Source organism: Glandiceps talaboti, chromosome 13 (genome assembly GCF_964340395.1).
Source record: "Glandiceps talaboti chromosome 13, keGlaTala1.1, whole genome shotgun sequence".
Classification (NCBI taxonomy): Eukaryota; Metazoa; Hemichordata; class Enteropneusta; family Spengelidae; genus Glandiceps; species Glandiceps talaboti.
Window position 1 is genome coordinate 21,035,253 of NC_135561.1, and position 66,479 is coordinate 21,101,731.

At 36.1% G+C, this 66,479-nt stretch overlaps 3 protein-coding genes and 1 long non-coding RNA gene across 5 annotated transcripts in view; 3 read left to right on the plus strand and 1 right to left on the minus strand.

Moving 5' to 3' along the window:
- LOC144444168 (pre-mRNA-processing factor 6-like) overlaps positions 1–768 on the plus strand; it is a 22,897-nt gene extending 22,129 nt beyond the window's left edge. The window contains exon 25 of the mRNA XM_078133580.1: positions 1–768. This exon is cut by the window's left edge and continues 372 nt beyond it. The gene's annotated coding sequence lies outside the window, so the exon portion shown is untranslated.
- Positions 769–4,156: 3,388 nt separating this feature from the next.
- LOC144444769 (tetratricopeptide repeat protein 38-like) lies at positions 4,157–15,202 on the minus strand. Of its 2 annotated transcripts, none has more exons than XM_078134300.1 (14): positions 15,075–15,202; positions 13,588–13,665; positions 12,689–12,770; positions 11,778–11,949; positions 11,125–11,295; positions 10,330–10,405; positions 9,586–9,705; positions 8,621–8,677; positions 7,530–7,568; positions 7,146–7,230; positions 6,630–6,795; positions 5,896–6,061; positions 5,165–5,238; positions 4,157–4,666 (listed from the first exon to the last, which is right to left on the minus strand). In XM_078134300.1, the coding sequence occupies exons 1-14, from the start codon at positions 15,093–15,095 to the stop codon at positions 4,582–4,584; spliced, it is 1,392 nt and encodes a 463-aa protein (XP_077990426.1). In that variant the 5' UTR covers positions 15,096–15,202; the 3' UTR covers positions 4,157–4,581. The 2 variants fall into 2 exon arrangements, with proteins under 2 accessions (XP_077990426.1, XP_077990427.1); XM_078134301.1 differs by lacking the exon at positions 15,075–15,202 and adding an exon at positions 14,417–14,516.
- A 7,692-nt stretch (positions 15,203–22,894) lies between these two features.
- On the plus strand, positions 22,895–56,596 carry LOC144444399 (transient receptor potential cation channel subfamily M member-like 2; the record flags this gene model as incomplete). The annotated part of the gene is made up of 25 exons (XM_078133812.1): positions 22,895–22,912; positions 23,741–23,791; positions 24,854–24,894; positions 26,380–26,521; positions 26,730–26,891; positions 28,944–29,153; positions 38,425–38,590; positions 40,389–40,563; positions 41,208–41,352; positions 43,227–43,323; positions 43,654–43,847; positions 44,839–44,976; positions 45,653–45,749; positions 46,678–46,771; positions 47,424–47,567; positions 48,746–48,887; positions 49,227–49,310; positions 50,071–50,170; positions 51,333–51,400; positions 51,702–51,833; positions 52,313–52,573; positions 53,266–53,449; positions 53,711–53,828; positions 54,358–54,545; positions 56,259–56,596. Coding segments are annotated over exons 1-25 (3,489 nt in total), but the record flags the coding sequence as incomplete, so codon positions are not given.
- A 1-nt stretch (position 56,597) lies between these two features.
- On the plus strand, positions 56,598–58,238 carry LOC144444516 (uncharacterized). The gene is made up of 3 exons (XR_013481848.1): positions 56,598–56,619; positions 57,064–57,152; positions 58,200–58,238. It is a non-coding gene; the product is annotated as an uncharacterized LOC144444516 (long non-coding RNA).
- The last annotated feature ends 8,241 nt before the right edge of the window (positions 58,239–66,479 follow it).

Here is a 66,479-nt window from a genome sequence, read left to right on the forward strand (position 1 = left end):
AAATAGTGTTAAAAGGAGAAACATAAATTTGAATTTTTATTTTCATTTTGGGGATGGGGGATGGGGGGTGGGGGGTGGTGCTATGATTGGAAATAAAAGTAGAGTTGTACAGTTTAGTGTGGTATATTTTCATGTGCTGTACATTTATATTCAGCTCTATGTTTTGCTGTTATTCATTGTCGGTATTTCAAGAGTACATACAAGTAAAGAAAGTATAAATTTTCCTCTTGATTTTTCTCAGTGCAACTATCAGTGTATGATGTGGAACTCATCAAAACTTATAAATGAAATTTTTACGCAATATATACAGCGAATTTCAAAAAACTGTACAGCTTCTCTGTACTATGCAGAGGCTAATAAGAAACTATACCTGCCACAGTAAGATTGAATGAAAACAGTTTCTTGCAACATTTTGTCTAAATGAAATGACCTGATGTGTCACCATGGAGACTTCAAAAACATTGGCGCCTGCGTCTTGTTGTAGTACGTTCATTTGATTTAGACTAAATATAGCAATAAATTGACATTTTGCTATTAAAGTGTAGGATGTACAGTTTATTATTGAGGTCTGTGTGGTTGTATGAAATAGAGAAGCCGAATGGTATTTTGAAATCCACTGTACATACACATTTGCATACCAAATACCATAGTTTTGTGTTGAACCCTTGTAAAATACAGGTAGAATAAGATTGTACCGTATTACCTAAGCAAAGACACTGCTAAAGGTGAATGCTTGACTTTCCCAGCTCATTCATTTTGAATATAGTTTTTTTTTTTCCTGATAATAAAGTTTATACAAAACTCACTTATAGATGTGACTTTGGGCATTGGCGTCTTTAATGTGTGTGTTTGTGTGACGTGTGTAAAAAATGGCATCTTTGTCTCGCAGTATTCCATATAACATGTATAAAATCAATTCAATTGTAGGGCAGGGTCTACATTAGTCTGTATTCAGATTTGGATTATATTTTGTCATATTCCTAAAAAACCTAAATATGTTTTATTTATTACAAGCAGTGTGCACATACATAAACTATAACATACGATAATCAGAATGCAATGTACATTGCACATTCGATTTTTATACAAAATGTACTACTCACTGAGTATCCATCGAACACAAATATATAATGTGACTTACACACACATACAGTGTTTTCCATCATATGCAAATTTTAAACACAATAAAACTCAAAGAGGACTGTTAATAGTCTAGGTGTACATGTATGGTTCAAGGATTTCAGATTTTCAAGTGTTTGGTGATTCCTTCCTTAGAATTGTAGCATTATTAACCTTGATTGCATTAGGAGAAGGCGCAAACAAATATGACACTAAGAAGACCAGCTTTGAAAAAATTGTGGAAACCACTGCCAAAGTTATTTGCAGTGATTTATTGTTTATTGAGTCACTATATTAATTAAGCTCGTTTATCTGGCAAATGAGAATAAAGTAATAATAATAATAATTGCAGACGTATCACACCCAGCACACAACCTTCTCCAGTTTGGGAAACGTTACCGGTCGTTGAGATTTTAGAACCGTGCATCTTGAAAAGAACATTGATCTCAAAGTAGTAAGGGTACAACTAAAATATTGTTTATACTGGATAGTGGCACAAGATGAGTTTATAAGCTTTTTGCTTGCATGAAAATACTTACAAAAAATTTATATTAAACTCTTCTAGTATAATGTTAACATCGATGTATGCCTACTATGACATTACAATTTGTGTTCTGACATTGTTAGAACTGTTGATTGTATAGTAAGGCGTTCCTGTACATTTTTTGATAATTATGTATAATAAATTACGTCATCAGATTATTTGTAAGTTATACCCTATAGTAGTATCAGGTTTGAGTAGTAGAAAACTGTCAGTGCCTTTTATTATGCAGAAGAAATTACACCCCAAAAACATGTGACATAGGCGAGGGCTGCCGTGTACGAATTCGAAGGCGTTGCATTCTCAGAAATACAAAGTTAGGTGGCAGGGGCACCTAATTATCATTAATAGATTAGATAAAATAAATCTCGATTGTGTTTGTCCAACGACATGTTGGCATTCAATGCTTTGTGGCATTATGACTGAGCGGACACTTCCTAGTCACGTCATCATTTGGTGTACGAATTGAACAGAAGACAATGTATATGTATATGTTTTGCACTTCTGTGTATGTCATATTAAGCCCAAGTTCTGAAAGCAGAAAGACAACGCAGTTCGTTTGTGAGCTGCAATTGTACTGACCATACTGTAATACTTCAAGGTGTAACCTTTTATTTGTAAAAAAGTTAAATTATCGAAAATGAAACGTCTAGTATTTTTGTGATCCTATTCCTTGGTCTCACATTAACAATTAGGGAGGCTGTCTTGGAAGATAAAAGTGTCATAAACTCTCTGCAGGAAGTAACAAAGTGAGTATTGTTCTATAGATTCAGTCGACATTGGATTAATGATTGATTGATTGATTGATTGATTGATTGATTGATTGATTGATTGATTGATTAATTGATTGATTAAAATGTAATCAACGTTCCATTCGCCGTGACTTGTTTCGCTATACGTAATATTTCATCCCATTATCTGTATCTGGTAATATAAATGAAACCTAGCACGGTATGCAAATAAATAGTAGGGCATTGGTGACAGAGGTAGGAGGAACAACCTTGTAATTCGTGGAAAGGAAGAAGATCCAAATGAAACATGGGAGATGACAGAAGAAAAGGTGAATTTGAGAGGGTGCATAGACTTGCAGCCGGTGCTAGAGGACGCAGACGAATAGTCGCAATATGCTGTAAATTCAAGTACAAAGACAAAATATTAGGAAAGAGAAAAGAACTGAAAGACACACACGTATACGTTACGCTGATGAAGATTTCTCAAAGCATACCAGAGAAATAAGAAAGAAGTTGTTTGATAAAAGGAAAGAACTTAGAGAGAAGGATGTTAAATTGTTTAGGAATTTCAAGAAACTAGACAGTTATGAAAGTGGCGGCAAGAGTGTTCGTTTTACATTTATGACGAACATCGACTCTGTTGTTCAACAGGGTCTAGTGAGATAATGGTCAGGCCAGGGCAAATGAAACAAAAACAAAATGAAACAAAAAAACCCATGAAAATTCACATTTTCATGTTTTTGCCTTATTGAAACATGGCTTACACAAGATAAAGGTACCAGCACATAGTTTCCACAGTTTATGATGTTTTCAAACAAAAGGGATAGAAAAGAAGGTTGTAAGGGTAGAGCTAGTGGGGGACTTATGGTAGCAGAGTTTAGTTTTGCTGGTATTAAACGTATACAATGATGAGTGATGCTGTCAAGTGCAGATTGTTTTGGTTCTGAAATTAATATTTCATTTGATGCTGTGTACATTCTACGTCTGTGTATCGAAATAAAAATAATGGCATAACTATTCTAGAAAATGAATTAATTCGACTGGATACATATTTCAAAAATATATACAATGTGTTTGAAGATGACTTTAATGCAAGGATTTCAGAAGATATTGGCTTTATAGCATGTGATGACACAAGTTAGTTTTCTTTTGATTCCTGGTGATAACTATGATCATGATACATGAAGTATGATATACGTAAATCAAAAGATAAGACTAGCAATTGTTAGGTCATCACGAGTATTTTCCGACTGAATGAAGAAAAATATTGGGGAATTATTTATAATATAATTATTTAACCTCAAGCATAATTTATGAAAAGTCGGGAAAAATGATGGCGATTTGGAAGGTTTTGACTAACATTTGGGACACAGCAAAACCAGTGACGTAGACATGGGTTATCGTGACGTAGGACAACCAGGGTATATAAAATTATAATAGAATTCATGTTTTCTGTTCGAGGACAATAACTTGGCTTGGCTCATAGTGTAATAACTGTTATTTGGATTTTTTTTATCTGGACCAGTGTTAATCCCCTCACATGAGATTAAGGATCAACATGAAGTATCAATGACATGAGATATTAAGTCCAGCATCATTACAAATCTTAAACACAACAAAGGTGGCAGAGATTAACCTCCCACGGTGAAATTGATGTATAATGTGGTCTTTGTGGTCTGTATGATCATTGAAAAATGGGATATTTTGATATTAACCATACACATTAGAATATTGGCCTGATCTTTATTATAACATTAACCTTGTATTCAGTCCCACTAAACTGTACATATCATCTATTTCAAAACGACAAGCTAACCCTTTAAGGTTGTAAATAATAGGCAAATCGGTATTCCTAAGTAATACTAACCCTTGGTCGTGGTACACGAACCTATTATTGTTTTACTAAAATGATGAAAGTGTTTAAGGATATTTGCAGAAATTATTTCTCTTCTCTGAAAAATCACAAATAAGATCAGCCGCAAAACGATGGGCTGATATTATATTTTGTACTAATCATACACATTGCTCAGAATCTAATTATTGCGTTAATCTATATTATTGTCATGATTTGTATATTTCCAAAGAGTCTGTCTGACAGAGTTAATTTACGTTGCACGTTATTTTCGTACAGAACCCCCTTTCTAAACAGAATGGAAAAACTAGTAAAAATTATGATTGGTTGTCAATTGGCTATAAAGTAGCAACAATGGATCCAAGGAGTCTGTCTGTCATTGGAGTACATTCACGCTGGGCTTTCCTCTCACGCAAAAGGCTCCTGTAAAAATGAAGAATAAAATAGTTGACAGGTCCATCCAAGGTAAATGTTTACTGTAATTTATCCAGACAAGGAATACATTAGACTCTCTCAACGCCTACCACATCAACAAAATGTTATCCCTATGTGATCGATGAGGGCGCACAGTACAGGGCTAGGGATACTGGGATACTAGTGTACAAGTACAATTATGCAGTAGATACATACAAAACAACCAAAGTTTTAGCTATTTATGCAAAGCTTCGAGGACTGTGAGAGAGTCTAGGAATACATGTACAAAATACACGGACATAAACATGACACTGGTTATACAGTACACTGCATATCATATCAGATAATAAACTTACATACAGATAAATAATGTTTAAACTAAATTAAAAGTAAAAGGATATATGTATACCTTTTGTCTGTACTAAGTTCCAAGTCTTCTTATCTTTCGAAAATCAAGTAAACCAAAAATACTTAGTCTGTTTTATAACTTGATATTTCATCACTCACCTTGCAAGCAGCTGATGTCGTTTTTCAGACGATTTCAAAGCAGAGTGTATAAGGAAAAGGTTGAATACATCTGCCTGTATAATCAAACAAGATTTGATACAAGCAACTTTAGAGACAATAGTGAAGTACACAGATCTCTAAATATTCTGACTTGAAACTGAACATACAACCAAAAGAAAAGAATCATTGATCAGGAATCAGGATCCCATGATTAGGAATATAATGTACACTAAAGTACTCTACATTATAAAAAGGTGACAGTTAACATAATTGCTTTTTATAACACATGATGTTGACAGATAACTGCTTGCACTGAAATTATTTCGAGGAGTGAATTCCATAGTTTCCACTAATTTTACATTGATTTGCTTATCGCAAGTCAGATTAGTTGCTATAGACCAGTTCCAGAGTATACAGCACAACAAACATCACTAATTTTTAACCCCCTGAAGAAGAACATTCTTTGTTAGAAAAACACTCGTGAAGTTGCTATCAAAAATAGGTGTAACCAGATAAGTAAACGTTCTACAATGTCAGAGTGCTTGCATTGCTCCCAGCTTTCATCCTGAGTCACCAGGTCGTTTGTGTAAATATGAAGTCATGATGTTATGCACAAATGACTTGAAAATATTTTCCAGTCTAGTTCTTAACTTGACATATGATGTGTAGTGTCGGTAAATCAACGATTTCATCTTGGATCTTGGGTAAATAAAAACTTCGTGATTACTTACCTGTGCACGACTGTTGCCAAGGTGATAAATCTGATACCGTATTGGAGTCATCAAGTCTACAGCCAAGCCGTAATCTCCATCACTGTAGGCTTGGAAGGCTTGGCACATTGGTAATGCAACATCTCTATATATCTTGACAAATCCATTATTTTCATCTTTCACATCACTGTCATATATCAAGAGAAATTTCCATAGAAACTATTGAAATGCTCCATTTTAAACTATCATATCATACATGTATGATCAATCTATATAATATATTTCCATGATCTGATATCAAATATCATAACACAATCTTAACTTAAAAGTGATTACAATTGTAACCACATACTTTCCTGTCAGTGATTGTTCAACGAAAACTTTACAAAAATACCAACCCTCCATATATATAACATACTAAAGAACAGTATATTCATGGTTGCATAGTGATTATCCATGATTCCTGAGGGCTTATTGCCTTCAGTGTAAACATCTCTCATCAATAGTGTGCAAACATAAATACATTATTTCTATAGCTAGTGACTGCCATCATGCAATGGCACATTGCAAAGATACCATATAAAGGTATACAATCAACGTGATGTTTCTCCGAATGGTAAGTAATTGCAGCTGATGTAAATCATGAAGTGGCCAGGACCCATAGTTTATGAAAATGTCTATGTTTGCTGGAGTGCCGTTCTCCTTTAAGTAATCAGATTTCATGTATCATATATGATACTGAATTAATGTAATACCTGACATAGGTTCTGATTGAGTCCATCAGCCTATCTACTACATCTTTATGTTTAGCTCCTTGTGCAGCCATTAAGTAATTCAGATCATTGTAGGCTATAGCTTGGTCTTCAATATGAGGCAAAGCTGCTTCATGAACTTTGTGCCATCTATCGCCTACATTAACACCTAGGGTTATACATTATGTGGACATACGATTAAATTAGACACAGAATATTTAATTGTATTGTTTGTCTATTTGTGTGCACATGCACATTGTGTATATCAGAGTATCTGGATAACACTTGATGAAGAGAGAGTGGAATCATTTTATGGGTGACTTATAAGATATCATCCAAATTCAAAACGCCTTTTAATCAACATGTGATTTGCATTACACTATTTACACAGTAAATTATGCATAGCTTTGGTCTCAATTCTCTTTCGAATCTCTAGCTAAAAGCTTAATGTGGATACTGAGATTTGTTTTGAAAAAAATATTCCAGCGTGTGTAGGAAAGGGCAATAAAACTGTCACACCTTCTAATTCCAGGCGATAGAGTAGTGATGCAGCATCAGTGATGTCCACCGTAGCAACATGTTCTTCGTGTAATAGTTTGCTTAACTGTAGAGGACAAATTAGAAAAATAAGAAAAAAAGGTGATTTTTTGAAAGTATTGAAATGGAATATAAATAAAAAGCGCCAAATATTTCCTTTGAATTAAAAAAAAAAGTTGTTATTAAAATATAATATATCAGTTATATTTTCACACTGTAATAGATTGCCAAGACTCAGTAATGAAACAAGCTGCTTGTAAAATCTGGGAGTTTGGAAGCAACTGATCAAAGTAATCCAGAAAAATTATATTTTTTTGAAAATATCCCTTTATAACCCATCGTACTAAAAGTTGATATGCAAATTACCTTATCATCATACATAGTCAGCGCTGTCTCATAGTCCCCCTACAAGTTAAAGATGATGGAATATTATTAAGAAACTTAAGATATAAAAATACAGGCAACAAGAAAGTGTTTATATATACTCATAATGTTTTCACTTACAAATGAAAATTTCTACTAACAGTCAGACATTCTTTAGAAACGAATCACAAATTTTCTCTGACGTATCGTCAGGGGTGTACGAGTATGTTTTGCTTATACACTGCTGTAAATTTCCTCTTACCCAGTAGAGGTTGTAACTGTTGTCACATTCTTTAAACACCATTTTGAAAGTAATTATCTTATAGGGTTGTTAGCGACAATGCATTAGTGGACCCTATAAATACCGGAATGAAACAAACAGCAACACCCACCCCAAGATGAAGTGGTGAACACTTGGCGGATTACCTTTCATAATAAATTGGTGACATTTTATTTAACATTTCCTATATTTCATTTACTGTTGCCACATTAGCTTAACGTATCAGGCTACAAAGAATCCTGGAAAATACCATTTTTTACCCCATTTCAAAGGACAATACATCGTTGTCTTTTGAAAATTTAAGGAAAGGTCCATGATTTGAATCACAACTGTTCATGATATGTGTGTAAAAATGTAAAAAACAAACAAAAAACCCCCGAAAAAACAGAAACAAACAAACAAACAAACAAACAAACAAACAAACAAACAAACAACAACAACAACAAAGTAGCACATGGAAAAGTTGTGTCTTGCTTGTTCGTAATTTACATCAAACTGTTATTTACCACGATTGTCTAATACCTCTGAATATTCTCTCCTACGCTTTGATTAATTATATCTTTTTCAATAATCAGTAATTATCTTGAAAAATGTTGGCAAGTTACAACAACTGTTCTCTATAGATGGCCACCCATGATGCATTGGCTCAGTGTAGAAGTACACTGAATGAGTTTTCATTGACTACATGGCTTGGTATATCTCTACTAGAGTCAAACAAAGGCATGATGCAATGAAATAATCACCTGGTCAACTCCTTTAATACAAGGATACAGTTTCATTAAAAATATTTTTTTCTACTATGTCAGATACATACCTTTTCTATATAGTTGAGTGCTAAATGCCATATTACATGTCCATGTAAGAAATTGCCCTATATACATTGAAGAGAATAAAAATGTTATGTTGTTATAATTAACTTTTAAGTATTTGGCACGGCTATGGGTAGTCCAGTGTCTCCTATTGTTGCCAACCTTTTTATGTAGCACTTAGAAAAACAGGCCATAATCACAACTTCACTGAACTGCAAACACTCGTTATGGAAAAGATATCTGGATGACATCCTGAAGAAAATAAAGAAAGGGAAGGTGGAGAATCTTACAGAACACATCAACAAAGTGGATCCAACTGGTAGTATAACATTCAGCCATGAACCGGAAGTAGATGGTCAGATTCCATTTCTCGATACCCTCATTGTAAGACTTGGGGATGGTTTTGTTAAGTTACTGGTTTACCGTAAGAAAACCCACACAGACCAGGACTTGAATTTTGTTTCCCATCATCCTCTCCATCAAAAATTGGGAGTGATAAGAACTTTGTTAAATAGAAGTAAGAACATCATCACTTGTGAGGAGGACAGAATCAAAGAGGATGAACACATCAAAAGGGCTCTGAAAAGATTTATTTATTAGTTATCCGGAGTGGCCAATAATGAGAGTCCAAGAAGATTTGGAAGTGAGAACAAAAAAGAAGTCAAGATCTAAACAAGATTCAACAGAAAAAGACAAAGTGTCTGGTGGTGATTCCATATGTGGAGAAAGTAGCAGAGACGTTAGCCAGGGTATGTAAACAGTATGGCATTAACACAGTGATGAGACCACTTGCCACCTTGCGGAACATCCTAGTCCATCCTAAAGGCAAACCTGAACGTGATAAAGTCAGTGATTGTATATACAAGATTTCATACCAGTCGTGTGACAAAGTATACATAGAGAAACAGGAAGAAGTCTTGATGTTCGTATGAAAGAACACAAGAAAGAGGTGGATGATAGTGTATCTTACCTCAGAGTATTTTTCTCTCTTTTCGACAAATTCTATGCCTTCATCAGGACGTCCCTGCATTTCCTTTACGTGAGCTATTCCATGTAAAGACCATGTTTCTTTTGGGTTTAATTCAAGACCCTAAGAAAGCATAAATTTTAATCAGTGCATTCCCCAGGGAAATTGCGTTTTAGAACAACTGTCGTGGTTGGCCAATGATAGATGGGGTAATTGTTGTAAATGTTGCTATGGGCGTGGTCGTGTTGCTAGAAATATATGTTCATTTTTGTGGATTTTTATCCACTTGTCTATCTATATCTGATGCTGTCTTTTTCATATGCACCATCATTTGACTTTTTCTCTAGGCGTGATCTTGTACATTTGTATAAATTGTTTTGAACGTGTATTCACTTCTCTTCCCAATACAACAATGATACCTTTGCAGATTATACTACCATTTACCTGCTGCTAAGGACGTGATCACTGTTGCAAGTGACAGTTGTTTCGACGTGTAGTACATCTGCAGACTAACTCGTGTACAAATATTTACGTTAAATTTCAACCCTATCAGCCAAGTAGATTTCGAAAAATAACTTTTTGATAAAAAAAAAATTAGAACTAAATTGCATGTCACTGATTGGATCATCATGTCCGTAATAGGTCTTCATCCACTAATCCTTAAGAACATCTTCAACAAATATCATACCAATTGCAATCTGCCCAGTATTCTTTTTTTATATTTTAAGGTTATTATACAGTAAATACCTCTCTGGCTTCCTTTTCAGCTGCAGCAAACAAATAGGTTTCCTCAAGGCCAAAAGCATACAAACCCTTGACAGTGCTACATAATGAAGAAAAGTCACTGTATTCATAATTGGTCCAATTTTTTCAGGTTTAATAATGGTACTCTGTGATGAGTACAAACTCGACACACCCATCCGTCCATCATATCCATCCAACCATCCATCCATCCATCAATCCATCCACTCACTCAACCATCTCTCCCACCCTCCATCTCCCCGATGAACTACCCAACCAAATAAATAACCAACAAACCATAAATCCATCCATCTGCCATAACATGCAAATAACCAAAACATACATGTATGTATGAATGAATGAATACGCCATATTCTGGTTACCAAAGTTCTGGTAACTTTGCTCGTAAGCATTGCAAGACGATGCACCGAATTTGGCAAAGTAACGACTAAAGTTTTTGTCATGGCCACTGATCCCATGGCAATGCATACATGTATTCATGCAGCGATGAATGAAATGTGTGAAAGAACTTCGTGTGTTCTAAAGGAGAATTAGAGAGAAGAGGTTTGTATGTATGTTTTGAATATTGGTAGTCACTAACAAAACAGTGCAGCACGTACAACATTTATCATGGCATCTCCGTGACTGCTGTCTTCATGCTGCAATAGACAACAAATCTGGCCCTCTGTTCTAGCTTCTGCATACATGTATGGTTGTTTGTGTGTTTGTTTGTTTGTTTGCTCGTTCGTGTTTTCATTCACACTGTTACTTCAGTCTAATCACTCAAGTACATACTATTACCTGTACAAATCTGAAGTCTCCCAGTCTTGTAAAACACTAGCGAATGTATCTCTGACCCTTTGTGGTTCACCTGTATACAAACATGCCAGATAATGGCTTCTCAATGCCATTGCATCCGTTGGATGATAAAGCAGAAGTTCTTCCCACTTGTCACAGGCACCTTTAAAGTTCCTGAAAATTGATATAACATTTTGTACAGGATGTATAGTGTACATATGCAATATCCGAAAGGACCTAGTGAGGATGGAATATATATTACGGTTGATGTATGTGTTAATTTGGAAGGTCGTCTGGTCGGGATTATGAAGATATTAGGGACAGTAGTAAGAAGGAAGTCATGAGAACACTTTAACCTTGAAGTTATATCACATTAGAAATCAGGTATAACCTGTAACAGATATCTGAAGGCTGATACTGGCCCTATACAGTTGATGACCTCTGTTATGGGGATAGTGTCACTTGGAGAGCATCTATGTATGTCGATTCAACACGTCGAATAACTAATTGGGGTATAAAATGACTTTATGAAAGCTTTTCTCAACAAGAGTTCACTTGTGAAGCTTTATGAAACATAATTTATTTCCGTTATATCAAAAGTGACATACAAAAGTGATCTACGGTGCTTGCCTCTCCACCTAAGCACCTGTACTCACCCCATTGATAATGATTTAACAGCATCTACATGCAGTTTTTCCAGGTGAGAGGTATTATTACTCTGTGCCAGATTTACCATTATGTCGATATCGGTCTTTAGTGTAGGATTATTCCAGACATTAGTACCAACACCTAACACTGTTAGTGTATTCTTAAAAGCATGACCAAGAGCTGTAGAAATTTGAAAAAGTGAGACTGGAGATTTTATGCACACAAGTTTTTCAAATAAATCGATGCTGATACATCAGATTGTACAACATTAAAGCCTAGTTGAATATGTTAGAAGAAAATAGATCCAACTGCTGCCACATGCCATCACTTCCACTATTGTATTGTTATATCAAATCATACCAGACAGATCGCCGACAACCATGTAGTGAGTCAATTGTTAGTTTTTGTGTCAGGAGAGGAAATGGTATCACAGGAGTGAAGGGGACAGTGTTGTAATATTTTGTGTGGTGGAGTGGAGATATTGACCTCGATCCTGACAATGCCAATAATGCTCCCATATATTAGTCTATGGGAGTTCTGTCCAGTTAGATCCAAACACAGGTATTAATGAATACATTTTCATCACATAAATTCACTGAGGTGGTAGTAGTGGTTTTTTCCTATAAAATTACTGTTGTGGTGGCAGCGGTGGGACCGAGTCTTAATCATTGTGAGACTTATGTGATTATTCACATCTGACATCATATCAACCCATGTTTTAAAATATTGTAACAGCTAGGAAAGTCATGTCTGTGAGCAAGAAAATTGAGGGGTGATCACTTCCTAGAAAATGGAATAGGCATGGGTCACATTTTACACAAATGTTCGGGCTTGATTTCTCCCGGTACCCCCTGTAATTACTGTTAGTTCCCTTATTATTAATCTCAGGGAATAATTACAGTATCAAGTTAACATTTACCAAAATCGGGATCTGCTGTCAGCATCTTCTCCATACACTGTGGAATATGACCAATGACGTCATCATTATATCCAGTCATGTACTGTAATAAAAATAAAAGAATTCCACTTACACAGTTACACTTCATAATTATTCAAATAACTATAAATAGCATTGAAATGTCGTGCTTTTCATAAATGCCAGAGTGTGAAAATCTTAGGCAAACTATTGACATCAAGGTCACAATTATAATCATTAAAACGTGGTCGTTTTATAATCGAGTATGGTCGTCAAATACTGTCTTAACTCCATGAGAAGATAACAGATTAAACGCTTTCCTTGAAGACTAGAAGATGACCCAATATTACAAAAGTACTTGGCAAAGTTTGGAGCGAATAGACGAACCTGCTCACAATAAGTATGAACTCCAAGTTCACTCACAGAGGTGGAAATTAAATGGAAAAGTACTGAGACAATTTGCTGCCCAACTTGTACTTTTACATAGATAAAACACAAATTATGAAAATAAATAATATCTCAAGCTATATGTGTCGGTAAAAATGTATGTTTTTGGATGCATCTAAGATTGTAAGTTGATTTGTTATGATGAGATTGTCGATGTATAATGAGGGTCTGAAGGGAAGGAAGCCAACCCTTTAACACCATGCTATGTGACTTGTTTTGAGGTTTAACATCGCTGGAGATATTTTATAGTAATGTGTCGTAATATAGCTTAAACTTTCAGGAAAAGCATCCCCGACATGCGTTTTATTGTCAAATGACGTCACGTATCTCATCTGTGATCAAATCAGTTTATTTCATAACAATAAAGCCACAGACACAAAGAACAAACAATATTACAAACGTTTCACCTTTCTATTTCCATTGCAAAATAAATAAACGAAGCTAAATTATCTCACCTGTGTTATGATAGCATCATACATTTTGGCTGCCTCATTACTGGTGGTTGATAATGGAAATCCAATATTCTTCCACTCCTATATGAAGACAGTGGGTTAAACTAAAGATAAATGATATATAGCGGTGTTCTCTAGAACACTGGTCATTTTACTGGAAGGCACTTATTGTAAGGACTTTGGGACCAACATGAATATTGCATTTCATGTTCTACTATCACATACCCATGTCTGCTGAATCTGATAAGAGAGTGTGTCAATGCAAACTACTTGTACTGAACAATAAACGATAAATGAGAAAAAAAATATTCAATTAAGTTCTTCTTGAGAATCGCGCGAATTTGTAACTATTTGAAATGAGTTACAAGCACCAGGAGTTATGAAAACTGTTATAGTTCTTGCCGTGACATTCTCCTTTACACAAAATGGTACAACCAACGACTATAGTCCATGTACACTATAATCTTTCGAAACTCGTTTCACACTCATTGGTCATTCAACGTTACCTCACTGGAATCATTTTATATGAATATGTATTAGATGGACAATATATACTCATGTTTAGGTTTAGGTAATAATCTGTGTAGGATCCATGAATATTTATTGTTCATCTAATACATGTCATATGCGTATTTGCTGACTCCCATGATGCAACGCATCAGTTTGGCTCAGTTTGGATAAGTACTCAAGTTTAGGTATATAACTCGGATGTCTAGCAGAGCTATAGAAAAAGTTGGTCCTTAAAAATTGAATGGTCCTGTGTAATTCATATGGCCCCACTAATGTGATATTAAAGCTAGCACTTTAATATGCAATTGCACCCTATATTTACCTGTCACAGCAACGTGAAGTTTCAACCGGCCGTTTTACTCGGCAAACATTTAACAAACTTCAGATAAATCGTGTCGTTGTTACAATCGGCCAAAGATAAGTTTTGGAGTCGATCGTGCGCCACACGACCATGTACACGGACTACTGACATGACATGACGCATGTATGTGACATTTATCGACCACGTTATATCAAGCCGTTGGAGGCGCTTCGTTGTTTACAGTCCCGCACTTCGTTGTTTTCTGGCGAAGTGCTAGATCTAGCACTTCGGCGAAAACTGACGAAGTGCTAGATCTAGCACTTTGTCAAAAAGTGGCGAAGTGCTAAATCTAGCACTTTGCCCCACAACTGTTCAATTTTGGACCATTTAGCTACCTCCCTGTCAGGGTTAATGTATGTACATGTCAAAGTTGACTCGGGTCCAACAGTCGAGAACACCACTGAAGTACGTGTGCATAACTGTAACTAACAAATGATAACAAGTCTTTTATTATTTATCTTCTAGGTGTCTTGTGTCGAAAGTTGTCTTGTCTTGTCTTGTCATGTGTAAGTGTTCAGTTTAACGAGATCAACACTCTGCCAGCTTGACAGTCACGGATCGTGTACAGGTACTTCCAAAAAGTGTACTCTATAAAAGAACATAATCTTTATGTACCGACCTGACAATCTTTCAAGTTCATTGTGGTAGCAAGGTGAATAGCAATACAATTAAGATAATGTCGTTGAATCAGATGTGGCGTTCGATGTTGCTATCTACCGTGTCGTCTAGTCTGCATCAGTCTTATCATGTAGGTAGAATCACATGATTCAGCTACCTCCATATATGGTCTTATGAACTTTGTGTGACCTCAAACAGCAACTGACTGTGTATATAGTTTGTATGACCTCTATGACGTGCTATGGCATCAACTATACGAAGGTGTTTTGAGATTTTAGCAAAGGTCGTGCCTTTTAGCCAATTAATAACTATTTTGTTGTGAAGTTGAGTGAACTTTATCACTTAGTTATTATAGACAATGTCTAATATTAGACCAGTCCTTACAATTCAAATGCATATAATTGGCAAATCGGAAAGCAGCAACATAGAAAAATCCCTTTATTCAGGTGATCTTGAAACTCACATTATAATGAAATGCTCGTTTCTTCCATGACAATGTTCCAGTGATGTTAGTTTGTCCCATTACAATAATCTTACATAATTAGTACTTTGATAAATAATTTATGAAACCAGATTTGAACTGTGTGAGTTGTTGTTCCTGTATCCTTTGTTATTGTAAATACCAAATTATACCAAATTTGAAGTGTGCATTAAGATACTATTGCCTAATTACCAACTAGATGTAAACTGAATGCCTCCCGTAAGGAAAATCCATTGATTTTTGTTCCCCAGTACACACATTGTTGGAATACAAAATTTTTTAATTGGAAAATTAATTCATAAAACTATATGTAATTTGACCTTGCAAACTTACGATATTGCCTAATTATCGAAGAATGATTAAATATGCAACCTTATGTCGCTGTTGTGACTGACTGACTGACTGACTGACTGACTGACTGACTGACTGACTGACTGTCTGTCTGTCTGTCTGTCTGTCTGTCTGTCTGTCTGTCTGTCTGTCTGTCTGTCTGTCTGTTTTGTTTGTTTGTTTGTTTGGCTGCTTGTCTCTCTCTGTCTGTAAATAATTTATAAAAAGAACTATCAAACATTGTTTCTTTTATACTAGTGTCAAAACTTCTCGGTTGCCACGCAAAGTCCGATTATCATAATTGTCGCCTGTTGGCGTAAGCGCTAATAAGGGACCGGCAGTTTCTCCAGCCTGGGGGGTTGGGGGGTTGGGGTTGGTTGGTTGGTGGATTTGTCCATCGGGCTGACAAAAAGTCACTGACCCCCCCCCCCCATCTGTAAAACCTAAAACAGGCTCACCCCATCACTTAATTCTAAAACATGATGACACCCCCATATATCATATTCACATGACATGTATTTTTGATCGTGATTCAGTGTGGACTGCTTGACCATCTTGCAAATACTTGATAAGATCCTATAATTATTGACTACACATGTTAATATATTCCAAAAGGAGTTTAATAGCATCTTGACAGTAAGAGGTAGGGGAAGAGCTTGAGGCTGGGATATGGCCATTTCTTGTGGTGGTGATGGTGGTGGTGGGGGTCCTAGGGGTCTCCCCCCGAAGCTCTGAGGGCTTTTTACTCTGAAAAGTCAATTTTGAGACTATTCAGACACTTTCAGACAATAATTTCCAAGCTTTACAAGACAGCACCACATGAAAAAGCAACTACATAGGGTTGAAATATTTCTTAAAATAAAGTTTAATAGCATCTTGACAGTAAGATGGATCGGATCGGAGTAGGGGGAAGAGGTGGGGGGGGGGAGAGAGCTTGAGGCTGGGATATGTCCATTTCTTGTGGGGTCCTAGGGGATCTCCCCCTAGAAGCTCTGGGGGCTTTTTACTCTGAAAAGTCAATTTTGAGACTATTCAGACACTTTCAGACAATATTTTCTAAGCTTTACAAGACAGCGCCACATGAAAAAAAACAACTACAGAGGGTTGAAATATTTCTTTAAATAAAGTTTAATAGCATCTTGACAGTAAGAGGAAGGGGGAAGAGCTTGAGAGCTTGAGGCTGGGATATGTCTATCCCTTGTGGGGGTCCTAGGGGTCTCCTCCTAGACGCTCTGGAGGTTTCTCAATTTTAGGCTATTCAGAAACTTTCAAGCAATAACCTCCAAGCTTTACAAGCCAGCACCATCAAGGATCAAAAACTATTCTTTATAGCTTACATAGGGTTGAAATATGGTCTTTAAAGTTAAATGCCATCATTATAGTAAAGGTCAGCACATCTAATGGTAGTATCATTGGTAGGGGAGATTTGGAGTTTTAAGGCAATGTTAGACTATCTTGGCAAACATTTCACATCAGATTCTTTAAAAGACAATATCATCTCAAATTAGCATAGGGCAAAAATATTTACGAAAAGTGTATTACAATTATGACAGTAAAAAGGTTGGTGCATCTGATTGTTGGTTGAATGTATGAGTGACCTTTGGGGGTGAGGGAGTCCTTGGGGTCTTCCTTGGAGTTTTTTGTTTCTATTAAGGCAATTTTTAGGTTATTCATAGCTTTTGAGGTAATATTTCCAAGCTTTGAAAAGCAAGCGTAAATGTAAGTTTTAAATGGGTTTCACGTTTCAAGTCGATCCCGTGTACGGAGTGGAGAGAGAGAGAGCGAGCGAGCGAGCGAGCGAGCGAGAGAGAGAGAGAGAGAGAGAGAGAGAGAGAGAGAGAGAGAGAGAGAGAGAGAGAGAGAGAGAGAGAGAGAGAGAGAGAGAGAGAGAGAGAGAGAGAGAGAGAGAGAGAGAGAGAGAGAGAGAGAGAAACATTGGAGGAGGGTTAAGTTAACATTAGAGGTCCCCCTTTAATTCGTTACAGTATTAATGATATGACTTGGACGTACTACATAAGGAATGTTAATTAGCGAATCTCAGGCAGGTTTCTAATTTGATACTATAAGGTGGCATATTTGGTGCACGTCTACCTCGACCAACCGGCTGTAATATCACCGTGCCCCCCCCCCCCCCGTGGATAATCCGTCTCCTTCCTAAAAGCAAGTATTATAAACGGGGGTACTGAAACGTGTTTTAAGTGAAATAATATTTCATATGAATATTTACTAAGTTGTAATATTATCTACTAAGGAGTAATGTTATTGATGTTCAAACAATATTAACCATCCACCGTATATAAACTTGCCCAAAGCTCGAGTTAGCTGGCAACTGTAATAACATGTGATGTACCGTTTATTTATGTCACCAGTACGTGACAAGCTAATTGGTGTGGTACACACCCTTTATTCCATTTTACCCCAATTCAGTGTCCATTCGTCCCGGCCACTGGTATTTCATGTTATAGTAAATAGTTTCCACAAGTATCAAATGAATCACGGTTTGTGAGTTCTTAATGCTATTGACAGGACTGAAAGTACATTTAACAAACCCAAACCATTTATTACCCAAGAGATTGAAGGTCAAGTTTCAGCGTGTTACTGAACTGTCAGTCTCCTACGCCGCTGTATATCACACCTCTCAAAAAAATAGCCCACGGATTCCAATATACCACACAGCGGCTACACGTACAGTCCCTGCAATCCATAGCACTGACTCAGTGGCTATATTCCGGCGAATTGTATTGCCACACGTACTTGGCTGAATATCAATGTAATATGCAAATACTGTTATAATAGGCCAATGGTCAAATGAAAGGGAATCATACAGAAGAAATAAATTCACCGTCTCTTTATACCATATCTCTTATCTTTTGAAAGTGATACAGTGTTTTCATCACTCTTTTTTGGTGTAATTTATTGTACCAAGCAAAATATCACATCGACATCGACTTGTATCAGATATGTTTTTACGTATTATGGGTGAATCAATATTTGTTTGGGTTAGATAATAACAATATTACTTATGAAATTCTGTTAAAAGCAGTTGTGAAAAAGGCAAAGTGAACAATCTCCCCTTAACGCTTCTTAACTTATTTATTTTACAATTGTAGAAATCAATATAAACTGTGAAAACATTCTTTGCAAATCTCAACTGTTAGCAACCTAAAGAGGGCGCCATACCGTGACGACTGGCGTCCCGGTAACTATAGTGACATTATGTCATTATGTAGGAGAATGTGAGGCATTTCAGCTGACTGCAGGTGACGTAGACTACATGTAAAGCCTTTATAGCAGCGATAACCATTCTTACAATTACAATTCAAAAATGATGACGAATCAGACATCAAAAAAGACAACGTCTCCATGGTTACAATTTTAATCGGTCCTCATGCAATATTCCGAGTCGACATCACGATATTCACCTAGCTACCCGCACCCGGTTCTTCCTTGAAATGATTACAAATGCGACGAAAAGGAGAACTTTGAGGCCATCGAGGTAAGTTTTTCTCGACATATCTTTTAAAACGTTTTCCTTTGTGAATGCTGGAATGGTTATTATTTTCCAAAGTGAAGACACTGTCCGATCCAGTTCTTTCCCTACCCATCCCCCTATTTATTAGATAACAGTACAAGTTTTAGACGACATTGCCAATCGATACCATTAATTAATAATACATGAAAGAACTTTCATTTTCCAAACGCATTCATCTCTATCGTTTAACTTCCTGAATACACAAAAATAGAACAAATAATGATTGAATAATGTCGAGCGAGCACAAATAGTTCGTCGATTATATTAAATTATGAAACCGAGCAGAGAATAATCTCTACCCCAGTTAATACTTCCTAAAGCTAGAATCAAATTTAAAATGAGTGTGTTATAATCGCTTCGAGCGTCAGTCACCCTGGCTGGATGCTATATCTTTTACAGGTTTTAAAGTAATCGCTGAAATGACGATGTAGCAAGGATTTAATTGTTAGTGTTTTATCTGACACTGGATTTATACATTTGAACCCCGATTTAAAGGCAAAACAATATACTAAGTCTTGTATTAAGAGTCCCTGCTCACAACAATGACAATGCGGTTACATCGATTGCAAACTCATTGTATTAAGTACACACGATCGATCATTGGGGCATACATGTGCTTTGTACAAACTTATAAACGGTAGTGTTGTTTACACATTTAGTATGACGTCATAATGTGTATTATTTTCTTACTCAATGAAAACTTTCACCTGCAACTCAGACGACTACACAAGCCTTGATTAAGCTACGCCTTGGGCTTCCTGTAACCATATTTTGAAATATCTTTTCTAGTAAGGTAAACGCAGACAGACACAGCCAGACTTTAATAGGCACACTAACATGGACTCAGACATACAGACACAGACATACAGACACAGACATACAGAGACACGGGCACATAAACACATACACACACGCACACACACACACACACATACACACACACACACACACACACACACACACACACACACACACACACACACACACACACACAACGGAAGCAAAGAAATGGATGTCAAAACATAAATTGCCATGCAACGATTTATTAGGGTGCAGTCGACGTCCTAATACAAATTGTTCTAATCATTTGAGGGTTTATGTTCCGGAAAAATGTGACGTTTTAATCTATTCGTACGTTGTCCAAGTACTTGCAATTGAGAAAGTGGGTGAGTGAGTGAGTGAGTGAGTGAGTGTGTGAGTGAGTGAGTGAGTGTGTGAGTTAGATACTGAATTAGACTATTGTGGGTGAGAGAGAGAGAAAGAGAGAGAGAGAGAGAGAGAAAGAGAGAGAGAGAAGAGAGTGAGAGAGAGAGAGAAGAGAGTGAGTGAGAGAGAGAGAGAGAAGAGAGTGAGAGAGAGAGTGAGAGAGTGAGAGAGAGAGAAGAGAGTGAGTGAGAGAGAGAGAGAGAGAGAGAGAGAGAGAGAGAGAGAGAGAGAGAGAGAGAGATGATGATGATGATGATGATTTGATGACAGAATGAAGCACTATTATCGAAGTATTGTGAAATTTTGCCCTAAAGTGAAATTTGCTACCTTGTGAAAGTCCTTCATGAACTCATGATCAAACAATGAGGTTTCCGGTAAAACTAGCTGCAGGGTGTGAACCAACAAAGATGGCTAGCTATTTGCAAGGTCGTCGATATAACATCGTTTGAGACAATACCGTGGCCTAAATCAAGTACAGTGACAAGTGTTTGTTTCTCAGCCATTCAATTACACTGTGACGTAACACAGTTTACTTGTTCACAGATATCATTATAATGTTTCATAGTTGGAAGCGATTGAGTTACTGCACTCTTTCTAGTGCATACTTATTTTTAGGTGGCGTTAGTTCTCAGATTGAACACCACCACGACTTTCATCTGCTAGATGGAAAGAAATCGGTTTAAATGTTTGTCATCTCTATATACGACCTTGCATTGAGAGGGTTGCCTATAAAATCCTTGGGGGAGGGGGTACAAATTCGTACGCATTTACTCATTCGACATTATCCCTTGTGTAAGCATATTTGCCCTTCGTGTGTGTTGTTTCAATTTTCTTTCCTTGGAAAATTTCCAAGGAATTGAATTGGTGACCTTACTTGGTTGTAAGATTACAAATAACGTGCATTATGGGTTCAAAAACAAAAGTAAAACGGGTGCATGTTTCCAATGCAGAGCACTATACACGACATCTCGTTACTTTCGAAGGGTCCTCTCTGACGGCGGGAACGTCTAGCCACTACGATGTCATAGTGCAGGTAAATACACACCGATTCCTAATAATATTGCCCGATCCATACTTATAAGTGTTATACAAGAAAGTATCACAAGCAGTAATGGCGTTGATGATGTATTTTGTTTTTAATTTTTTGACTGTTGAAAAAGTCGTACATATAAGTTTATATTTATAATCACAAGGCGGCGGTGTGCATCGATAGCGAACTTGTGTAGTCTTACAATGTCATAACATAACGCTAAACAACCAAATAATAAATAACATTAACGTTGTTTATTACCTCACTCAAACAGTTGACATTTTATAAGCTTATATTTTCTGAACTATTTACTGTATTGACATGATAACAATTTTGCCTTCATTGTCCAAAACGTAACGATCGTAACGCGACATTAGCATCGAAAATATGGTCATTATTCTTCACTATCCTTTCAAGCGCTTGTAAATATTAACAAAATCACTTTAAAAGTATTTTCACTGCTGACATTCAGTTAATTAAAATGGCCATATGGATGAGGATTAAGTATTCATTTTTAATTTATACAATTTTATCATTGTTTGCTACTTGAAAAGCAATGTGAAACAACGTATGCCAAGTTCTTGTTTGTAACTCAGTAAATTACAAAATATTAATAAATGTGTAAAATCTTTGTTATTGTACGTATAATAACAAACTTTTACTTTGGTAGCATTTTGCAATGTATTGAGTTACAAAAACAGACTTTGTCAATGTTGTTTTACATTGATTATTTAAGTAAAAATCCTGATAACGATGTTTTATAAATGAAAATTAAAAATAAATACTCAATCCTCATCCACATGGCCACAGTAACGCGTACTTTGTAAGAATTTGACATTCCTTTACTGTTGAGTGAGTTACTTTCATTATAACATTATGCACCTGCTTCACTTCATGTCATTTAGCTATGCCGTTGACATGACAACGTGTATTGTTTATATCTGTAGTAACTGAACCATGTACCGATATATTTAAGGAAAAGTCGTGCCAGGCTTATACTGTTACATGTATTATTAATTGTGAGCCAGTGTGTCACCACGACACATACACACGCACATGTACGCACACACACAAACACACACACATGCACACATACACTCATAATGTATTCAACGCAATCAATGTTAGTTTTACGTTTTAATTAATGGTCAGTGTGTGATTCCACAGACTAATACAAATACAAGCCGCTGATGAGTACTATTTGTAACCCGCAGCAGAATACATGTATATCGAGTATCAACAATGGCGTCCGACGGCTATGTAAATTACGTAATCGAGTGACTTTTCATTCACCATGCCACCTGTCAAAATTGAGGTCACACTTACAAATTGTTATCGACCATTCCACATTTTGACGATAGATTGAAATACAAATTAAAGTACATGTACCTTTGCACATCAGACTCAGTCAAATTTGCCTTTCAACTCTGTTGAAACATTAATGGATACCTTCACCGTATTGAAAGTAATATTGATGCATACAGTCAACTTTATCATTGAATAATAACAGTTAAATGGTTACACGAAAGTGACGGCTACTACACATGCCAGGATGATTCGTTAGAACAAGATATGTTTACAAAGAGTTCTTATGTATGTGACGTACAGTTCTTTCTGTTATGTCAGCACTATTCCTAAATGACGATATTATTGAAATGATACATAAATATATCATGTTCTAATTTCTCTCTTTACACTAGAATACGCGATAGTGACCAATGGCAACCAGTCTATTTAGTATCCTAGGGTGTGGCGCAAACCATGTAAGTTGAATTTCATTCGTTCATCGTAGACATATATATCTATGATCACATATCATATGATCACATATCTATATGATCACATATCGTATGTATGTATGTATGTATGTATGTATGTATGTATGTATGTATGTATGTATGTATGTATGTATGTATGTATGTATGCATGCATGCATGCATGCATGCATGCATACATACATACATACATACATACATACATACATACATACATACATACATACATACATACAATTTCTTGATAAATCTCTTAAAGTGTATGTTTCCTTTGTTCAATACTTTTTGCTTGTGTGTGCTTGTTTTGTTGCAGAATAGGGTTGGCCAGTCTCCGAGCTCAAATAGACCAACTAATCTATCACAGGTATGTTTCTTTGAAAATTACTATGCATACACATTCTACATCTTATATGGTAGCAAGGAATACAAGTATATCAAATTACAATAACGCATGCAAACGTTGTAAATTTGCATAAACACTTTACCATATCAGCGACAAGTGGCCTATTATCGACATTGGCAAGTGATTCAGAAACTGAAAAAAATGTTATATGTTAAATGTAACAGAGATGTTGTCATGTACGAACAAAATAACTCGTACGGCGTACGAGGTCTATATAGAAAACAATTGCGACTATTTTGGTATAATGCTAGCGGTAATCATGGTGAAAACAGTCATTTTTCCCAATCTGTAATGTTGTCTCTGGTAAATTTATGACTTTACTTAAATAATAGTGAGTTTACACTTTTCAGTTAAAAGCAACACTCACCAAACACACAAATAATATTGTTTACTACATATTCATTCAATACCATTTCATTTTCCAGTTTGCATGATATATTTTAATTTATATATTACACGCACCTTCGACTGATGATAGATAATTACTTCAAAATGATCAGTTTTGCACTAGGCATTTTGGGGCATAAATGAAATCCATGACAAATGAATGAAATGTAATCAAATGTAAAATATAATCAAAGTGAGCATTTTGTCAAATATTAGAGAATTTACCTGCGTTGAAAGTCACGTGGCAAATCTGTTAAATTAAAGGTTATTTGGCTTATTGAAAAAATGCAGGACTGGTGTTCTTAAAACATTAAAATTATTCAATTTTACCACGAATAATGGTTGTAATTTCATGATTTCAATACCATTTTTGCAATATTGCTCTAAATGCAAATATCCCCAAAGTTCCAAATAGTTCAGTGCAATTTTGTGTTATAGTTAGTTAAATCTGCCACATTAATTGTCAAAATAATATTAATTAAGATATTTGTAAAATACATGTATCACATAAAGCAGTCGAGCGTATATAGCTCCACTACTATTTTTGTAATCTATTATCTTCATTTAAAGAATACCCTATACACAACTTCCATTTAGTATTATAGATACAATTCTTTTCTTTTCTGCCTCTTTCAGGTCTCAATGGATGGATATGGTGATGTCAGCACTGTTGAAAGGTACTGTTAGAAATTGTCTGTCAGTCGACCAGTCTGACTGACTGACTGACTGACTGACTGACTGACTGACACTGATTGTCTGTCTGTCTGTCTGTCTGTCTGTCTGTCTGTCTGTCTGTCTGTCTGTCTGTCTGTCTGTCAATGTATTTGAAAGCAAACATGAAAATGAAAGTATCTCAACAACTCTGGAACTCAGGCGATCGAATCAAATATCGCGATGTGTTCATTATTTTCTATATGAATGGACAATAATAATGACGTCAGTAATAAAGGTCGTGACCTCACTGAATGGCTATTAGCGAAATATCGAACAAGTAGTTTGAAACCACGTTCGCCCCGAACTGTGTGGGTTCCTTTTTTAAAGTTGCAAACATTATTTCTGTATGACTTTAAGAATTTTGCAGTATAATTTAACTTGTGGTCTCCGAGTACACAACTTCAGCTTTGGGATCGGTCACGTTTGACTGTGATGGTCCTTCTAATTTAGCAATTACTACCCGAAACAAACTGTTGCCGTTGTAACTCGATTCAACAAGTGTTTCGAGTCGATAATTAAATATCCCTAATAATCACCTGTATACCGGAATAAAAAACACACAACAACCCAACAACTTGATGCGGCCTACTTCTATTCAGTCCAACTGTACAATGTCATCTTAGACTCATAATTATGCTCCGTAAGTCTAGAGTATCGTACCCTAGACAGCCCTGGCCGAACATAATAGATGTAAACCCTCGGTCACGAGCCAAGAATGTTAAATACAAGACCACAACGAAAACTGTGAGACACTTATAGGTCACTCTCATTTCATAAATAGACAACTATATGTGTCTTTTGTCTCGCCAAGGTACAGTAGTCAAAGGCCTGCTTCGCAAATCCATTGAACTTCTGGGACGCAAAATATAGGCAATCGAATCATTATGCTTGATTCGAATTTTGTTTGAGTCAATACATTCTGGTTATCATAAGAGGCATTTTGATATCGACGTGTAACAGCAGTTGAACTTCTTAGTTTTATTGAGGTGCGAATCGGCAATATAATTCGGTGATCAATTGGGTGCTTTCCAAAATCACTTGCATTTCTCTATTGCTATTGTATACACTACACCAACAGAAAAAGCCCAATTAATCCATCGAACACGGTAAAGTCGTCATTGAAAGAAGATTCACCACGCTAAGATAAATTCTGACTTACTCTTGCCTGCCATTGCTTACTATAGTAACAGGGCAAGACGCTCCCCTCTATGACGTCATAATCCCCAGAAGGGAGAACAATATATAGGCAGTATAACTGGAAATTTATGGCTGCCCGGGACGACGTACACCGTTTGCATGTTTATACTTTTTTCTTACTTATCATGCAATTATGAACAGTTAGCTTTGCATCTACTGGTTAAGGGACGTATAAAGAACAAATTTCACGGTTGTGGATTGGGCCATTTATAATCACCTTTTTAAAATTAGATTTTCTATTAAATTTACAGTCATTCGTCAGATTCTAGTTCCGATGACGACGTGGGCAACAAAGGAAACTATGGAGGACAAGAACGAGAGGGAATAGCACATTTGTCGGGAGGTCGTATAGAGTTTTCATCGACTAACATAAGTGAGAAGACATCTGTTAAGGTAAGTGTACGAGGCATGAATGACCCAATTCTCAAAAACTAACAAATAAAACAATAAATATGAACTGTTAAATGTAGTATATTATCATAAAGTCACAATATATAGCCAATTTACAATAGAAATGTCTTCAATGGGCCGAAAAGTGGTCATAGTTTTCGATTTTAGATCAAGATATTCAAAACATTTTCTCTTTCTATTTACATGAAAGTATTCAAAGTGGAATGAAGATGTGGACGTCAAGTTGGTTGCAGCCACGTTAGAAATTCCTAGCACTGGACCGTATAATGTGATTTCTATCGTTGGTGGAACTGAATCCACAGTGGAATTTGACGACAAGAAGAGACAGTCTCTCTTAAAAGATATTACAAAAGTATGTTGACCTCACATTATTGATCAAAGTGATACTGTAACATTGTAATATACAATCATGTGATATACAAAGTGTTAAATTTAGATAAAATGACTGTTGGTTATAAGGACTGACAGGTATTTACAAGGTGGGGGGGAGGGCCGGGGAAATCTTACATGGTCTTTTAAGAAAAACGTGACCCTCCCCTCATTCTCCATTTGTAAAAAGTGACCCCCTCTCTTTGTCCCATTTTGTGAAACATGACCCTCCCCATGACAATTGCATATACTGAACGTTAATCAATATTCCCATTATATGTATACATACAAATTAAATCATTTTGACTGTATTAGAAAGCAATATTTGTACATATAAAGTGACAAACAGTAAAATATTGGCTATTTACCTTTCTCTTATAATCATACACAATCTAGTTAGTATCTAAAACGTGCTTTCCATGTTGTGCATACTCTGTCTGATCTGGTCACTTGTAAAAGTTCCCTGATATCATTGTCATCATCATCATCATCATCATCACCTTCACCTTCAGTATTGCCATTATCAGTGTCACTCTAATCTGACTCACTGTTACTACTTGAGTCAGTACATGTATCACTGTCCGTGTTCTCTATGACATTCAAAACTAGATCATCATCATCATCATCATCATCATCATCATCATCATCATCATCATCATCATCACTGCTACCATCACCATCATATTTTAACAACACCATTCGCGGACAGTGTGAGTGATAAAGTGAGATGGTCACTCAACAAAATGCATCGTTTTATTAAACAATTTTCTTACAATATATGTATTTTTATTTTTGTACTTTGACATGTAAAGTACTCGTAAAAATAAATGTTTTTTAGGGTATTTGTTATGTTGGCGCACTGGGTTTTACAGAAAGAGTTTAATTTTCACTTTAAACAAGCTTTTTTATTTAAGTTATTTGTACATTTCTCCCAACAAGGCAAAACATATTTAAAATCATTGAGTTCAAGTTCTCAACCTCATTCCTCCCAGAACGCAAGCTATGTCCAAACGTGAACTGTAACATAGAAATCAAGTACAATTCTTAGCCGTCAAGTATTCAGCTAACACACAATTGGTGGTCACCATGTTGAAACGTGTAGTACCTTTAATATAGACATAGCCTCTCAAACTGGTTCCTGCTGTCGCAACTAAAGATATTTATGCACGTAACTTACATTTCTGAGGCGCAACTAGCTAGATTTGGTCATAGCTAAGATATCCTATCTACACCTGATAGATGATTGTGAAACTGTTAAAGTATTTACATGAAATGTTTTTATGAAAAATATTATATTTAGTTTTATTTTAATAAATAAATAGCTCAGATGTACAAAGCAAAAGAAAAGACAAGTATACAAAAAGTTCATCAAACAGAGAATACAGAATGAACAGAGTGTTGTAAAAGAGATATTACAGTTGAAATCAAACTAGAAGATTCGAAAGCACATGCCAACGCTTATTACTAGTTTGAATTGTGTTATTTTTTGCACAACATTCCTTTCCATTTCGCATTGAATTTTAACGTCTCTCAGAGACAAGAATAATTGAAGATCTTTTTTTCTTTCCTGCATTTATATATGATGAAATTTGGATTCCCTAGGATTGTGTCTTGGTCGTTCAAATAAATTGATTCTAATGGGACTGCCTGCCACCACGTGGCGTGTTATATAACTAGTGTGGTAGGTAATAGATATATGTGTAAATATATGCAGTCACGTGTATGTTTCCACGTCACTCTAGGTGAAGTAATATATATTAATGTACTAGGACTATGTAAGAATAGGGGACAGATAGAAATAGCATAGTTCAGATATGTGGTCATGTCATCGCAGAAACGAATTGTTTGTCCTTCACAATATGCAAAACACAAATGTCCTCCCCAGCCAAAATTTGCAAAACAGGTTACCCCCTCCCCCTTGACAATTTCAAAAACGGGGTGACACTTTCCTATCAATCCACTGCCCCACCCCCTCCCCCTCCCAAAGAAACTAATTGGTCCCTCAATTTTACACCTTGCTTGTTGTTTATTGTAGGTATTTCATAATGAATACCGCACGCTAATCATCACTTCAGGTACTGATCAGGGCGTTGTCAAAATCGCAGGCGAGGCCTTGAAAAGCATCCAATGGCGGGAAAAACGTCGACTGATGTGCTTAGGAATTACAAATGAAAATCTCCATGATGACAATCCCTTTTCGTCAGGAAGAAATGACGCTGGGAATATAATAATGCAGCCAATCAAGGTGAGTCTTTCATGACAGCCAATCAAGGTGAGTCTTTCATGACCCTCCGTGGCCAATATTGTTTGTGCTGGTAAGTATATAGCTTGATAACGGACTAGCAAACAAATAGAATACTAAAGTAAAGTAAAATTAGATCTAAATAAATTCTAAACATTACCAAAAAAACCCACTGAATATAGAAAAATAGTAGGAGCGGATTATAGCGGCAAGAGCACATTACGGACGGGTCGATACTTATAAAACATGTTACTGGACTTGGGAATGTTGTAGTGTTGAGTGTCGTAGAGTTGAACGGTATAAGTATGGATAGTTCAGACGTTACACTCTAGCACTCACACTCTCATACTCTCGTACGGGATCGTTCAGGTCCAAGTCGGGAATTAGTCACGACTGAGAAGATATTTCGGCTTGCCAGAATCACCTACCCGAGAGCTCGTCTCTCAGGCTCGTGAGCTCCTCTCCTGATTCTGGATGTTTTATTCTCCTCTTAGGTATACCTCGAATACCATGGAATTTACACAACGACTATATAAATAGCAAGTCACACCCTAAGATCATGCCATCATAAAAGTTATTACGCACTTTTCTCTAACCAATCATCTGAATTTCAGTTACATCATGTTTGCCCAGATTCGTCATCGCCAGTCTACATCTGACCTATGGCCTACAATGCCGAAAAGTAGAATTTATTCCCATAATTCCGAAATACGATATTTTGGATCGTAACACCACCCCCCGTTTTCCTAAAGGAGCGACCCGCGACTTGAGAACTGGAGAAACATGACGAGTGGCATAGCCAAAACTTTCTTGTAAATTTGTTTTTGTGTTTTTCTTTGTATAACAACTAAGTAGCACCGTTGCATAGATACAATATGTAATCGGTAATCAGGTAAAATCGTCTCAAGGAATGTTAAATACAGAGTATATAAATATATATGAGATAAATACATGTATACATAGAATAAATTACAATGTAAACCAATTATAAAATCAAATAAGCGATTAAAATAGCATAGTAACCTTGATATATATCTTGAATAAACATGAAAGTAAACATAGCACTTGATGTAGTCTAATATAAATATTGATTATGGAATACAGTAATTGATAGTAGCGATCAGTCCTGTAAATATATGAAAAAAATATCAAGAGAATAAAATGTCACGAACAAAAAAATCCGAAAAGACGACAGCATAAGTCGTAAAACATGATAAAACTCCAAATGTTCGTCTCAAAACATGCATTCAATACCCGTAAAATAAAAGTAAATACACAATCAAATTAAAATAATTGTAAATCATATATGCAACGGATTGTTCTACAAAAGTACAGTAAAATATAGCATCCTGCAATTAGAATGCAAGTCAAGTCCGTAGTCAAAAATCGTAGTCAATATCCAAAAAGAAATCCAAAATTCAATGTTAGCGAAGCAAGACCTAAAATAATGACCATGAGGGAGTATCGTCTTCAGGGGAGGCCGCAACACTAGCAGGGCGAATAAGGGGCGTGTCGGGGATGTCTGAATGAACATCGGCTACCACTACGCTGCTATTCGCATTCACTGCAAGCAAACTATCTTCGCTAAGCGGCTCTATAATAATTTCGCGCATATCTAAACAATCGCTATCAGCCTGTGTACCAAAGTCAGTTTGACACCCCTTAGAATTAGTCGAGAACAAAAGTTTTGCGTCTATAGGTACTTTAACTGGACAAAAACATTTCTTCCAAAATCTAAAACATTTAAAGCTACACTTATAACACAATACGACAATAAGTCCCAGTCCAACTACCGCAATAGCATTAAGTAGGATCTCGCTGGTTCCGCCGCTAACAACAGTGCCGGCTTCTGCCGTCAACACGGAGCCAATTGAATCCCACGGTATATTTTGTGCACGTATAGGACTGGCACTCAGAATCGCAAGAGTTATAGAAAGCTGTCTAACCCTAAAAAATAAGTATATCACAGCTGAAATGGTTATAACGTTGAAGATGACACTAACATATCCTGGAATATCGAACCAATCAAACCAAGAATCACCCTTAACTAAGGTACTATCCACATAATTACTAAATTCATCCATGGGAGTTAAGTATATATCGGAATGGTTTCTCAATACCTGTGAAACCCTATTCAATTCCAATTTTAATCTATTATCCCTGAACAAAGACTTATTCCAACTTTCTGTGAACAACTTAACTTGAGGTAGTTGCATAGTTAGAGTGTCATTGAAAGTATAGTCAAACAGTGCTGTGTCAAATTCCTTGTTATACAACGTTGATAAAACAGGAACATTCAAAATATGTTCATAAGTAATCGTCTTATTAGGCTGGCAATTAGCATCTAGCGACTCAAAATAATAATAAGTGGATATTAAAATGTGCGAGCGACCGGTCTAAGGCTTGGTGAAAACAAATATCAATCCCTTAAACTAACTTAGTGAACCCGTTCTGAAGCAATGTTAACTATTAAGTAGAGCGTCGTTTGCCTGTAATTACAACCGGATTATCGCGTAAAGATTTAATCGCTTCATCGTTCAAATAAGATTCCGGTATCCATGAATTGTCTGAACTTGGATACCCCTCCCATTTCACTAAATACTCCAAAATACCGTTTTTGTGCCGTCCGCGTAAAATCTTATCAATGCGATAATATGTATCGTCCCCAGCAGGCTCGTTTTCCCCTGCCAAACTATCACTGTCATAATCAATAGGTACTCGTGAAGACGGCTTATTTCGTCTACGTCGATATCTATATCGATTATCGTTCGAGTGCCGAATCGAAGCGCTTATAGAAGCCGACTCGCTACTTTGACTTTCTGTGCTCACAGAAGACGAGTCGCTATTTCGACTTTCTGTGCTCTCGGTTTCTGTTGATGGTGACGTGGGCGCCTGCGAACGGCGAGGGGGAACGTAACCACCCGAATTTTGTGGTGATTCCGTGTCCGTGTCTGTGTCTGTGTCACCGAGATCGACATCCGGGGTAGTACCTTCTAAGGACGTAGATCGGAGCGAACCCTTCTTTAGTCTGTTATGGTGTACTAATTTAGGATATAACTTTCCTGAATGAACGTAACGCAATCGATAATTGAGTGGCGGTATGAAATCAGCAATTCGATATGGACCCCTATAATATTTGTGAAACTTTCTAGCTCTCCCTGGTTTCACTGCTGGGTTATATAAATAAACTATATCCCCTATTGTGAATTCGTGTTGTACTGCTCTCTTGTCATAGTGCTCTTTCATTTTTTCCTGTGCGACTTTAATGTTGTCCATTGCCATCTTTATTGCAATATTTCGTTTTGATGCTAATTCTTTCAGATGAAAATTGATACTTGCCGATTTGCTAACCGCGGGAAGCAAGGTAACGTCTAGCGGTAGACGTGGCTCCATTCCAAACAGAACCGAAAATGGCGAAACACCTGTAGAATGATGTGGCGCTACCCTATACGCGAACAAAACTGCCGCTAAGTATGAGTCCCAGTCATCTCCCCGGTCGGCAACAAACATGGAAAGCATTCCAAGTAACGTCGAATTAAACTTTTCGACGATACCCTGGGTTTGAGGCCTATATGCCGTTCCAAAACGCTTGGAAACGTCAAAAAAACGACAAAATTCGCGCATTATTTGCGAATTGAAACAGGGCCCCTGGTCTGATAAGATGACATTCGGAAAACCGTAATTCGTGAATATGTGCTCGAATAAGATGTTAGCAACTGTAATTGCTGTCATATTCTTAGTAGGAAACGCCCATGCAAATTTCGATAAGTATTCCGTAATAACGAGAACATAGCTATTCCCTGATTTAGTAACATGAAAAGGCCCACAGAAATCAATAGCTATCCTATCAAATAATCCTGTAACTGGAATCGGCAATAAAGGAGCGCGTATTCTATGCCCCGGTTTACGCATTTGGCAATGTACACAACTATTAACGTATTTATGAACGTCTTTAATAAGTGTATCCCAAAAGTAACGTTGTCTGATGACACCCAGCGTTTTTAGAACGCCTAGATGTCCACCTGTAACATCATCATGCAATCTCCGCAAAATCAAAAGTCGTAAATCCTTAGGTACAACAAGCTGGCGCCGTATGTCTTTATCAGATTTATTACTATTAGGCGTCCAGAAATGATACAGAACTCTGTCAATAATCACGTAATTGGCACTTATGCTTGCTATGCGTTTAGCATGTCTATCATCAGTCGGTAAGTCACCCGATTCAAGAAAGTCAATCAGCGGTCTTAGATGATTGTCGTTTCTTTGCCTATCAGCTATTACACCTGTTCTTCTGTTATCATTCATGTCATTAACACCTATTAGTTCGTCATCGGAATCTAAAGTCAAACAAGTCATGTCGTCAACGCTATTTTCATTGCTAATAGTAAACAAGGTTGGTATGTCAACTACAGGGTCATTGTCAACACTTTGCGTATTAACAACGTCACCTTTATTACTACTGGATTCCTGCACTATCTTATCAGTAGAAGGTACCTGGACACATTGTGTATGTGAGGCCGCTGGAGCTGTTTCAACAGAAGTTACATCAGAATTATGAATTCCGTCATCATAAACCCTACGTGATAATGAATCTGCATGGGGAATTTTGCAGCCCGATCTGTGCACGATGTCAAAATCGAAACCTTGAATTCTGAGTACCCATCGCGCTAAACGCCCCGAAGGTTCCGTAGTCTTAATCAAATAGGGAAGGTTAGCATGATCTGTAATAACCGTAAAATGAACAGAATGCAAATATTGTTCACACTGCGAAAGAGCGTGAATCAAAGCTAGAAATTCCCTTTCCGTAACTGTATAATTCTGTTGTGGTTTCGACAGCGCCCTGCCACCATAGCATATAGGTTTTTCCACACCCTCCTGAATTTGAGCTAACACATAACCTACACTAAAACTACTCGCGTCCGTATATAGAATAAATTCCTCATTAAACCGTGGATGCGCTAGTACAGGAGGTGAGATTAACGCCGTCTTTAGTGTATCAAATGCTATTTCACAATCACGTGACCAAACAAAGTCGACGCCTTTCCTTAATAGACCATGCAATGGATTCGCAATCTTAGCAAAATCCTTAATAAACTTTCTATAGAAATTAGCCAAGCCCAGAAATGACTTTAATTCTGTAACCGATTTTGGCGTGGGGAAATTCTTGACAGCTTCCAATTTAGAAGGATCTGCCATGACCCCGTGTTCGTTGACCCGGTGACCTAGAAATTTGACCTCGCGCCTACCAAAAACGCACTTCCGTGGTCCTAACTTTAAATTGGCTTCGCGTAAACGTGTAAGAACTTCATCAATATGAATTAAATGATCTTCAAATGTTGCTGAGAACGCTAAAATATCGTCCATGTAGGCGCAGCATGAGTCGTTTAGCAAATTTATTAGAACGAACTGTATTGTGTTTTGAAAACTTGCCGAACTATTCATCATTCCCATAGGTAACACCTTGAAAGCAAACTTACCGTAATGAGAGACAAAGGAAGTCTTATGTACATCGTCAGGATTTATAGCTATTTGCCAAAATCCCGAACTAAGGTCTAGGGTCGAAAAATACTTTGGACATTTACTCCCAATGATATCTAAAGTATCTTTTATCCCAGGAAGAGGGAAAGCAATGGGTTCTGTAATAGAATTTATCATCCTATAATCTATAACCATACGAAATTCACCATTTGGTTTACGTACTAGTAAAACCGGAGAACTGTAAGGAGAAGTAGAGGGAACTACCAAACCCTGGTCTAACAACTTATCAATTTGTCGTTTAATTTCCTCACGCTTATCTGGAGAAGCTTTATATGGAGGGCGAGATACGGTCTTACTACCTGGTTTTAAATTGATTCTATGCTTAATTATATCACAATATCCCAAGGTGTTTGTGTCATCAACGAACGCATCCTTATTTTTCCATAATACCTGTTGTAACTGCAATACCTGATCTGAGGTTAAAGTAGAATCTTCAAAATCAAATGCCTTTAAAAACTCCTGTTTACTTAACCTATTTGGACGTACAACTGGCCCGTTGCGACTAACATTAGTATCAAAAGTATGAATATCTGTACCATCTGGCAAAATTCTGAAATTACCTAAACGAGTACCTCTCCTCAATTTTACAGGCGTATCCTTACAATTCACTAGTCTAACCGGAACGCGCCCATTCTGCACAGCACCTAAAACTCTCGCAGTAGCAATACCAATGTGAGCAAGCGACATTATGTTTGTAGTATGACCTACTATACCGTTAGGGTAATTCCCACGAACACGCGCCGATATAACACACTCTGAACGAGCAGGTATAGAATATGTCTTAGACGCGCGTATAAGGGACGATGGACGTAAAGTAACTTTGCGCTTCATAAAATCAATAATAGCTCCATTTCTACGTAAGAAATCATGGCCTATAATTAAATCCTGCTTCAATTCTTTGAGGACATAGACTTGCATAGTAATCGCACGATTAGTAAAGAAAACAGGAATTCTAAGACATCCTAAAATAGGCAAAGTACGCCCATCTGGCAAAGTAACTATCTTATAACTTGATTTGAAAAGCTTACACTTTCTTAACTTACGAATATTATTTAACAAAGACTCTGAAATTATTGATACATCGGAACCTGTATCTATAAGTGCTGATACTTTACGATCAAAAATACGCACATTAATTAAATTATCATTTACAATCATTGACTCTGGCAAATTAACACAATTGAGATTTAAAGATACTCCGTTGCGAGATTTCTCATCTGACTGCTTATACAATTTTCGTCTCGCAACGTTTACCCGTTTTTTGGAAAAGCATATCGGGCACCATTTCTATCACAAAATCTGGCCACATGGCCTATCTCCCCACAATTGTAACACCCACGATTAGGATTTGTATAACAATTAGGACTTGAATGCCCTGGCTTATTACAAAATTTACAAATCTGCTTAGCCGTATTAACTTGTCGACCGCCATAACGTGGAGTTACTACTGGCGGCCTATTTACGTTAGAATAATTATAGCTCTGGCCTACCCGTGACCGTGGTCCAGCGTTTGCGTAGGGTTCTTGTCGTATTTGAACAGGCGCTGCTGGTACATGGAGGGGCGTCACCGTCGTTGCTGATAGCTTTTCATGTAGAACTTCGTTCTGTTTTAGCAAAGAGTCGAAGGCTTGTTGTAAAACCTCTGTAGAAGTGTCGGAAGTACGACCAGTTTTCAGTGCTTTGACATCATCGTCGAACCGTTCTACCACTTCTGCTGTTCGGGCGTAAGCCACGGCCTCCTGGAAATTGACCGGATCTCTGTTGACTACCGTACTACGTATAGACGGTATTAACCCCTGTAAAAATAAACTAAAAAGCTCGTTATCATTTCTGTTATAACGATAGCACATATCCCTTAAACGTGAGGCATATTTTTCGATTGTTTCTTTGTCCATTTGCTTAATTGTTCTTAGCTCTTGATCTATACGCCACTGTGGTGCTCTGTTCTGGAATCGTCCGATGAAAGCTGCACGCATGTTCTCCCAGTTGTTCGCCAGGTCGTCAGGCAAGGACGTGTACCATCTCTCTGCTTCACCAGACATAAGCAGACTAAAAATATTCAGACGTTGAATATTGTCAAACTGCTTAAGGACGACATATGCATCAAATTTACGCAACCATCTGGTTGGTATTTCATCTTCCTTCCCATAAAATTGAGGTGGTATGATATCGTTACCCACCGTCAAATTCTGCATTCTGTTGACAATGCGTTGTAGCTCTTGGTGAACCAGCCGTGCGTCTTGCCGCTGGCCTTGGTTGACCTCTGCTCCATTGTTTTCTGGCTGTGGAGCTTCTTGCTGGATATTCGGGTCTGCTTCTGCCATTACTGTAGGTGGCCGTTGACAAGGATGCAAATGTCGTTTTCTTCTCAGTCTTCTACCAGAACGTAATAACATTAAGTGGACCTGTTGGATTTTCCACCAGTGTTGAGTGTCGTAGAGTTGAACGGTATAAGTATGGATAGTTCAGACGTTACACTCTAGCACTCACACTCTCATACTCTCGTACGGGATCGTTCAGGTCCAAGTCGGGAATTAGTCACGACTGAGAAGATATTTCGGCTTGCCAGAATCACCTACCCGAGAGCTCGTCTCTCAGGCTCGTGAGCTCCTCTCCTGATTCTGGATGTTTTATTCTCCTCTTAGGTATACCTCGAATACCATGGAATTTACACAACGACTATATAAATAGCAAGTCACACCCTAAGATCATGCCATCATAAAAGTTATTACGCACTTTTCTCTAACCAATCATCTGAATTTCAGTTACATCATGTTTGCCCAGATTCGTCATCGCCAGTCTACATCTGACCTATGGCCTACAATGCCGAAAAGTAGAATTTATTCCCATAATTCCGAAATACGATATTTTGGATCGTAACAGTAGAACGAACTAACGTATAGGAAGTGCTGAACAACCCACAATTGTAATACAATTGCCGACATTGGTAATAAGCCGACATTTGTAATACATTGCAGATATTTGTAATGTACTAATGAAATGTGTAATAAATTGTGAACAAAAATTGTAATACAAATTCCGATACTTGTAATAAATTACATTTAAAATATATGTAAATAAAACTGTCGAAATTTGGAATAAAAAACTATTAAGGCGGTTTCTCCCGGCTGAGAGAAATGGGGTTACTCATCCTAGACATGGAAGGGAGATAAAATTATATCATTGCAGGTTTCTTAGAATCAAGTTACAACAATATGTTATTCTTAGACCACATTGCTCTTCGAGTCCTCAATCAATCAATCAATCAATCAATCAATCAATCAATCAATCAATCAATCAATCAATCAATCAATCAATCAATCAATCAATCAATCAACCACCCTACCTACCTAGATATCTATTGTGCCACACTTTGTCCAACTTATCCGATAAAATCATCCGTTCACGAATCCATCAGTTGGTCAATACCTCGTCCATGAATGAATGAATGAATGAATGAATGAATGAATGAATGAATGAATGAATGAATGAATGAATGAATGAATGAATGAATGAACGAACGAACGAACGAACGAACGAACGAACGAACGAACGAACGAACGAACGAACGAACGAATGAATGAATGAATGTATGTATTTTTGTATCTTAAATATTTTTTTTAAATATTGACTGCCTTTGAATAGCGTTGGACCCCCTTGCCACTCGACTGCTAACAGACCATCTAAATTTATAGAGAAATCATAATGTTGACTAGTATTGTTTTACTCATAGCAGGGCACTCGTATGCGACATGTCGACAAGGAAGCTAGGAAACATTCACTCAATCCTCATCATACACACTTCATAGTGGTGCAACCAAGAGAGGACTGTCATTGGTTTCGACGGGGAAGATGGTTTAGAGGACAGCTAGAACGTCATCTCTCAAGCTTGGCACGTGGAGGTAATTACATTACAAAATCACCAATAACGATGGTGATATGCGGCCTGCATGTGAATAAATTCGATCCTTAGGTTGAACAGTTAAAGGTTAACGAGTTGCCTTCTCCCCCGTACCGAAAAAAAAGATAACGCATTAAGGCTGTATGTATGTATGTATGTATGTATGTATGTATGTATGTATGTATGTATGTATGTATGTATGTATGTATGTATGTATGTATGTATGTATGTATGTGTGTGTGTGTGTGTGTATGTATGTATGTATGTATGTATGTATGTATGTATGTATGTATGTATGTGTGTGTGTATGTATGTATGTGTGTGTGTATGTATGTATGTATGTATGTATGTATGCGCCTGCCTGTCTGTAAGTCTGTCTATCTGTCTGTCGCAAATAAAAACTAAAGCCAGCAAATCGAGGCTACCCCTCCCGTCTGCCAGACTATTAAGGCAATTTTTAGTCCAGGCAATAATTTCACAATCGGCAATTACCTGGGTTAAATTGTTCAAAGAAGTTTAATAATATCAAGACAAGGTTTGTGCATTAGATTGTTGGTTGACTGTCTCCCATTCATCTGGGGTGAGCGAGAGAGTCATAGTTGGCCTCCATTAACACATCTGTAGTTTATATTTGCTGCATTAAGGCATTATTTATAACCTTGTAGGTTATTAAGGATAACGCCAATGGCACTGTAGTACAACTGTACTCTTTATTTGTTATTTTTGTTTAAATGCAAATGAGCACTTGATGGTCTTAACTGTGGCATTTGTTCTTGTCCCGGCCGCGTTTCATACCTATATTCGTTAATGTTACTTCACCTAGAGTTACATTGAAAAATAACTATAAATATATACGTATTACCTACTATACTAGTTACATAACATGTCATGTAAATACTCGACTGTTCAGTGTTTCACAATCAGTGCTCCACTTATGTTGCACATGGGGCAAAAGTCAAAAGTTTCGTAATGGTAATATTCATAGTTTATTAAAGGTGTTGATCTATTTTATCCTACTGCTCAGTATGAAGAGATTAATACGGTGTGTATTTCTGTTTAGAACACTATGTGAATCACCACATCTCACCAGATTCCAGTTTCTGTTAATTTATACACGAGCACCTAAATTTCTCTAACATACCATTACTATATCTGCAGTAATGAACTATACCAATGTTATGGACACTGTCATTTGTATGTGACGTGCGAAACTGACTTAATACTTTCAACTTTAGCTTTCCAAAGCTACGAAATCATAGCGGTATTGTAAACTTTTTATATTGATACTCGAACTGAATAATAATATTGTTATTTCATGTGCACTCATAAAAAGAGATGAATAAATTGAAAACTAAATGTTGGAAAGAAAGGAACAATTAAAAAAACATGGAAAGAAAATGCAAGTGAAAGCAAGAGCTCTTTAGCAATGTAACACATCAAATGATTTAAAATACACATGATGCTAACAAAATACAGAGACAAATAACATTACACTAAAACAAATGGTGAAATATCCTAGGACTGGTTTAAAATGCGAATCGCAGATTAATTAAAGCTCTTTCTAAAACGTTCTGATTTCATTTTGATACTACTATACCGCCTACCCGAGGGTAACAGTTCAAAAAGTGTATGTGCTGGATGACTTGAATCCTTAATAATGAATGTAGCTTTGCGAATGGATCTGGAATGATAGATTGATTTTAAGGATGGTAATTCTGTACCGATGATTTCAGTGACGTAGACACATGTTGTCGTGATGTCAAACCGCAAGTAAAATGATCACAACTTGTATTGTTTAGTTCAGGACAGGTACGTGGTGCTACTAGCTGTGGGTGGTGGCGTGGAGACGATCACTGAAATCGCCTATGCTGTCAATCATGACTATCCACTTTCTGTGGTGCTATTCAAAGGAACTGGAGGTGCAACTGACTTCATCGAACATATTTACCAGAATAAAATAGAAACAACCCTTAGGTAATGTACTCACTCAGCTAGAATTTGACACAATATCATAGAAGTTCTCGTACCAAATCTCGTACTTTCGTGCTGCTAATCAGAATCTGTCTTATAATAAAACACGAAGTTCTAAATTGAAACAATGTAAACCACCAAACAATAATGATAACATCTTTGTCTGTGCTCAAGCTCTTTTCTAACAGAGCTTTCTGAAGTAACGTACCTGTATATTTCGGTGTATTACGCGTTCTCATTCGTTGAGTAAATCCACTCAGCGCTCGCGTTTTGTACGAGAACTCCTATGACATTGTATCAGATAAATGACTTACTAGGTTATCAATATCTCACAACGTTTAATTTGGTTCAAAGAGCCACATACCAACAGAAAAATACTCCAACGTTCCCCTTTCAGACGTCGACCATCAGAACTTCAAAGCCGTGCCCTCTTCACACGCCATCCACCATAAATTGTGCCCATTCCCTAACGGAATTTTGTACTTCGTTTATTACCAAGAAGGAAAACAAATCGTCAAATTGATTTTATAAGTTACACGAGGCGAGTTTACCCTCGCCTCCTCAAAACCACGACTCTTAGATTTCCCATAAAAAAATATGCTGTAGAGATAATTTAATTATTTTAACAATATCTTGATTTATTTTAGTGGGGATATTAGCGAACAGGATATTGAACAGTTTCAGTTGAGGACACATCTTTACAACGTGAACAGCCTCAACGGGAAGATGTCTGCCGAAATAGAAGACGAAATCTGGAAAGATATCAAACTCATAATCCAGCATCGTAAACTTGTAAGTAATGTTTTGTCAGCAAGTCTTATACTACGCCGCGAAAGCCAAGTTTTAAGAGTTAGAACAACAAGTATGGATTTTAAACCATTTTCTTTTAATTATATTGTCACGCCTGTGAAAATCACACAAAACGTTAACGTTGGTAACGTTGTAGGGAATGTTTAGTTAGCTACACACTCCATCAAGTTACACTTGTACCGGATCACACGAGCACACAGGGAATACCTCAATATACATAGATTTATGGTTCGCCAGTTACCACTCCAAAACTACTAGAATGGTCTCTGTTTTCCGTCTAAATCCTTTCTGGCCTTTCTAGTGCAAAGTCTTACTTAAAAAAGTGTTTATATTTCTATCATGAAACAATGATGTCATAAATATATCTTGTATGTAATTGGATGTAAGTAAGGGATAAAGTCATCGTTATTAATGAACTTATAATTAAATGATATCGTCAACCAAATTTTAACTCAATATCGTATAATAAGAACTCACGTTCTCGTAATCTACTCTAAGACTTTGACACTTTCCACTTAACTGATCACAATATGTCAATGCCTATAGTTTTCTCGTCATTCAACCGATAAGAGCCAGGTTTAAAACTATTTGTCTGGTAGCTCAGTTTGCGAAGTGAATTCAATATAATTTACGAATTTGCCGAAAATAAATAATATTCAAATATTGGTTAATGACAATATGACCACACACTGCTGCCATTGTAGTGGCGACATTTGTAATAATTTCTGTGAACGACAGATGTAATACAAATTGCCGAATTTGCCGAAATTTCATTAAGAAACATGTAATGAAATTGTCAAAGTTTGCAATAACTCGTGACATTCCAGAAAAAAAAATGGATTATCTAAATAAGAAATTTAAGCCAAGAATGTAAAATCATCACATCAATCGAAAGTGAATTCAACATGTATTAATTTAATTGGAGAATAAATTAATTCATCAAATAGTCTGTCAACCAATCAATCAATCAATCAATCAATCAATCAATCAATCAATCAATCAATCAATCAATCAATCAATCAATCAATCAATCAATCAATCAATCAATCAATCAATCAATCAATCAATCAATCTATCTATCTATCTATCTATCTATCTATCTATCTATCTATCTATCTATCTATCTATAGATATGTGTGTATGTGCGTACGCACATGTGTATGTATGTGTGAGTGCATGGGAGCAAAGTCAGGAGGAACCTCCTCAATTTGTTTTATATATTTCGGCATGTTTATTACATATTACAAATGTTGTTAATGTATTACAAATGTCGACAATTATTACAAATTTTGGTTGTATGGTGCATCCTCAAATAAATCAATAAACAAATAAATAAATAAAGAAGTGAATAAATAAATACATAAATAAATAAATAATGAATAAATGAATAAATAAATAAATAAATAAATAAATAAATAAATAAATAAATAAATAAATAAATGAATGAATGAATGAATGAATGAATGAATGAATGAATGAATGAATGAATGAATGAATACATGAAAACAAATGAACAAATATAACAACTATACCAAAGTGCTACTCTCAACCAATTGAAAGGCGCGTTATTTGCCAATGCAACAAAACATCTATATGTACTGTTAAGACAGACATAGAGGCAGATAAAGACAGACTGACAGGACAGAATCAGACACACACATACACACATATAGTATCTACAGACAGACAGACAGACAGACAGATAGATAGATAGACACACACACACACACACACACACACACACACACACACACATAGTACTTACATACATGAGATATATCCTAAAGAGGTGTTTAGATTGTTGATCCAGAAAAGACTTTAGTAGACTTCAACAATGTTTGAATGTTTTACTTCAGATACAAGTTTATGATCCAGAAGTTGATATCAAAGCAAAAAACAAGAAGGGCATTGCAACCAGTATCCATGAAGCCATTGTAAGAGCGTATGTCAAATGTAAGTAAACAGAGTAGTTTACCTTTTACACTTCAATTACTAGTATGAAGCTAAGGGTGGTGTTATTAGTGAAAGGGAGCTTACTTCCTTGGCCCTTGGTGAGAACCACCGACTTGATTTGGAACAACATGTCTAATACGTGATAATTTAGCATGGACCAATACCGTCACATTCTTCTCTTCTATTGTCTATAATTATATGTTATCGGCATTTCCGCTTAAAGGGAGTACCTCATCACATATCCCTTCAGCATTGAGCTTACCAAGACGATGAACATATTTTTGGTTGATCAGATTCTTGTTACTTTTTGTTCTTGTTGATTCGTGACAGGGCAGCTTCACATGGCCGACAATGAAGTTGATAGATATAAGTTAAACAGAAGATACAAAGCCAATCCAGCCATCCAGCCAACCATAGATATGAACATGAATAAACTTTTAGACTTTAACCAATCATGTTCACTTCCTGTTTCGATATCGATAAAAGAACTCCAGGAAATACGTATGAATAAGAGGAAAAAACAGGTATGATATAACATGATGCTATCATAAATAAAATTGATATCTGGTACGATATAACACGATGCTATCATAATAAATTTAATATCCGTTATGATATAACACAATGCTATCATAATAAATTTAATATCTGGTACGATATAACACGATGCCATCATAATAAATTTAATATCCGGTACGATGCTATCATGATAAATTTAATATCTGGTACGATATAACACGATGCTATCATAATAAATTTAATATATCTGGTATGATATAACACGATGCTATCATAAATAAAATTAATATCTGGTACGATGCTATCATAATAAATTTAATGTCTGCTTTGATATAACACGATGCTCTCATAATAAATTTAATATCTGGTACGATATAACACGATGCTATCATAATAAATTTAATATATCTGGTATGATATAACACGATGCTATCATAATAAATTTAATATCTGGTACGATATAACACGACGATATCACAATAAATCTAATATCTGGTTTGATATAACACGATGCTGTCATGATAAATTTAGTATCTGGTTTGATAACAGGATGTTATCATGATAAATTTAATATCTGGTACGATATAAGATGATGCTGTCATGATAAATTTAATATCTGGTACGATATAACACGATGCTATCATAATAATTTAATATCTGGTATGATATAAGATGATGCTGTCATGATAAATTTAATATCTGGTTTGATATAACAGGATGGTACCATAATAAATTTAAATTTAACATCTGTCAAGGAATGTGCAGAGTATGATTAGATTATAAATTATATGTAATTGATGAAAAGTAAAGTAAAAACTGTGAAAGAAATAAAGATCAGGAACATAACTAATTACAAAGAGTAAAAATTAACAGACGACAGGACAGTGTAAGGGATGGTGACGAGGACAAAAGACTGGAATAGGTGAGAAAAATTAGACTACTATGATCTAGATACTGACATCTTGTTGAGTACATCGATTTTTGTTTCCTATTCAGGAACTCGAACGAAGATCACTTATGACGCACGCCCTACGTAATCAGAGTACCGAATGCATATCCAAACTGATAGAAGAGGGCTATACTATGAATGAATACTTGAGCCAGGACACATTGGAAACTGAACTTTATGGAAAGGTACAGTCAAACAAAGGGTGCCCTAGGAATAAATTAATTATTCATCAATTTCCTGACGTGTGACTTTTAAAATACATTTTGATGTAGATTTCAAGAGATTTAAATTGTTAGAACAAGTCATTCTTTGTCTCGACTGTTAGTGCCTCTTTCATATCACCATATTACCGTCAACACCAAGACATGGACGTCATCAGGATTGTGAATTACCGTGACCCTCTCCTATCCTATTCCCTGTTATCTGCCAGTAGTTAGATATCGTAACATTTGATTATACAATATCAGTATGATCCTTAGCATCCACCCATAGTATAGTGTCAAATTTGACAATCGTCTGTCATTTATTCAAGTGTTCAAATCCATGTATTGGTTGGCCCTCTATATGAATGTTACAGATTCAAATCACACATAACTAGACTAGGACAGAGATTTGTCTAGGTATTACTATCCTGAAGAAGCTCGCCACACTCATCCACCCACCCACCCACCCAGCCATGGCTTATGTCCTTGGAAGCACACAATCTGTTTTGAATTTGAAATTACTATCTGTTGACAATATGCTAAAATCTATGTTGAGGTAGTAACACCAAGACAAGTCTCTGGACAAACGTACATGTACAGAAGGTTACTAGTACATTTTGAAATTATAATGTGAAATTTATTTTAACTTGTAATGTAGGATCTCCACAGAACTGCTGACGTCGACTGGCCACATACATGTGACACTAAGTTAAGAAATACAATAAATAAATACTACACGCCAAATTTCAAAAAGAGTAAGTTATACTCGCTATACTATTTGTTTGAATTATTTGTTAACTTTGCATTTCAAGATTATGATTAACATTTTCCTAGACTCTCTCTCAGTCTTCGGAGCTTTGCATACATAGCTAAAGCTTGGGTTGTTTTGTATGTACTGATAACTACGGCATAATTGTACTCGAATATCCCTGTATTGTGCGCCCTCATCGACAACATATGACTAACCTTTGTTGATGTGTTAGTGCGACGCTCACTGTCAACGCGAAACTCGAGTATAATTATGCAGTAGATATCGGTACATACAAAACAACCCAAGGTTTAGCCATATGCGATGCTCCGAGGACTGAGAGAGAGTCTAACATTTTCCATTCCTTAAAGAGAAGCTTATGTTAGTGTGTGTGTGTGTGTGTGTGTGTGTGTGTGTGTGTGTGTGTGTGTGTGCGCGCGCGTGTGCGTGCGTGTGCGCGCGCGCGGTGTGTGTGCTTGCGTGCGTGTCTCTCTGACATGTCTGTCTGTGTCTGTTTCTGTTTCTTTTGGTCTACCTGTGTTTGTATGCGTATGCATAAGTGTGTGTCTATGTCTGTCTGTGTTTGCCTGTGTCACCATTTCAGTAAACGTTGTTACTATTAACTTTAATCAGTCATTTGCATAATGATTACTTTTTTTGTAATGTATCCTTCAACTTTCATAACATTTGGTGCACACATTGATGATTAACATTTTTTGGTAATTAGAAGTAAATCAGTTTGTACATGTGTTGATGATAACAAAGCGCAAATATCTTACAACGCTTTTAGAATCAGACACAGTACAATCTTTAGACATATCAATCTGTGATAAATTGGAACGATACAACAATGACTCGAATTATCCACATTTCGCCATTTATATTTCATATTAAAGGTTATTATGTGATATGTTATTCTATATTCATGTCTACAGACTCGGAAAAGGTCACATCAAACACATTAGACAAGAGCAACAGGCTGGGTCCATATTTTCGTGATATATTCCTATGGGCAATAACTACAAATCGGTAAGTACACATTCTACTCGTGCATTATGCTTGTTATATGTATGCGTGATTTGATTGGTTGATAAGCCATGATATTTGTAAGGACTAAATCACACCATGGTGGTATACTCCTTGGTTTTGACCTGTTACCAAGTACACATACAAACATGTGCAAGTGTCTGATGATGACACTTGATGACATGGTGTAGTTTTCATTGTATTGAGTCGTTTGTGTAATTAATGTTGTTTTGGGGACATATAATTTGGTACATACTACATTGTTGATACCAAAACGAACGTGTCTCATATCTTATAATAACAATGTATGCTTCAAATTCCATATAATTTGGTATATGTATTATACAGAAAGCATTCAGGTTACATTTGGTTACTATTATTGTTGTAGACCTACACTTTCGATCGCTTTGTTACTTTGTTACTTTGTTACTCACTTACTTTCTTTTCGTTTATGTTATTGTTTTTAGACCTTAAGAACTCCTCCCTCGAAACGTCTGTAAATAAAGTTTTGTGAAGATAGACTAAGGGATTAGTCGACCTCTTTCATCAAACTCGATTTTATACTTTCCAAGTTCATGTCTCCCAACTGATTCATCTTTGTCGTTTGACTGACTGCTATTTTCACAACAAACTAATATCCACTGTTTGTCTTCAGTCTTGACTTGGCAGAGTACGCATGGATGCAGCTTGATGACCCAATTATGACGTCATTACTCGTAAGCTACGTCCTCAAGAGTGTAGCCGACAAACTGTCCCATAGAGAACAGAAGAAACAAGATCAGTATCTGGAGCTGTCTAGGTAATTATATCCAATGACATATTGATATCGAGTATTTGGTCCCTTTATTTGCCAATGTCCATCTATCTATCTATCTATCTATCTATCTATCTATCTATCTATCTATCTATCTATCTATCTATCTATCTATCTATCTATCTATCTATCTATCTATCTATCTATCTATCTATCTATCTATCTATCTATCTATCCATCCATCCATCCATCCATCCATCCATCCATCCATCCATCCATCCATCCATCCATCCATCCATCCATCCATCCATCCATCCATCCATCCATCCATCCATCCATCCATCCATCCATCCATCCATCCATCCATCCATCCATCCATCCATCTATCTATCTATCTATCTATCTATCTATCTATCTATCTATCTATCTATCTATCTACCTACCACAAAATACAAATATTAAACTATGTTTTTGATTGAGATATTGATTTATTGTACTATTTCTTCACCTTAAGTTAAAACTTAATTTTCTAAATAAAAGTGCGTTACTTGAAAGAACTGATATCAATATTGACAAATATACAGTTTTGATATTCTTTCCATTGTGACAATTATGCCAGTTTGAATATGTGACTTGTGTCCTTTCCATTTCTGACAACATTTTACCTCAATGTTTTTAACTAATTTAACGGGTGATGGGGGAATGTTGTACAGAAAGAAAGTTGAGGGAGGGCCACTATTTAGTACGACAGAATCGGCGGAGGGTCATATTTTACGCAAGAGCCCGGGCTTGATTCCCCCGGCCGTCCCACTTACAATTATTAAAGGCTCCCTAATTAAATCATTGCATGGTCAAGGTCGATAGTACACGGATAGAAACGTTTCAATCGTGTCTAATTAACCCTTTCGAAGTAACAAATAGTATATTTTACTGTCCTAGTGATTCTTGGCAATATGAGCAATAAACATTATAGTTACTTCGGAAGGGTTTCCATCTGTCTACTCTTGATCTTGATCACGCAATGATTTAATTATATATTCTCCATTGTGTATGATGTTGTGAACTTGCCAGTTGTTTGTAGAATTATATTTTAGACTCTGTCCGGAGATATGTCTTCCAACATAGAAACCTTGATTTTTAGAGGGTTGCACATTTTGTAAATGACTGTAGTATACAAATGACAAGGGAACTATTCTCACACTGGTACATTTTTCACAATACAGACAATATGAAGAAAAAGCTACGCATCTAATAGCAATAGCATATACCCAGGACTCATCAGAAGCTAGTAAACTGTTGCAAGAACGTCATCAAAACTGGAGACGTTTAACGTGTTTACAGCTCGCAATACAGTCAAAGGCCAAGGTAAGCTATGAAATGACTTACGTAATGTGGCTGTACGTCTAAATATTGATAGTAGTCTTTTGAAGGAGATATCTATTTCTCAAACGATGACAATCTAGTCTGGATAATTCTGAATTATTTGCGTAGACACTGTGTCTCAAGGTATGTTTATCTATGACGTTATTCCAAATAGCTAAATGTTGATTACTTCTGTCCTGTCCAGTGTCGTTTATCGAACAGTCAGTTTTGATCTCATTTGCAATGCGTACGATATCAAATGTTTTCGATTGTCTGTAACATTAGAAGAAACCTTACGTCATAAGATACCAAATAGATACCAAATATATTCATGTTTTCTAGATGTTCTTGTCACATGATTGTTGCCAAGATACACTGAGAAAGATGTGGTTTGGCAAAATGAATATACAGGAAAATTCCAAGAAGGTATGTTATGATATAATTATAATAGAATATTGTGGAAAGTCATTGAAATAAGCTGAAACAAGCTGAAATATTCCCTAGTCATCAACAGATTAACATTGTAGTCTTGAAATCCATTCTCAAGCTTACTTAGCAATATTCTAGACTGAATTGATATAATCAAATGATATGGTAATAAAAGAAAACAATATTGAATTTAAATATTAGTGAATTTATAAGTTTACATTGTTGGTCCTTCAATACTAAAAAAGGCAAGTGTCGATGTATATCAGTTGTACACGACTTTTTTGACCCTTTTATCAACGATGACACTGAACGAATGACAATTGGAATGTCAGTGAACGAATGACAAATGGAATGTCAGTGAACGAATGACAACATTTACTGTGTGACAAAGGTTAAACCACACTCATGAATGACAGCCTCTACTCTACTAAAGCAAACGAAATGACAACCTCTACTGCTGCATAATATAGGTAAAATACAGCAAACACTATAATATTATCAGACCAAGCAACTGGGTATTCCAGGGTGTATCAGAATGTTACCTCAAAACCTATTTATCTGTCTGTCTGTCTGTCTGTCTGTCTGTCTGTCTGTCTGTCTGTCTGTCTGTCTGAAGGAAGGCAGTTTTATGTAAGCTTATACCACATGTATCTATATTATATAAAATATTATAAAAATTACATTTCAGAGTACTTTCGAAAAGACACTAGTTCAAATAATCAGCAAATAAATGAATCTGTTTCTTCTCTGAAACCAGGTATATTTGACAATTCCATTTTATTGGTTGGTTGCTAGTTTTGGATGGATACAATTTGACGACGAATTGGAACAAATGGGAATCACTTTAACCACAAAATGTAAGACCACGAATATGATTTACTACTCATACCCTGATTTATGTAATGTTAAGGATTGATACTTTGCGTGCGCGCGTGCGTGTCTGCCTGCCTGCCCGAGTTTGTGTTATATGTTAATATTTGTTTCAGTGTCTTTTTTCATGGTATTGTATTATCGTTTTTAAACATGTTACCATTCTACGCCGCCTCTGAGAAATGTTAATTTGATATATTGTTGCTTTATAGATAATCTATTATTGTATTATAATAAAGCACAAGTATTTGATATAGTTTGCTGATGTAGTTTTTAATCCTAATAAGTCATTTGCATAATTAATAGTTTTATTAAAATAGGCTTTCTCTTAACAATGCACAATTCATATTCCTATGGTTTTGTATACACTGATGATAGTCTCACCAGACCTCTGAGATGACCTAAGTGAGAATACACTACACACATGTGACATGGCTCACTAATGTAGGTTTTTTATATTTAGAAAGCCAGCTTCAAATTTCATATAATACGGACCGTACATACATTGACAATAACAAAGTGAATGTCTCCTACGTCAATGCCATCTTAAAAGATTCATTATTGCAATTAAAGATTGTCGGTAATTATACAATATCTTAAGTATTCAATCTCCAAATTTCCCACAATTTAGCATAATTAATTTTCTAACAAAGGAATTGCCATTTATGACAAGAATTTTTCATTCCATTAATTAATGTGCGTAAGAAGAATAACCTAAAGGCTTTGCCTTTTTGGAAGGCATTCAGTTTTCATCTGGTTCAGATAACACTGAACCCATGAGGGATGGCCCTCACTGGACTTCTTTGGAGACAAGTGTTTATATACTTAAAGAACTATCCAGTAGAAATAAAGATTATTATTATTATATCATGTATACTGACAGATGGATACACAGTCGAATTAATTCACCCCCACCACACACACAAATGGCCCAGGTATACAGGATTCTTCCACAGCTACACTACCTCTCATTACGCCCTTGAAATAAATATTAAGCAATCGTGCTACAATACCATTGGCATTATTTTCTCTATCTACGAGCGTATTATAATCGTCTGGACTTATTTACTTACATTGATCATGTAATATCTTGCATAGATTTTCCACGTGCATCTTTATTTTCCTAATGGCTATTCTTTGTCATTCCAGTTACCAATCATTGGAGACGATGTAGAGCATTTTACCAAGCTCCCGTTACAAAGTTTGGAACGAATGTGGTATGAATTTTTCTATTTTCGGAAATAAAATATGTGAAATTTGATATAAAGCCACCACGATTGATATCATGTTGTTACTTAAACTTTATTCTATTTGTTAATTGTTTGTTTGTTTGTTAGACGATAAGTACCATTCGCAAGTGTCAGAACAAATTACTCTCAAATTTGATCCTGTCAGTAATTTCTAAAACGTCCCTAAAACAGGGATAACAGTCCTCATGATCTGAAAAATATAACTGGTGGAAATCTATCGAATTTAGAGTTGTAATAACGAGCATTTATTGTCTCCATATTTTTACAGGTTATGTTGGCCATGCTACTCATTTTATATGCCTATGTCATCATCTTCTGCCATCTTGGCAGAAACTTTGACATTCCTGATGTACTTGTACATGGATGGATCGCAACATACTTTACAGAAATATTTAGAGAGGTGAGTTAAAATATCTGGTTCTACCAAGTTTATTGCATTTTTGCATTCAGCTACAAAAGCTCGAAGGCAAAGGACTATGGGATTGTTTGTAGTTGTTTCAATAGAGTAAACCTCCTAAAATGGTCAGGATAACCATGAATTGATTAGTTGTGGTTACAAACTATGCAACAATACTGCTTACAATACTTTTGATCGATTGATATTTATTATCATATTTCCCATGATGCAGCATTCAATATTTGCAAGTTTTCTGTTGATTTGTGTTACGTTGCGTTGCGTTGCGTTGCGTTGTGCTGGGTCGTGTTGTGCAGTGCTACGCTGCTCTGCGTTGCGTTGCATTGGGTTGCGTTGCGTCCGTAACAGTCTCTAGCATGCGCATTACTTCTACTGGTGCACCTCATGAGGGCTCTGTGATCTTCATTATGTGACCACATTTGTTTGATGTGTTATTCTACGACTCCTTCCATGTACTATTTCAGATGTTCCAGTTCCACCATCGTAGTCAGTGTATAAACCGTCTACAACATTTCCTTGAGTGGCAAAAAGTAACTTGGAACAGGCTTGCAATACTGACCATCGCAACTGCAATGGGTTCTTTCTGCTTACGCTGGTTCCCCGAAACAATGATAGCATCCAGGTTTTTGTATGCCGTCAACTACTTCTTGTTCGCCCTCAGAATCTTGCGTCTGTACACAGCTAGTAAAACACTTGGTCCGATGGTTAATATGATCAAACAAATGGTAAGATTTCATTTCTTGATTTAGAATGTAAAAAGATTTTTGCACAGTATTACGTAATCGGATTCCATGATATTACGCTTGGTCCTATCTTTGCCCAGTGAAAATGAATATGTCGGCAAGCACTAAAGTACAGTTTAAAACTTGATGAAACACTGGTATTGACTGCAATGTTTATATCTCGTCATTGGCCGTAGTTTACCATCACATAGAATTCTTAGAGTACATTTTAGCAGTGAATATCTGAAGGGTATCTGTTGCATTGAGAACGATCGATAACGCAATTAACGTTCCAGTGAAAATACACTTTTTTTTACAATCGGATAGAGAGTATTGACAACAAAATGTGTTAAATTCATGCAAGCGATTGCAACATAAATCCCTGTAGATAGCATTACTTTCCTGAGTTAGTTCGTTGTATACGGTATATTTACATACTAACGACTCCGTGCACTTGTTGTATGTATGTATGTATGTATGTATGTATGTATGTATGTATGTATGTATGTATGTATGTATGTACGTGGTATTGTTTCCATGCAAACGACTTATTCGAATGATTTTAGATGACAAAAACGTTGGTCAATAGTCACATTACAATTGGGATTTACTACCATTGAATGCAGTTATCCATACAATGAGAGTACCAAGTATTGTGAAAGAAAGTGATATTTATCGCATTATTGACTGTACAGTTTTTCAGGACACTAGAATTCACCATGGTATTCATCATATTTTTGCTTGGATACGGCGTTGCAGTCCAGGCATTCCTGGCTCGATATTCTGGGAGATCGTTTTCATTCTTCGTCTTTGTCGACGTATTCTATAAACCCTATTTTCAGACGTTTGGAGAATTGTTTGTGGACGACTTAGCTGGAGGTAAAACTGTATTTTATTTTTTTTGACAGCTAAAACATCGTGATATTGAATTTGTAATTAAATTGAATCTTCAAAACTAAACATACTTTCTATAATGGACGTAAAATCAGAAACTAAAAAAAACCCACCGTATAATTGTACCTAAGATTCGTTCCCGCGTAGAACACTATCCATCCTCGTCACTTCCCACCTGTGCAGAGGTACAGGATCAACATTAACTTAACGATGACTTACTTTATGGTACAATCTTTGTAATTACAGTGGATGAAGATAGTGGCTCGCCCAAAACAACCACGTCCATTCTGTACACAACTTTGTTGGCTGTCCATCTGTTCATAGGAAATGTACTCCTGCTTAATCTGTTGATTGCCATCTTCAGGTATGTGGTACCATATCAAATGAATTGCAATTGCATTTTGTTTGCCTTATCAATCTACATATACATATATGAGCGCAAAAGTATATGTTAACACATGCATGCATGCACGCACGTGGGGAGGTGAATAACTGCATAGGCCACATAAAAAAAAGAGAAACCCCTTCTAGTACCAAGGTTTAAGCTAAACGTCTGGTATATTCTGATACGCCATGATGATTATTTTGTCACATTGGTTGTGTTGTGTTTTGCAACTGTACATGCATACAACATGACAGTGTACTTAAAACCGCGAGGGAGAACTCATATTTGATCTTTAACCCTAAAGAGATAGTCTGTTTGAAGTTTTAACACATATCATTTCTCAAATCTGAGGAAGGACAGTGAAAACCTTTCACGCGGATCCTTCGCATATTGCTGTTGATGTTCCCCTTCATAGGTTGCACATCGTCACATAATTCATTAACAACTGCACCTCTATAGTGATAATACACTTTGTGTATCAAAGTATACAATTTTTCTCAATTATTAGCCGAGACATCGAACGTGTTCAAGAACAGTCACAAGAAGTATGGAAGTTTGAGCAATACCTTTTACACCAGGAATTTGAAAGAAAACCTGTTTTTCCTCCACCGTTATCTATCTTTGTAAACATCTTCTGGATCGGAAAATACATCATCAAAAAATGTCGACAATGCCAAAGTTGCGGTGAAAGGAAAGGTAATTATATGAATGATAGAAGATCGATCTATACACTTTCTGTTTGCTTTTAGTAACTTATAGACTGCTGTCCAGTTGCTATCTCTCGTACGGAGAGGTTATGTAATGGTGATGTCTATCTATCTATCTGTCTATCTATCTATCTGTCTGTCTGTCTGTCTGTCTGTCTGTCTGTCTGTCTGTCTGCCTGGCTGTCTTCCTGTCTGCCTGGATGTCTGTATGTTACTGTCTGTGATGTTTCAATAAGTGTAATGACATCTGAAACACCTATTTGCTACATTTACAAAATCCGCGCATATTTTCCTCGCTCAAACAATGTGTCAGTACGTTTTTGTTTGAGTTCATGCATACTGATTTGTCTAATTTCCATAATGTGCCAATTTAAAATGTATACCCATGTATACGTATATGCCTGTAGAATTGAGCTAAATTGTCACAAAAATTGCTCACAGCTTCAGCCTGTTTTTTTGTGTTTCAATAGGCATTTATTTGGAGTTAAAACTCATGCATAGCAATTTGCCTTGTAGGCATTTGTTTGCTAACCTTCAAAAATCATTGATCAATGTTAAACCCTATATAGTTGTTCAGTACATACTAGTGCTGTGTCTTGTAAAGGATTTGATAATAATCAAGCAGTCCACCCTATGAGTAAAGATGAAATACCTGGCATGAGAACATGATATGGGGGTCATCATATTTCTATTTTAGAAATAAGTACTAGGTGTCAGCCTGTTTTGGGCTTTACAGAGGGGAGTCAGGGACATTTTGTTGGCTTGATGGAAAATCCTCGACCCCTACCCTTACCCCTGCCATATAAATCTATCGTATGCCACACTTAGAGTTAGTGTAAATGAAATGAATGAAATTTATCAGATGCTGCTATCATGTTAGAAAAAATAGTCATATTTGACAACGTGATATTTCATATAAACGTCCATATTCAAGGTCAAATGGCCAAACGTTTTCTGTGCACAGTCATATTTTATCCAATTTCATCTAAATCTGGCACAAATATCATAGTTATATTGTAAGGTAAATTTGCACGTCAATTCTTTTGCATGACTCTCAGAACAGTTTAACGACACCCATGTTTATCAAATAACTTTTGACGTATACCAAATTCAAATGTCTTCACCTATGTTATTAAAGGCAAGGTCTCATTTTATATCAAAGGCAAGGTTTCCTTTACACTTCCCCAACATAAGATTAAAACATGTTCATTGCAACCTCTATCCTACCTGGTCCAAATTCTACAGCTAGGTCTACTTCAGATCTTACTCAAATATTTTAATAATTCAGAAACTAATGGCAGCGACGGGGCGCTTACCTGCAACCTACAGATTCCAAACCGTCCACTCTAGCAATTCGACCATCATGACGCCATGACTTACATAGTCATAAGACCATACTTTTATTCGTGACTGACATTTGCTATACATGTAGCTCTGCCAGACCGATTTTCTCATCCTGATTTCAATCCTTATCGTAACTGGGCTTTAAGATAACACTGATTGAATTAGTCAGCAATATTCAAATGTTGCGAGAGGCATTCAGTTTAGGTTTTGATTGATTGTAACGATATTCTGTTATTGATACATCAATGCCAATCGCTTTATCATTCAATCTTCCAAAAAAATCCCTCCTTATCTTTCGACGGGCAAATTTAATTTTAGTTTTGTATATCTGAAATAGTATACATTATAACTATTTCAGGAAGAAGAAGGCATCAACAAAACCAACATTTAAAAAACTTTAACAGAAATTGCTTAAGCCAATATATAGCTTACGAGAAGCAAAGACTCCATAATTCAATCGAAGCTAGGACTGAAAGACTTGAAGAAGCTAGCCAGAATTTGCAACGACAGAATGAACTAATCACTAAGACGACGGAGATGATCGACTCAAGAAGTTCGCATCTCGGGGAAAAAGCTTCTCACATTGAGAGTACGACAGGTGGTATCAAGAGACGAACTAGACGAATAAGGAGAGGAACTGACGTCATCAAACAACGCACCAATTATCTTGTGCAAAACACAGACCAAACGAATAAAACAACACAGCAACTTGCCGACAGGTAAAACAGTGATGTAGCAGTTAATTATAATTTGTTATCCGCCATAGGCACACACGTATATGCACAGACGATGTTGGACGAACAAAATTCGATCAAAAGACCTTTCACCCATTGTCGCATCTTTAAGGCGTCACCGTGTGAACTAATGCACGTACACGTACTGCGAAGACAACGCTGGTGACAAATATGATGTTGTTCTCGTCAACCTACATACACTAAACACACGGACAAAAACAAAGATATATATATATATATATATATATATATATATATATATATATATATATATATATATATATATATATATAATTATCGAAATATTTTTTTTTTACACACATTGGTGTTTTAGGATTAAATTAATTCTACCAAATACGACATACTACTCTGACTTTTAACTACACAAGGATAATAATCAAATTACATATTTTTTGCCTTTAAAGACAGGTTGATGTGGCGGTATCTGTAGAACAACTCCAACAACAACTCCAAGGGTTGAAATCCGACGGCGGTAAAATGGACACATTGACGGAAAGGTAGTTGAATTACTTATTAGTGCAACTGCACACTATTCAGCAATGCTGTGGCCATTATTGAGGAATTATTGAAACCAAAGTGGTTTCGTCGCGGTGTGTCATTCGGGTTAAAATGTGTTTTGTAAAACTTTAAACACAAAAACTACTGGAAAGACTGGTGCGAAATTAAGTGGGCATATTCTTAGGGGTGTGTAGAAGAATTGTTCATGACATGATCCCATCAGTGATTTGACATTTAGGTCTAAATGTATCATTTTTGGTCAAAACCCATACCTAAAAACTACTTTGGTGGGTCATGGATAGGGCAGGAATTTATGGGCATTTTAAAGCAGTGTCATTCTGCAGATTTTGTTCAAGACATGTGGAAACAACTTGGCCTAGTAATTTCCTTGTCCTTAGCAAGGGCCAAATACCAGTACATTTTGTTCAAGACATGTGGACACAACTTGACCTAGTAATTTCCTGGTCCTTAGCAAAGGTCAACTGCCAGTACATTTTGTTCAAGACATGTGGACACAACTTGGCCTAAAGATTTTCTTGTCCTTAGCAAGGGCCAAATGAAATATAATAATACTGGATAGGAAAATAAATAAACGTTAAAAACTTGGATGGAAATATGCCTAGCAACAACACCATTCCCATATAAACAGTCAGGTGATGCATATTTCAAGGGATGGGTAAGACTTGGGTCAACATAAAGAAATGTTAACTCGTATGCCTAGCAATAAAACCCCTGGCAAATGGATAAACCATTTTTAGAAATTGGGATAAAGTCACCCAGCAACTAAGAGGCAGCCAATAGCAACAGTAAAATGATGGTGTAAATTGCATACATAATAACAGGGCTGGATCAGCATGTGGATAACAGTCAATTTTACAGTTGTGCCATTGGTGCTGTATTCCTATTGACAACTTCATCCTGTCATATTGCACTATAATTTCCTTTGTGTACTCGCTTAATACAGATGGTACACACAGAACACTATTAAAAGAACATGTTTCAATTTTATTGAAAATTAATTAAACTATTCCTCACTGTCTCCCAAGGCAACAAGAGTTATCTTCGAAGATCAGAGATCTGAACTCGCTGACAAGTCGATGGAATGAGGAGTACTATGCGAAACTGTCGCCAAGGTATCGTACCAATTCAAATTATTACGACGTCTGTGTTCAAAAAATGAAGAGAGAAGAACCATGTATGCATAATTGAAAAGAAAACTCGTTAGTGTAGTGATGCAGGGCTGATACACGATGTTCAATTAGTTCTCAGTGTGAACGTGCAGTCTTATTACATATTCATATTAGCGACTCGTAATTTTACTATTGTCTATATTTTTGCCTTCTGTAAGGAAGCGTTATGCTATGCGTCTGTCTGTCTGTCTGTCTGTCTGTCTGTCTGTCTGTCTGTCTGTCTGTCTGTCTGTCTGTCTGTCTGTCTGTCTGTCTGTCTGTCTGTCTGTCTGTCTGTCTGTCCGTCCGTCCGTCCGTCCGTCCGTCCGTCCGTCCGTCCGTCTGTCTTTCTGTCTTTCTGTCTGTCTGTCTGTCTGTCTGTCTGTCTGTCTGTCTGTCTGTCTGTCTGTCTGTCTGTCTGTCTGTCCATCCACCTTCCTGCGTGCCTTCCTGTTTGTCCACCTGTCTCTGAACGAGATATCTATTGTAATAAACGAGATATCTATTGTAATAAAAGTATCATTTGCATAATTAAAGATTTTCAGTATTCAGGCAATATCCTAAGAACACAAGTTGCACATTTCATATAAATTAGTATAGACAGCAACACAAGCTAAGCACAATATCCTCTAACATTTGTCGATGTATCTTTAAATTTTGATAAGTAATTTGCATAATTAATGATTTTTAGGAATTGGGTAGTGCCGTAAGAGGGATGCTTCAAATTTCACAGTTTGGCATTGGTACATGTACATATATTTGTTACTAATAAAGCATATGTATCGTAATTTGCATAATTACAGAGTTTTGTTAATTAGACAATATCTTAAGAAATTTCATATAATTTCAAATTGCACATGTACATAAAGAAAAACACGCACGTCCAGTATACAGTGCTTGGCAACGTGATTTTTAATTTTAGTAGGTAGATTATACAATTGACTGTCTTTGGAAATTAGGCCATCTCTTAAAACTGCAAGTCTCAAATATTTTATAATTTCCACAAATAATTTACCAATTTACCATCGAGGGATATATACCATATATGATAGCTTAAAATTTCGCATTCTGATAATACGCGTGTTGGAACAACAATCAAAAGGCTTTTATTTTGTCCATACGGAAGGTATGCAATGCACGTCAAATTTCGAAACAAAATACTTGATCATTGTTTTATGCTAGTGTTTAAAAACGTCCAAGGTATATCATGCCAAGTGTAACACTCCCTCCTTCCCTTCCTCCCTCCATACATACATACACATACACAAATATATATATATATATATATGGTTTATTTTACTATAGGATTGATGAGATGGGTGAAGTACTCATACGAATGGAAGAGCGTCTTCAAGAGAATATGGAGAAGCATTCTATAAAACTCAACCTAAATTCTCAGTCTCCATTGTCAGAGAGAGTGGAACAATCACATAATGGCGATCAACCAATTCAACTGATAGACATTTACACTAGGTAAAGGAAACATTTCATTCAGATTTTAACCTGTGATTGGTCAATCACATAAAGTGATTGTGGCTAAATTATTTACCATATTAATTAATAATGTATTCGAAAGATAAATTTTTTAATAGTCCAACATCCTCTTACAGCAGTGAATTACTTTAACTACAAATACAATCACACCACTGTTGTTGTTGCTACTCTTATTGTCATCCTGGTCTTCTAAAAATCAAATATTGTTCTGTCGGAAGCTTAGAGGAAGGTTCAAACGCGTACCTTAAACTTCTGACGTATTCATACTCTATAAAACCAAAGTGAGATGTTAATGTCTAAACAAAGTGTTTGTTTTCTCGTCACCCTGTAGAATGAATGAGATATCTATGGCTTTGCAACGAATTGACGATTTAATTAAGTGGAGGAAGGAACCAGTATCAAGGCAGAAACGAGATGACTCCGGTATCGCTGAGTATAATAGTTTTAGTTCCCATATCAATGAGCTCACTATGGACGATACTGTCTTTGACCAAGAGGCTAGTATAGATATTTTAAATGATTCAATACCATGGTCAGGCAATGATGATGACACACAGATGGCCACGAGCAGTCCACTGATAGATCGCAAGACAAGTGCAAGGAATAATCTGAAGAGAATTCTTGAAAAAGATTTCCTTTCGGTGGAATCTAGTAGTGTCCTGTCATCGCCAAAAGGAAGGAACGCCGATGATACATCGTCGGAGAACCACGAAGTGAAAATTGTTCCATCTACAATCACTCATAGCTCCAGACACACTTTGTCAAGGAATGATACAAAAGCACGTGAAGAGAGTCATGATAGACGGAAAGGCAGATCTAAAGTTAAAGGTGCTCAGAAAAGACACAGCTCTAGTTGTACTTCGTCGTCTTCTGAATCCGATTGTGAGACTTCTCACAGACATCAAAGAGGACGCTCTGTAGCAAGGAAGAGTCGAGACTCGAGAAATAAAGATAATTTACATGATTCCATCAAGTTAACATCTGCTTTACACAAGAGTATCCAATGCAGTCCTCTACTGGCGAGTATTCACTATTATTGGGGAATAGGACCAAGTGGAAGGATAGAACTACTTGGTCAAATTAAGTCTGGACCAAGGTTCAACCATTTTCGTGAAAGCCATTCGAAACGCGATAAATGCTAGTGTAAATGTAGTAGTTGAATTGTGAAAGGTGCTGTTAGAATGTTTGGAGAAGTAGATTGTGGTCGTAGTAAACTACAACCACAACTGAATTGGTTCACGTGAACATACCATCATGAAAGCCGAGGGAAATTTTTGCTGATATGAAAGCAGAAAGGGGCTCTTGGTCCCGTAACTGAAAAGTTTGAGTTTCTCTAGATCTCTTCAAACGTGCAAGGTGTGTCTTCCCATGATATTGTCCTCAAAAGTAGATAACCTATGCACATGCACATACCAATGACATATTCAGACGTGCCAAATCATCACTTTTATTTACAATCCGCGTGAAATATAACCGCTAGAGACGTCGTGTAAAGATGTATACGAGTTTAAAATGTGTAAATAGTTGAAGCTGAATTGCTATGACAATGATAACGTTTGGTGCTGTATTATAACGATCGTTTCAAATGTAGAATACGAGACATTCTTTATTTCCCTGTATATAGAATAATTTCTTTCCAGTTGACATGGTTTTATTCAAGTGACGACTTTGTGAGTGTTATTTCTCTTTCTACCATGACTAAATTAAATGTAAGTTTCTTCTCAGCTGACCGTAATCGTAACACTAGTAATCAAACTCCTACGCATATTTAACATAAAAATCCATGGTTTTCATAGTTTATTAAAATAGACTGGCTTAATTCTGAAATATATTCCGTTTAATTACGATTATGTACAATTCCACCAAATGCTAGTGCAGCGTATACATACAAAGTTAGTAGTTGGTATGTCAACCAGCGACCAGTGTTCCTTTACATGAATTAAAGTCATTTAATAGTGCGTACATTTCAAAGAAATTATGATAATACATCTGGTCAAGACCACAAACATAGTTCAGTATGAACTAGTCGAGTCTGTGGCCCTAACAAAAAAAATTGTTCTATAAATTTATAAATTTCGTCTAACAGAAAAGGTCATTCATATTTGAATAGTTTATGATGAACTAATCTGCCCTTTAATAGAAGTGTTTGTTGTTATTATTTGAATACTATGGTTTTACGACAAAATCCAATATGGCCCTCACTGATTGCAGGGCTACTTGGAACAGTTTGACCGGAAGTTGTGAAGGTCGACTTTTTACGGTAGCGCTGTGTAGGAGCTTGTCTAGTAATTAGATATATAACATAATATATGCCAACATTTATAGTGCAGTGTGTATATGACGAAGCAGAATATGATCAATTAAAGTGGAAATTGTTGGTATCGCGTTCGTGTTATCGATTTATTTAAAAGCTACTGTTTCAAGGTTTTTGTTTTGAAATGGACACGCAAATCGTAAGATTAATTTACATTTTATGGCTAAACTCGGTATTGAATAAGTATATTAAAATAGGGGCACGGTGCAAATCTTGTTATTATTTTATGTACCAGATTTAACTTAATCACAACCTTAAGTTAACCATAAGCAAAAGTTTTAAATTTTGTGATTACGATGTAAAAAGTGCACTTTCTTATAAGTAAATAAACACTGTTTTTTGGTAATTAGGCGATATCTTAAGTATGCAATCATCATATTTTACATAATTACTTTATTTTAGCAAAACTATCAGTAAATGGAGGCTAATACATTTATCTGATTCAGATTCTGCCAGTTTGCATTTACACTGTTAGTGTTGCTAAAATAAATTGATTATCTAAAATTTGATGATGGCATACCCAAGATATCGCCTAATTACCAAAAAACATTGAAAGTTAAAAACGACATCAACATGCTCTATAGTGTGCTTTGTTATCGTCAATGAATGTGTTGAACTATCGTCAATGAATTCGAATGTGTTGAATTATTGTCAATGAATGTGTTGAACTATCGTCAATGAATGTGTTGAACTATCGTCAATGAATGTGTTGAACTATCGTCAATGAATGTGTTGAACTATCGTCAATGAATGTGTTGAATTATTGTCAATGAATGTGTTGAACTATCGTCAATGAATGTGTTGAACTATCGTCAATGAATGTGTTGAACTATCGTCAATGAATGTGTTGAACTATCGTCAATGAATGTGTTGAACTATCGTCAATGAATGTGTTGAACTATCGTCAATGAATGTGTTGAACTATCGTCAATGAATGTGTTGAATTATTGTCAATGAATGTCTTGAACTATCGTCAATGAATGTCTTGAACTATTGTCAATGAATGTGTTGAACTATCGTCAATGAATGTGTTGAACTATCGTCAATGAATGTATTGAACTATCGTCAATGAATGTGTTGAACTATCGTCAATGAATGTGTTGAACTATCGTCAATATGAATGTGTTGAACTATCGTCAATGAATGTGTTGAACTATCGTCAATGAATGTGTTGAATTATTGTCAATGAATGTATTGAACTATCGTCAATGAATGTGTTGAACTATCGTCAATGAATGTGTTGAACTATCGTCAATGAATGTGTTGAACTATTGTCAATGAATGTGTTGAACTATCGTCAATGAATGTGTGGAACTATCGTCAATGAATGTGTTGAACTATCGTCAATGAATGTGTTGAACTATCGTCAATATGAATGTATTGAACTATCGTCAATGAATGTATTGAACTATCGTCAATGAATGTGTTGAACTATCGTCAATGAATGTGTTGAACTATGGTCAATGAATGTGTTGAATTATCGTCAATGAATGTGTTGAACTATCGTCAATATGAATGTGTTGAACTATACGAAATATAAACCGTCCATTCTTAAGATATTGCATAATTTCCATTACGGAAATAACTCATTAAAATTAAAGACTACATCAGTAAGTTGTATATTATAGTACATATGTACCGTGTCAAGATCATTGTATGAAATTGGAAGCATTCTTAAGATATTACCTACAATAAAAAATCATTACTTATGCATGATTTGTTATCGTCAACTTATAACTAAATTATATGAAATTTGAAGCTTCCATTTTTATGACATCGCCTGGCATCAAATTTATCAATTATGCAAATAACTCTTAAAAGTATAAGATCCATCAATTCATCAACAAACTTGGCATGTATCGTTGATGTATAAACTAAACTACATGAAATTTGTAGTTAGGGTTATTACTAAGATAGTCTAATGACTGAAAATGGTTAATTAAGCAAATGACGCATTTTTAAATATCAATAGGATGTTTATCAAAATCTAATCAGTTCCCAGTCAGCACACGAACAGATAGACAAGCAGCCTGCAAGTCAGACATACAGACATACAGACAGACAGACAGACAGACAGACAGACAGACAGACAGACAGACAGACAGACAGACTGACTGACTGACTGACTGACTGACTGACTGACTGACTGACTGACTGACTGACTGACTGACTGACTGACTGACTGACTGACTGACTGACTGACTGACTGACTGACTGACTGACTGACTGACTGACAGACAGACAGACAGACAGACAGACAGACAGATAAACAGACAGTCAGACAGACATACAGTTAAACAGGCAAACAGACAGACAGACAGACAGACAGACAGACAGACAGACAGACAGCCCAACACAGACAGACCGACCTACCGATCGACCAACAGACAGACAGACAGACAGACAGACAGACAGACAGACAGACAGACAAACAAACAGACAGACAAAAGCATAACATAACCTTCCCATAAAAGGACAACAGAAAAACAGGGTAAATCATTGCGCATTGGTAGAGAAGTGATATAACTTATACTAGCAAATTTTCACATACACCCCCACCACAAAACACATGGGCTTGCACACACCCAAATACACATTACATACATACATACATACATACATACATACATACATACATACATACATACATACATACATACGTACGTACGTACGTACATGCCATTGCGAAAATGATGGTAGTATAGGGAATTGTATGGTGGCCCATATATGACACTGTGCACTATGATGTTATTCCCTATAGAAATATTTGTGTGTTCAAATATTGTACAATTTCTGATTTTTGTTCAAAATGTTGAAATTTTGATGGGGATTTATCATCCATATGAACTGACAAAAATATCCCTTCGTGCATGTGTGTGTTCCAATAGTGTACAATTTCATATGATTTTTGTTCCAAAAAGTTGACATTTTGAATATTATTAGCACTTTGGCATATGGAGAAACAAATAAACCCCACATATGAATAGTTCAGTTGATTTTTCATACATATGAACTGACAGAAATATCCTTTGATGCATGTGTGTTCCAATATTGTACAATTTCTTGTGAATTTTGATCCAAAAATGTTGAAATTTTGATTGGGTGGGGTCACATTTTTACTGGCATTTTCAAGTTAGCATACACACAATGATTTTTGTTGTATAATATGACGGGGCGTTAGTACATTATACATGTGCAAAGATAAACAAGCTCATCTTAATTTTTGTCTAAATTCAACAAAATTCCATAAGATATTTCTGTTGAAAATGTCAAAATTAAGATGGGGTGTGGGGTAACAATTTCAATTCTAGAATTTAAATGGAATGGTGATGTCATATTTTTTTAGTCATTGATAAATTGCTGGAGTAATACAATGTACACATACAGTGTATAACAAATCTGGATTTGTATCCTTTTTTGCAATTTTCATACATTTTTCTTTAAAAAAGTAGTAAAACGACTGGAGATAAAATGATATAGTATTTTATGAAATAATGAAAAGAAATTAAAAAAAATTTTGGCTTGACCTACTATACATTGCACTTAAATATATAAGTTCATTTGGTGTTCTGGGGATAATCTTTAACGGCCAAAAATCATGTCGTAGTTACTTTTTGTAAATCTATTTGTTTTGACCAAAAATATACATGTACATACAAGAAATGGTCATTATGTTCAAAACAATGGTGGTGACATATAGTAATTGCTCTGCATTGTTTACATATTCATATATGAATGATTTGATATGCAAAGTATAAGAAAGATCTATCGATATATTTGAATTTGACGTCTCCTACTTTAAAGTTGGACGTTCGAAAATAACTTTCATTCACCAATGACGTAATATTCACCAATTCACCATTCATGCATTTAAACAAAGTGCATGCTCACTATTCACACATTAAACTATTAACAAATTTCAGTAAGCATTAAGGGTTTGCTAGAGGAGCCACATACACTCTTGCATAACATTGGAATGTTATGTCATGTCACCAATCTTTACGTACAAAATGTAGTGTGATCAAATTTCACTTGAACTGTGGTATCTCAAGGATCTGTCCTGCTTGGTGAACTTCACACAAAATGTTGGAGTGAATATTCAGCTAACTACACGCGAAATACACTTATATCTAGCTCCAAAACCCTTCTCTATCTTGGTCTTGATTGTTCAAACACTTATTTTAAGAAAGTGTTTGCATTTCTATTAGGGGTCATGTCATCTTAAAACTGATGCACGCCAAGCGTAATTCCTTCATTTAGGGGGCAGGGATTGATAAGATTGATCTTGTTATGCGTGCATTAAAGTCGTAATAAGGATTTTTAATTCTTATCAAAATATAATAAAAAAA

What these genes read in the sequence shown, in the direction of transcription:
- LOC144444769 (XM_078134300.1), bottom strand. Translation starts at nt 15,095, where the DNA reads ATGAACTTGAAAGATTGTCAG. An exon ending in CTGAAAAGGAAGCCAGAGAG is followed by an intron (nt 9,706 to 10,329) that starts GTATTTACTGTA and finishes ATGCTTTCTTAG; the next exon opens with GGTCTTGAATTAAACCCAAA. An exon ending in CACTCAACTATATAGAAAAG is followed by an intron (nt 7,569 to 8,620) that starts GTATGTATCTGA and finishes TTTAACTTGTAG; the next exon opens with GGGGACTATGAGACAGCGCT.